Source organism: Artemia sp. Qi Xiang Cuo, chromosome 8 (genome assembly GCF_049724085.1).
Source record: "Artemia sp. Qi Xiang Cuo chromosome 8, ASM4972408v1, whole genome shotgun sequence".
Taxonomy (NCBI): domain Eukaryota; kingdom Metazoa; phylum Arthropoda; class Branchiopoda; order Anostraca; family Artemiidae; genus Artemia; species Artemia sp. Qi Xiang Cuo.
In genome coordinates this window covers 64,580,083-64,652,171 of record NC_142801.1, presented here as the reverse complement: position 1 = coordinate 64,652,171, position 72,089 = coordinate 64,580,083, and the positions used below count along the sequence as shown (strand labels likewise).

At 34.6% G+C, this 72,089-nt stretch overlaps 1 protein-coding gene across 2 annotated transcripts; it reads left to right on the top strand.

Annotated features, from left to right (window-relative positions):
• Nucleotides 1-22,033: 22,033 nt before the first annotated feature.
• On the top strand, nt 22,034-68,789 carry LOC148949695 (homeobox protein OTX2-like). 2 transcript variants are annotated; one of them, XM_089093067.1, is made up of 5 exons: nt 22,034-22,158; nt 41,963-42,169; nt 45,122-45,279; nt 50,797-51,342; nt 67,212-68,789. In XM_089093067.1, the coding sequence occupies exons 2-5, from the start codon at nt 42,004-42,006 to the stop codon at nt 67,404-67,406; spliced, it is 1,065 nt and encodes a 354-aa protein (XP_088949193.1). In that variant the 5' UTR covers nt 22,034-22,158; nt 41,963-42,003; the 3' UTR covers nt 67,407-68,789. The 2 variants fall into 2 exon arrangements, with proteins under 2 accessions (XP_088949193.1, XP_088949192.1); XM_089093066.1 differs by lacking the exon at nt 22,034-22,158 and adding an exon at nt 29,963-30,208.
• Nucleotides 68,790-72,089: the final 3,300 nt, after the last annotated feature.

The window sequence follows — 72,089 nt, the reverse complement described above, 5'->3', positions numbered from 1 at the left end:
TTCCTTGCATGTCATAGGCGTATAAAATATATACCGTTTAGAATTACTGTAGTTGAAATTCACGAAATGTGCAAGAATTTGGATCAGTAGCAAGATAAACTTCCTCCTGTTGTAAAAATACAACATCGGACGATCGTGACTCAAAATTGTGAAACGAATAACAAATTTTTTTTTTTTTTTTTTTAGATGGCGGAATCTTACGACAGACTAAGAAAACGAGCTCAAAATCACCGAATTGACGCAGAAGAGGCGGCCAAGTATATTTTTTGACATTCGAGAAGACATGTTTTCTGACTTGTCCGACAATGATGATGACGATGATCCAGACTTCCTGTCTCCAGAAGATCTTATCGATGATCCTGATGCTGACTTGTTGCCTCTACTGGACAATCTCCACTTCTTCTTGGAACAGGATGACGTGGAGGCTAACACTGAACCCAGTGACGATGACTCGGGGGAAACTCCACCCTTCAGTCAGCAACAGCAACCGGTAACAGCAAGTACTGGAAAATCAAAGAAGAAATCGAAAGTCCAAGAAAAATTCGACTGAAGAAAAGTAGAGATAGAAAAAGTTGATCTGTCTTGGAAAGGAGAGCTTCGCCAAGTTCCGGGCATCTTAGAGACTCCACTGAAATACTTCCAAAAATTCTTTGACGATGAACTTCTTGAGCTGATAGTTGAACAAAGTAACGTCTTTGCACTTCAAACTGAGGGATGCAGCCTCTGCCTCACTGCCGAAGAGCTAAAAGTTTTCATGAGCATTATTCTATTATTGGGAGTGATAAATGTTCCCTATTATCGAATGCATTGGGAAGCAGCCACCAGATACCCTCAAATTGCCGGCAAGATGGGCCGACAAAGGTTTGACAAGATCAAACGTTTTCTCCATTTCAATGACAACAATAAAGCTAAGAAACCTGCAGAACAAGGATTTGACAAGCTATACAAGATTCGGCCCGTCCTGAGTTATGAGTAAAGCCATCATATGGGTGGCGTAGATTTAGCAGACATGCTGGCGGATATGTGCCAAACTCATCTTTGGACACGAAAATGGTATATGAGAATCTTCTGGTGGCTTATTGACACAGCAGTCTGCAATAGCTGGCTTCTTTTTAGGTCAGACGGCAAAGCGCTGACTTCAAGGACAGACGAACCGATGATCTTGAGAGCCTTGAGGTCTGAAGTTGCTGCAGGGTTGTAAGCCTCGGCGCGTGTGATGCCCCAACGTAAACGTGCTAGACCATCCGCAGATGTTGAAGCAAGTCCCAGCCTCATTCGAAGTCGCAATCGAATCCGACCGGCAATATCTGCTCAAGCCGATGGACTTGATCACTTGCCAAAAAGACTGAAAAGCAGAGCCGCTGCAAAGAGTGCAAATCGGGATATACCACTTTTGAATGCGAAAAATGTGACCTTCCACTGTGCCTTACTGCCAAAAAATTGTTTTAAAGCCTTCCACACAAAGTGAAAATGCCCCATTTTCACATATTTGAGAGTCTAATGTTGTATTTTTATAACATGGTCTAAAATTGACAATTTTGAATAAATCATGCAAAAAAAATTTTTTTCGTCAATAGTCTGACCTAGAGATTACATGGGAAGCGTTGGAGATTTTTCCTGGTATTCGTTCCTATAGTGGCCTGTCAAAGGTTAAATATACGTTGAGAGGTATGTTGAAAAAAACTAACGAAGGGCACCCTCCTGCTTGCCCAAAAAGGTGCATTTGCAATATCTTAGGAACAGGTAAAGATATTGACTTGATATTTTCAATGCCGCTCCTACTATTGAGTTTACAATTGAAACTGGTTGTGATTTCAACTCTGACTACTTTCAAATACAATAACTTGCAACTGTAATTGCTTGCAACTGCTACTACATTTATTTGTCACTACTTTCAGGTAATGTTGAGGAGATGTTGAACTTCGAAACTTTAATGATGAAAAAAAAACATCTCTTTGATGTTTTGATACTTTGATTAAACTCTGATGCTATAAAAACAGCTTTAATGTTAAAATGGGGAATGTTGAAAAACTTGAAACTTCGACAAAACTTTGACAGAAATTAATTTTAAAAAAGCGTTCCGGAAATGAAGTTTTCAAAGAAAAGTAAAGTTCCCTACAATAATCAACTACAAACAAAAGCTTGGCTACTGCCCCCTTCCTTCTCCTTTAACTGTAATAGTCTAATGCCTAATGTGACATTTACACTTTACTGAAAACTGATTGTAGTACAAATATTTTCTTTTGTTCTTACAAAATTGAAAATAAAAGTTACAGTGAAATAAATCTTGAATTACTGAGCTTTTAGCAATTAATATCATTTTACGTCAAACACTCAGTTTAACTGTATTAGTTCTTTCCAAGGAATGTTCATAATTTATAGTTTACAATAAAACAAAAATGAAACAATAGGTTTTATACTTTTAGAGTTAAAAGGAGGGGAAAGGTTTATTTGTTGTTTTTTTTTTTTTTTTTGGTAAAATTCTAGTATGGGAAACTTCTGCAATCCCCAAAACTAGCAAGAAATCCTTAAAGCTCAACATTCCTCTCAATTTTTTCCGAGAGTTTCATCTGGATAACTTCGAACTTTTTGGACATCATGGGGAAACATGCCCCTCTAAGTAGTGGGGTGATTCCTATTTTAAACACATGCCCTCCCACATTTTAAAAGCATGCCCTACTGTGGATTTAAACGCTTGCCCTACCGTGGTTTTAAACACATGCCCTGGATTCCCATAACACCCAGGAGTTATTAATTTTCTAAATCCACAGGTGTCACATTCGGTTGGCATGTAACATGGATGGCGCAATCTTGTTTCAGTATTAGAATAGTAGAAAATAAGAGATGTAGGTGTTGCGAATGTTTATTTTCAGTTGCTATGTAATATGGATGACGCAATCATGCGTCACACATTACATCACAGAGGGTTTTTAGTAAGTGGAGTTGGAACTCATGCGTGACTTAGTGGATTTATAAGGCATAACTTAATGGCAGCACACATCTTACGTAATATCAGCGCACATCTTATGTAATGACAGCGCACAAGTTACATAAAGAAAGCGCCACGCAGAGGAATTTTATTAGGACATTTCAAGGCGTTTCTTTTTTTTCTTTAAAGGCGTTTTTTTTCTTGACTTTTTTACTATGACATTTTCCTTAGCAGTAACAAGTTTTTTTTAATAGTAACATTTTTTCCTTAATATTAACAAAATTTTTCTTAATGCTAGCAAAATTTTTTCTCAGGAGTAACAAGTTTTTCTTAATAGTAAAAATATTTTCTAACAGTAACGAGTTTTCTGTTAATGGTAACAAGTTTTTTCATTATTATAACAAGTTTTTCTTTATACTAAAAAATTTTTCTTAGTACTAACAAAAGTTTTTCTTAATACTAACAAATTTTTCTTAGCCGTAACAACTTTTTCTTAATAGTAACATGTTTTTCGTAATATAAACACAAATTTTTCTTAATACTAACAAAATTTTTCTTAAAACTAAATTTTTTTTAATAGTAACATGTTTTTCGCAATATTAACAAAAATCTTTCTTAGTTCTAGCAAAACTTTTCTTAATGGCAACAAGTTTTACTTAATACTAACAAATTTTTTCTTAGAAGTAACGAGTTTTCTTAATGCTAACAAAAGTTTTTCTTAATACTAACAAAATTTCTCATAGAAGTTACAGGTTTTTCTTAATAGTAACAAATTTTTCCTGATAGTAGCAAGTTTTCTGTCAATGCTGAAGTTTTCTGTCAAAGTTTTCAGTTATTGGTAACACGTTTTCTCTATAACTGTAACAAGTTTTTCTTAATAATAACAAATTTTTCTTAGAATTAGCAAGTTTTTCTTAATACTAACAATTTTTTTTAGAAGTACCAACTTTTTCCTTAATACTAACAAATTTTTTTCAATAGTAACAAGTTTTCTGTTAACGATAGCAAATTATTTCTAATAGTAACAAGTTTTCTGTCAATGGTAACAAATTTTCCATAGAAGTAACAAGTTTTCTGTTAACGGGAACACGTTTTTTCCATAACCGTAACATGTTTTATTATACGAACAAACTTTTCTTAGAAGTAGCAAGTTTTTCTTAATACTAAAAAAAATTTCTTAGAAGTAACAAGTTATTTTTTCTTAATAGTAACAAATTTTCTAGAATTTACAAGTTTTTTGTTAACGATAACAAATTTTTCTTAATACTAACAAATTTTTCTTAAAAGTAACAAGTTTGTTGTCTTAATACTAACAAATTTTTCGTACAGTAACAAGTTTTTCTTAATAGTAACATGTTGGAGCTATGGTCAAAATTGGTTATAAATTACAAAATCTAGCTAAAAGAACCTTCAAACAGGACTCTGAAGTTGGAGTTTTAGTATTTTTTTTTCCTAATAGACTCTTTTTACTCTAGTAAATCTGAATACGAATATTATGATACCGTAAATCAACCCTTTCCTTTCTTTTTTTTCATCTAAGCTATTAAAATAAAATCATTCGTGTAAATATTTTATTCAATGGTCAAATCGATATTTATAATAGACTTTAAATATATTACATCGTCTCCCCCTCCTCTTCATCAATTGTAATCACCTCAACCACAACCTCTTCTGATGGTAAAATAAGCATTATTACACTTTCTTCCTCATTAGCATCATCTTCCATTTTTCTACGCTTCTCACAGGGAGGAGATCATATAAACGTTAGTTGTACTCTACACACTTATCACCAGGACACCACCGCACTAAATCTTCGAAGTTATAGAACAGTCCGCCTTCAGGTTAATAAACCTCACGCACCTCATCCGGATCATCAGCCGTATTCACACAAAGAAGGAATTCTTTAAAGTCCGTGAGAGTCCATATAAATGTTCTTTGTCCTCTATGCACTGAACAACAGGACACCGCCGTGCTAATTCTTCTTAGGTGTAGGACAGTCCGTCGGCAGTGTAATACACCTCACGCATCTCATCCGGATCATCAGTCGTATTAACACAAATAAGGAGATCTTCGGAGTCCGTGAGAGTCCATACGTCCCATATGGACCGCCCTTCTTGGACAGACTGCTCCTCCCTCTCGTCCCATATGGTCCATCCCTCTTGGGCATAGTCGGGACAGCCCTATAAAAGAAATAGATTCTATGAAAAATAGGAACGTTTAATATGTTTTTCGATTTTTGTGTGGTTTCTTAGAAAAAGTCCCCCATTATTGCAAGACTTAACTTGTTCTATAATTTTGTTGCAAAAACTTGCAATCGAATCAGAAAGACATTTGAATGAGACAAATTTATTTCGATCGTATTTTTATCATTTACTTGCGAAAAATTGGTGTTGAAAGTTAAAAAGTTCTATTAAGAGCTATTTTCATGGAAATGGCTCATTTTTGAACCAAAACTACACCTTTCGACTGAAGATACACATTTAAATTGTAAAATTGTGTTTCGATCGTATTTTCTATAATTTCTTTACAAAAAATTTAAGTTCATAGTTAAAAAGCTCTATTAAGAGCTATTTCTTATGAAAATGGCTCAGTTTTGAACCAAAATTACGCTTTTCTGACTGAAGATACACATCTGAATCATAGAAATGTGTTTTGAAACTATTTTCTATAATTTTGTGGCAAAAAATTGGAGTTCACAGTTAAAAAGTTCCATTAAGAACTATTTCTATGGAAATGGCTCATTCCTGAAACAAAACTTCGCTGTTCTGACTGAAGATACATATTTGAATCAGAGAAATGTATTTTGATCGGGTTTTCAATAATTGTGTTGCAAAAATTGGAGTTCGCAGTTAAAAACTTCTATTAAGAGCTATTTTTATGGAAATGGCTTATTTTTCAACCAAAACTATGCTTTCTGAATGAAGATACACATTTGAATCGGAAATTTTTTTTTATCGTATTTTTTATTATTTCGTTGGAAAAAACTGTGGCAATTTGTGTGGCAATGGCTCATTTTTTTATCAATAACTGAGCTTTTCTGTCTGAAGATACACATTTGAATCAGAGAAATATGTTTTGATCATATTCTCTTTAATTTCATTGCAAAAGAATTGGAGTTAACCTGCAGCGACGGAAAACAAAAATTAGAAGAATTACAAACACAATCAAATTTTCTATCCCTAAGATGGGTAAAAGATAAGTTTTTATTCTTTTTATGTTGTTTCTAGAAATTAAAAATGTCATTAAATATAATTTATAGCTAGAGACGGAGAGAAAAAAAAGAGGAAAGGGTGACAAAGGAAGAACTAGTGCTTTTTTTCAAAATATCAATAAACATCCGTCACATCCTCTTACGACAACAGAAAAAGGTGATCGAATGGCCAAAACCAGGAGAACACATGTGATGAATTTCTAAGCATATTACTTTTGTCATGGAACTGTTAGGAACCAAATGCGGGAAAAATTAGTGTTATTATCAGAAGTTGTCATGCAAGATCACTGTACAAACTGATAATGTTTTCTCAGTCTATTGCTAAGTGTGGATACAGAAAATGTACAAATTTAACCTGCACCGATGGGAAATTACAAACACACTCGAAGGAGAGCTTTCCACGAAAACTTTTCACCATAGAAAATCCCTCCAAGTATAAATCCCCCTCACGTCCAAAGACCATTTTATAAGGACCATTGTCAATATTATTAAAAATTGAAAAATTCGAGAAAAGTGGAAATGAAAAGATAATGGTTTAAATTATACTATTGAAAAATTTGAGAAAATTGAAGAGGATTTAGTTCGCAGAACATTGATATGAGAATAAAGTGTGGAAGAGATAATAGAACTTAAAATTAATTGGTTTTTCCTCTGCATATTTATGTTAATGTGCATATATTACTCAATTTCAATATTAAATAACCTAACCTAACAATATCCTTGTACACAAAACCAATAGCACAGGCATCGGGACCCTTAGAGAGCTATTCCAGGTGAGGACCACCTATTTTGCTTGCTTAGACATGAATTGAATCTCCAAATGGGATTCTAGCTCGTATTATCATTTTCTACCTGATTCGGGATTATTACAATTATTTTAATAGTAAAATCTTATTTGAAAACAATTTACTGTAATTTTGAAGAAAGAACCCTCACGAAAATATCAAGGTTGAAACGAAGAGTATGCCATTGAAATCGCCATTGTCGAAATGCCCATAAAGGGTTTAAACACTAGTATTCACAAAAATTTTTCACATTTGGAGAAAATCTTATAAAACATAAAAAGAACCTTTGCAAACAAAATTGGAAACTGTCTTGGTACTAATGCTTTCACGCTCCTTGATTTTTTTTTCAGAGTTTCCCTGAATTTTATTTAAGAAATATAGGGTCTTGGAGATCTTGCCCATATTAATTATTTAATTTTCGTGTTATTGCCCGTATATTTCTTGAACTTTAGCATTCGCGGAAATTGTGCGCCGTTTTTTCAAGTTAGGTTGCGCTAGGTTAAGTTGGCACTTTACTGCTTTCTAAGTTAGGCAACTTTAGGTTAATTTGGTGCCCTAACTTCAGGTGGAAAATCAAGTAAAAATTATAATACGAGCTAGAATCCCATTTGGAGGTTCAATCCAAGTCAAAACATGCAAAATAGGGGGTTCCCACCTGGAATAGCTCGTTAAGGGTCCCGATTCCTGTGTGGCTATTATTGACTTCTTGCGGTTGGTAAACAAGTTTAAATATTGGCAGATATTACTTTTGGTTTTGTATAAAAGGATATTGTTGGGTTAGCTTAGGTTAGTTGACATTGAAATTGAGAAATATAAACACATAAACATAAATATGCATGATGAAATACCAATTCATTTTAAGTTCTGTTATCTCTTCCATAGTTTATTCCCACATCTATGTTCTTAATATCAATTGTTCCTTTTCTCGTCTATGGGATAGAAAATTTGATTGCGATTTTAATTTTTCTAATTTTTATTGTCCGTCGCTGTATGTTAACTCAAAATTTTTTTGTAAGGAAATTATAGGAAATACGATCAAAAAAATTTCTCTGATTTAAATGTGTATCTTCAGTTAGAAAAGCATAGTTTTGAATCAAAGATTAGTCATTTCTATAAAAATCGCTCTTAATAGAAATTTTTAACTAGGAACTCCTTTTTTTGCAACGAAATTACAGAAAATATGATTAAAGTAAATTTCTCTGATTCAAATGTGTATCTTTAGTCAGAAAAGCGTAGTTTTGGTTCAAAAATAAGCCATTTCCATAAGAAATAGCTCTTAATAGAGCTTTTTAACTGTGAACTCCAATTTTTTGCAAAGAAATTATAGAAAATACGATCAAAAGACATTTCTCTGATTCAAATCTGTATCTTCAGTCAGAAAAGAGCAGTTTTTGTTCAAAAATGAGTCATTTCCATAAAAATAGCTCTTAATAGAACTTTGTAACTGCGAACTCCAATTTTTTTGCAAAAAAATTCTAGAATATACGATCAAAACACATTTCTACGATTCAAATGTTTATCTTCAGTCAGAAAAGAGTAGTTTTTGGATCAAAAATTACCCATTTCCATAAAAATAGCTCTTAATAGAACTTTTTAACAGTGAACTCCAATTTTTGCAACAAAATAATAGAAAATAGGATCAAAACACATTTCTCTGATTCAAATGGGTATCTACAGTCAGAAAAGCGTATTTTAGTTCAAAAATGAGCCATTTCTATAAAAATAGCTTTTAAAAGAACTTTTTAACTATGAACTTTATTTTTTTGCAAGGAAATTTTAGAAAATACGACTTAAACCCATTTCTATGACTCAGATGAGTATCTTCAGTCAGAAAAACGTAGTTTTGGTTCATACATGAGCCATTTCTATAAAAAATAGCTCTTTATTAAAATTTTTAACTCTAAACTCCAATTTTTGCTAATAAATTATATAAAATACGATCAAAACACAATTATCTGATTCAGATTTGTATCTTCAGTCTAAAAACAGCCTAGTTTTGTTAAAAAATGAGCCATTTCCATAAAAAATAGCTCTTAATAGAACTTTTCATCTGTGAACTCAAATTTTTTGCAATTAAAGTATAGAAAAGGTTAAGTTTTCCAATAATAGGGGAGGGGGCCTTTTTCTAAGAAACCACACAAAAATCAAAAATATATTAAATGCTCCTATTTCTCATAAAATCTATTTCTTTTATAGGACCGTCCCGACTATGTCCAACGGCCCATATGGGACGAGTTGGAGGAGCATTCTGACCAAGAAGGGTAGTCCACATGGGATATATGGATTCTCACAGACTCTGAAGAGTTCCTTCTTTGTATTAATACGGCTGATGATCCGGATGAGGTGTGTGAGGTGTATTACATTGCAGACGGACTGTCCTAAACCTCCGAAGAATCAGTCCAGCGGTGTCCTGGTGGTCAGTGCGTAGAGGAAGACGAACATGTATTTGATATCCCCCCTTTATGGAACATAGAAATAATGGAAAACGATGATAATGACGAAGAAAGTGTTATAATGCTTATTGTACCCTCACGAGAGGCTATATTTGAGGTTATTACAATTGATGAAGAGGAGGGGGGACGATTTAATACATTTAAAGTCTATTTGAACATCGATTTGACCCCTGAATAAAATATTTACACTAATGATTTTATTTTAATAGATTAGATGAAAAAATAAAGGAAATGGTTTATTTCCTGTATCATAGCATTCATATTCAGATTTTGTGGAGTAAAAGGACTCTATTAGTAAGAAATACTTAAACTCCAACTTCAGAGTCCTGTTTTAAAGGTTATTTTAGCTATATTTTGTAATTTATAACTGATTTTGATTCTAGCTCCAACATGTTACTATTAAGAAAAATTCGTTAGTTATTAAGAAAACAAACTTGTTACTTCTAAGAAAAATTTGTTAGTATTAAGAAAAAATTTGTTATTTTTAACAAAAAACTTGTTTACTTTTAGAAAAATTTGTTACTATTAAGAAAAACAGCTTGTTACTTCTAAGACAAATTTTGTTAGCATTAAGAAAAACTCGCTTCTACTAAGAAAAATTTGTTATTATTAAGAAAAACTTCTTACAGCTATGGAAAAAACGTGTCACCATTAACAGAAAACTTCTTACTTCTAAGAGAAATTTGTTACCATTGACAGGAAACTTGCTACTATTAGAAAAAATTGTTGTCTTTAACAGAAAACTTGCTACTATTAGTAAAAATGTGTTACTATTAAGAAAAACTTATTTTTTTGTTAGTATTAAAACAAAATTTCAGTATTAAGAGAAACTGGCTACTTCTAAGAAAAATTAGTTAGTATTAAGAAAAACTAGTTACATTTATCGAAAAAACGTGTTACCATTAACTGAAAACTTATTACTTCTAAGAGAAATTTGTTACCATTGACAAAAAACTTGCTACTATTAGAAAACTTGCATTACTTTTAAGAAAAACCTGTTACTTCGAAGAAAAATCTTGTTACTAATAAGAAAAATATTCTAATTCCGAGTAAAATTTTGATTGCATTAAGGAAAACTTTTGTTAGTATTAAGGAAAACTTGTTGCAATTATGATAAACCGAGGTTTCTCATAAAGAGAAAACTCGTTACTATTAGAAAAATTTGTTACTATTAAGAAAAACTTGTTTCTTCTAAGAAAAATTTTGCTAGCACTAAGAAATTTTTTGTTAATATTACGAAGAACATGCTACTATTAAAAAAATTTTAGTATTAAGAATAATTTTGTTAGTATTAAGAAAATTTTTCGTTAATATTACAAAAAAGATGTTACTATTAAGAACAACTTGTTATTTCTAAGAAAAATTTGTTAGCATTAAGAAAAACTTGTTAGAATCATGAAAGAACTCGTTATCATTAACAGAAAACTCGTTATTATTAGATAAATTTGTTACTATTAAGAAAAAATTGTTACTCCTAAGAAAAATTTTGATCACGATTGTGTCATCCATATTACATAGCAGCCGAATTTAAACATTCCCTAAAACCCACATCTCATACTTTCCTCTTTTCTAATACTGAAACAAAATTGCGTCATCCATATTACATAGCAGCCGAATGTAACACCTGCGTGTTTTAAATAATTAATACCACCTAGGTGTCATGGGAATCCAGGATATGCGTTTTAAAACACAGTAGGGCACGGTGGGGTGGTTACATGGGGGTAAATTCCCCCATGGTTTTCACTCAATCCTCTAGCTTTTCAAAATACCTTATTCGGGATTTTTACTGAATAGTGCCTTTTTCGGAGTCCCCCCTCCCCTGCCTATATTTTTAAAAGTGAACTTTTCCTGCTCCCTTAATTTTTTTTAATTAATACCAAGTGTTAAATAGGGGCTTACCCTTAGAAATATCTTCAATCACATACCCAATAGGCCATGGGCACCCACAGGGGGAGGGGGCAGGGGGCCTGCCCCCGAGAATTTAGACCGGAGTAGGGCGAAAATAGAAGTATAACAACTAATAAAAGAAAATTGATTTCTTATTTTTGTTTTGTCTTTAAAAACTGCTATGAAACTTGTTTATAATAAATTCAGAATTTATTTCAATTCTTAGATCTGAGATTAACAATATAGGTCATTATTTATCTATCTAGAGGAGACCGAAACTGGAACCCAATTTAGGGTGTAGAGTAAATACTCCCAAGGGCATTCCTATGCCCTAGCAATAGTGCGACAAGGTTGATAAAGCTTACCGCATTTTGGAATTAATAAACAAAGAAAGTTTATATATATATATATATATATATATATATATATATATATATATATATATATATATATATATATATATATATATATATATATATATATATATATATATATATATATATATATATATATATATATATATATATATATATATATGATATATATATATGATATATATATATATATATATATATATATATATATATATATATATATATATATATATATATATATATATATATATATATATATATATATATATATATATATATATATATATATATATATATATATATATATATATATATATATATATATATATATATACAACGTCGTGGCCTACCAGGAGTTAGTTTGGTCTTGGTTTTTGCTCATATTTTGTCAAGCTAAAAACGTAAGTATAATTTTTTTTATTCTTTCCCTTGATTTTTAAAATAAAATCCTAGTTAAGGGGTAATATTCTAATTTTGCTTAAGTCTATAATCATCATCTTGTGTCTATTCCATTCTTATCCTATTAGGAATTTTGCTTGCTTTTCTTTCATAATAATGAAACTTAACTTTTAGCTTAAACCTGAACGGGAATTTAGTCAAGATACCAGAATTTGTGAATTAAAAATATTGATCTTTTAATAAATCAACAAATAATTAATCAACAAACACTTCTAAATAAATTACAAATATATTGCTTAAATTGAATAGTAAAATTAATAGTAATTAGTAAAAATATTAGTAAAATAGTAACCATTCTTTTTTTTATAGTAAAACTTTTGGTTTTTCTATACCGGTATAGAATCACATTTTGTACCACTCACTGTTTGAAATATCATCAGTCTAAAGGTATCATAGTCAGTCTGGTGGCCGGCGTTCCCCCCCCCCTCCGCCGGCGATTACCCCCTTGAAAAATACCCCCCCCCGGAAGATACCCCAATGGGAAATACCCCCCCCCCCCAGCGGAATTTTTTTTTCCAAATTTGAGAATTTTATTTGAGTTTTATCTTTTTAATTTCTGTAGGGGGAAGGAATTTGGGTACTTGTGTATTATGCGCCACTCACTCAAGTTTACGCATCGTAAAATTCGAAAACACACCAGTTTTACGTTAGTTCCTTCGTTACTTTAAAAATTAATTTGGGCTGTAGATTTGCACATTAAGGGGGGCGGGGTACAGTATAGCGGGTCTGCATGCAAAGTGCGTTTGGTACAATTATTCTGCATATTAGACAGATAGATAGATAAGTGTATTTTAATGCCAAACATACGGCCATGAAGGCCGTATGTAAATAACATAAATGAAACACAGTAAATAACATAAATGAAAGGCACAAATAATATAAACTTTGATCAGCGTAGAAATTTCGAAAAGGGCTCATTCGATTGGAAATTGGAGTCGCTAGTGCCCTTTTTAATAGTCGAAAGTGATTGGAGGACAAAGAACCCCCCCACGCCCATCATTCCCCCAATCACATCCAATAAAAATTTTGAGGTAGCCATTTTGTTCAGCGTAGTTGATTTCCAGATAGAAAATATGTTTTTGAGGAGGACACACCCCACAACCCTCGGGGCAAGGGTTTTAAATTATGCCCTGAAAGCATATAAGAACAATTTTGGCACAATGCACTAAGTTTTATTTTTTTCCTTTAGACTATTTTTCCTTTAGACGATTATATTTTTATAACTTTCAGTTTCAATCGAATGAGCCCTTTTTGAAGTTTCTACGACAACTTCTTCTTCTTCTTCAACTTCTTCCAGTAAATGCTTAATGGATCTCGCAATTTAGGCTGTTATGCTGCTATACTAATTAAATATGCTCCTTGCAGGTGTCTTCGTCTGTGGGATATAGAGATAATAATGGACATCAGACATTTTTTTTAGCAAACGTTTGAAAACAGATGATCCTTCGGACCCTGTTCCTAGTACATCATCAATTCCTGAAAGTATCTCTGAGCAGGATGTCAAATTAGAAACAGAATACAGCTCAGATTTATTGGATATAGGGTTGCATATTAAACGAGAAATCAACAACGAAATAAGGCTCTTGCTGCTCAGCAAATCATGGAGGCCTGAAAAAAACTACAATTTTAAACGCGATGTTGCTCTAGGTAAGCGACCATTTATTCATGAATGGCTGACTAAGTACAATTGGCTTGCATATTCAAATGTACAGAAAGGCGCATTATGTATTCCATGCGTTTTGTTTATACCTAATGTTGATAGAGCTAATTTGAGTCGGGAGGAGGGGGGGCACTTTAATTTTGCTCTGGGAACCACCAGCCCTAGGAACCGCTCTGATCGGAAGTTAATGCTTCAGAAGGTTGAGGGTTCTAGCATTAGAAGCTCTACAACTAGGCTTTTGTAAAAGATGGCCAGGTGTAATTGAAAACATTGATGGTTTTCCAGTTGAGTAGAGATTTGCAGTTTTGTAACTAACAAGTCCTAGGCTATTGAATATAACGAAGCTCCTGGAATATATTCTTAATATGCCACGAGTGCGGCTATTTAAACTGGCTTAGAAGCTTTTATGTCTCCAAGTTTGCGGCCTTTATAGGTAAGGAAGATTTCAAAAGATTGTCGAGGGAGGGATATATAAAATAATGGATCGGGTATAGATAATTTGGTGGCCAAAAATTGGCAACCTTGGTCAATATTCTACGTGATCACGAAATGCATATTTGGCAGTACGAAAGGAGTCTCTCAGAAACCCTATGACTCGGCTTAGTTGTAAAGGAAACATGGGGTAAGGGGAGGGGGTTCTAAGGTCAATTTAGGAAGAGAGGAGGTAACCTTCAGTAGTGAGTTGAAGATGAATAGTTTACTTCTTGGTGCAAGAAGGAATTATTAAGGGAGATGGAACGGGCTGCATAGTCCTCACTTTAACCCCATGTTTGGAGGTATGGATCAGAGAGTAGGTCAAATGATATTTGTACATGAAGAATTGAGTTAAAGGGAAAAGGAATTGTAAGGCGATAGGAGGTTTGACGAAAGATGGCTTGTGAGCATAAAGAGAAATGAGTGTTTTGTAAGCGTGGATGAGCGATGAGTTGCTCTCTTACTTGGCGTGTTTTTTTTTTTCTTTTTTTTGGTGTTTATGTTACTTAAAATGTTATTTTTTATTTTGTATTGCCATGCATTTAGGTTTCTTACCAGCAATAAATTTATTATTATTTGTCATTTTCAGATAATATCTTGATCTTTATCAACTATTTTTCCATATAGGTTAAAGTTCACTTCAGATATATTTTGAGTTTTAAAACACATTATAAGCTTAACCCCCATTCCAAAGTATTGCTGTGTTTTTTGTTTTTTTATTGTAGATTTCTTGCAATTTTTTTGGGTCTGTAGATAATTTGTTTCCGAGGCCCAATTTCTAATAATAAAAATACTTCAATCCCAACTATAAAATATGACATCATAATACACCCCAGACCACTATTAAATATGTGTACAATTTTCAGCACGCTTAGAAGAGTTTAAACATGGACGAGAAGTACGATGTCAGACGACCGTCTTAGTGGATTATGCCTCTTATCTGTCCTTAAAGAAAAAGTAAAAACTGAAGGAGAAGCGTACGCGGAAAAAGTGATAAATTTATTTGCCATGAATCCTCGCCGTTTGAAATTTTCCTGAATTTTGTTTCATTTTGAATGTAAATAAGAAGTTTTGTAATTTGTATATCTGTCTTGGTTTGTCTCTGTACTCAGGTGTCAATATCATGATGATAAAATAGGAAAAATTGTCACAGTCCAGTCTACAACTTGAAATCCTTCTCAAGATTGCCACCGGCTCAATACGACATATTCTCGAACTTTTGCAAAGCTTTTACCCAGATCCATAGCTGCTTAATCGACAATATTTAATGCAATGAACATGCCGAACAGGGCATTATCGAAAGTTGTCCTTTTTCAATGGTTCTATAGTGGCAATAGCTTGTCAACGAGTTTGAAATAGTAGCTTACTGGTTAACACTCAAAAATGAAAAACTTAACGGATCAACGATATACTTCTTTGTATTTTTTTGCCACAAAATTTATTTCTCCTCCAATCTCCGCTCTTCTGGTATCTGCCCCCCCCCCTCTGGAAAATTATCTATGGGTGCCCTTGCAATAGGCTCAGAGTAAATAAGCCAAAAATCTCAACCAACCGGAGAAAACACTTGCTTACTTTTTTTCTGAACAGCCGACTGTGGAGGAGTAATGTTGGAGAGGTCAGCGGCCAACGTTGTTTCTCCAATTATGCTGATTGAAAATATTGCAGGGTTCTGATCTATAAAGGTCCAGAATACCTTCCTCTTAGAAAAATAACTGGTGTTAGATTGGGGGTTTGGTCACTTTAGTTCTTTGCAGATACAAAATACTTTTCTTGATCCGCTTCAAATAAGTTCCTGTTCCTAGAAACACCAAAACTTTTCCTAGGGGGGGGGGCAAAGCAGTTGCCTTGAGTACCATGGCCTCGGGGGACGTGGGAGAGGATGGGGGCCGTGGCTGGGGAACTGCCCATTCTGATTCGTTTTTTGCTTATATTTGAGTCGGGGAGGGGGGGCTGTCATTTTGCCCCGGTTGTCACCAATCCTAGGAACAGATCTCTGCAATGCACGCTACTTTTAGCTTCAAAGTTGCAAGTTGTCCCTTTAAAAAAAAAAAAAAACACAATGCACTGTTTGGAATGACACAAGAAAAAACTCTTTGTTAAACATAGAACAAAACAGTGACACTCTTTGGAATGACAGAAGAAAAAATTGACACTTTGCCTCTGGATAGAAAAAACAAAGACACCTAAGAAAAAGTTGATAAAGAATGATGATGATTGGTTTAATCACGACTGATAGAAAGATCAAACCTATTAATCGTAATGAATGGTAATAACAAAACAGAGTTGTGATATCTTGTCATAGCCCTTCAATTGTATGCTAATTACTAATATTTATTGTTCATTGAGGTTAAAGCTATACAATTAAATATTATAACTATAATGTTGCACAATGAAAATAAGGCTGCCTTGATAGAACTTGCATGACCTAATATAACTGAAGCAACAAACGCTCTAGAGGGATTTTCCCCCCAAGAGTGAACACATAAAACCCATGGTGAGAGTGCATCATGATGCACTGTCACTCTTGGGGGAAAAAGTTCACTTGATGTTTCGTTGGAACAAGATTTCTAAATCTCTACTGCAGTTTTTAAGCCACAAAAGAGATCAAGCTGGGACAAAGGCCCTTTATATAATATGTTATGCCACAAAATATCTATCTAGTCCGAAATAATGCAAAACTCTTGTTGAAGAAGTTCAAACTGGATCATATTATTTTAGAAACAGCGGTTTTAACAGAAACAGCAGTTTTAAAATCGAAGATTCGTGACTAAGCTACCATACACAACATTAAGCAATATTTTAGTCCATTTAGAAGACTTTATGATCCAAAAAAAAATTAAAAACTTAATTAAAAATAAATTTTCTAAAACTAAGTCAAACTGTTCGTGGCAACAAACTGTAACTAAGGGGCGACTCATCCCAATAGAAACTGAACCTGTAAACATGGAATTACAATAACAATTATTACGTCAAAAGAATTGGCTTTTCATCGTGATTCCAAAGATATTGAATTCATTGAATCTTATGTTGTCCATCAAAACTGCCAGCCTGAGGGAATTTACCTGATTTTCGAAAAAGCGGGGAATGACCCATAAAAGTCAACAGATTTTAATTAGTCACGCCATCAGCTTCAGCATATCAAAGAATCTTTTTTTTTGAAGTTTCAAGCTTCTATCTTTAAAAATGTGGATTTTTTTGCCGGAAAAAAGATCACGGATGTGTATTTGTTTATTAATTTTTTTTTTCCTCGGGTTGATCATATCGAGCCAATGGTCCTAAAAGATCGGGAAAGAGCCCATTTGAACAGATATCAAAAGTTCCAATTCCCTTTTCAAGTGACCAAAAAGATTGAAGGGCAACTAGCCCTCTCCTACGACCCTTTTTTACAAAGACATCCATTCAAAATTTGAGACAGCAATTGATTCAACATAGTCGAAAGGTCCAATAGCTATGCCTGCGGGAATGACATTGCCCCCCATAGTCCTTGAAGAAAGGTCTGTAAGTTACACAATTTGCCCATTGTTTGGATATAGTCTTTGTTATTGGGAAATGTGGAGACCTTATTTCATTTTTTTTTGGGGGGGAGGGGGAGGGGAGAATTTCCTGCGGACAGAAAAGTTCCTGGGAGGAATCTTCCACGAGAAATTTCATACGGGAGGGAAGGGTATTTCCTGGCATCATATGAAGAGGTTCAGAAATAAAATATATAAAAAAGTTTTTACTGCTAAAAGTAAGGAGCAACATTAAAACTTAAAATGAACAGAAATTATTCCATATGTGAGGGGGTTGTTGCCACTTCAACGCTTGCTCTTGGAGGTAAAGTTCAACTTTTTGTCACAATTCTATAAGAAAGTGCTTAAACAAAAGGGGGGTTGAATTTGAGTCTGAAGGATTTTAAAGAACTTTAAGACTTCAGTAATAAACTTTTTTTAATGCTTTAAAAGCTTCTTATTCTAACTAAACGAGCCTTGTGTTTAAGCAGTCATTTCTTGTAGAATTCTAAGAAAAATTTTAAATTTAGCCTAAAGAGTGAGGGTTGAGACGAGGGCAGTCTGTTTGTTTTAAGTCCTAATGTTGGTCAGTTTTTTCCGCTAGATTTTTTTATATTTAATCCTTCCGGCAACAAAGCTAGTTATGTGTATTTAAGAGTATTGGACATATTTCTTGCAATACGATCCATATTGGTTTTGCTTTTTTTTAGTAGTTTTTGCTACTATAAATACAAATAAAGCAAAAACACTTCTATGTTGAAGTGTTTTTGTCATAGAATTTATTGGTTGAATAAATTGATTGATTGATTGTTTACATCAACTCATAGTACCATCTCTACAGTATATTGCAGAACATTCCACCAACAGTAGCCTCAATTGCTAGGGGGGAGGGGTAGATTCTATTTTAGCTGTGATAATTAAAAGGGCGAAATACACCATTTTTATAACATTTCAGGAGAGCCAAAAAGGGGGAAAAAATTTCCGACTGTGGTCGCTCTGAAGGACGACGCTAATGGAGATAAGAGATACATATTCTAACCCAACTTTTACGCTCTATTTAGCGGTATAGATTCAATCCAAATATTCTGAGTGAAGTCAAAATTATTCCATTTTATGGTGTATGTCTCCTTTTTCCGATAGATAAGATAATCCTCTTCTATCAAAAGTATTATGAGCGAATTCAAAATTTATCTATTTTTTGGCGTATGTCTCCTTTTTTGTTTCCAAAAAGAGACAAACACCAGTCCCCATGTTATAGCTCCATAAAATAACACTCTGATTCTGTCAAAACTGGCGTATGTCTATTTTTATCTTCGTAACGGTACAAGATAAGACAATTCTGACTGTACCATTCGATTCCTCAGCCTGAGTTTACCAACACCACATACATTACTTATTTTCGACCAAAATGGTATATCTGTCCATTTAATTATCACAGCCGATTTGCCCCATCTCCTAGATTCTATTGCCCCCCCCCCAAGATTTTGAATAAATACCCTTTACTTTGGGTATTTTCTTTGAAATAATTATTTCTTGGTTTATATTTATTATTGAAAAATAGGAAATTTGTCCCCCCCCCTCCTCTCCTAGATTTCCAAAAAGAAAATTTTGCCTTTTCCTTAATTTTCATGAATTGACATCTAATTTCCACCAACAATTAGCCTATAACAGTCAACTAATCAGTCATTTAACCGAACTGTTTTACTAACTTACTGGTGGGACTAAAATTTAGCTTATGTCCAATTCTGAATAAATACCCTTTTCTTTGGATATTTTCTTTGAAATTATTTTTTCTTAGTATTTATTATTGAAAAATAGGAAATTTGTCCCCCCCCCCTCCTCTCCTAGATTTTCAAAAAAAAATTTTGCCTTTTCCTTAATTTTCATGAATCGACACCGAATTTCCACCAACAATTATAAGAGTCAACTAATTGTCAACTAATCAGTCATTTAACCGAACTGTTTTACTAACTTACTGGTGGGACTAAAATTTAGCTTATGTCCAATTCTGAATAAATGCCCTTTTCTTTGGATATTTTCTTTGAAATTATTTTTTCTTAGTATTTATTATTGAAAAATAGGACATTTGTCCCCCCCCCCCCCTCCTCTCCTAGATTTTCAAAAAAAATTTTTGCCTTTTCCTTAATTTTCATGAATCGACACCGAATTTCCACCAACAATTATAAGAGTCAACTAATTGTCAACTAATCAGTCATTTAACCGAACTGTTTTACTAACTTACTGGTGGGACTAAAATTTAGCTTAGGTCCAATTCTAGCCAAGCTCATTCGTCTTTGAGATATAGTTACCAATTGGAAGAGGATGTTGATAAGACTAACTTAGTAGTTAATAGTTATCTCTCTAGTAACTATGAAACATTTATAGTTCCCTTCTTTCAATTTTACTTGAGTAACCCTTATTGACTCTAATAACCCTATAAATTACCCAATATTGACTCTAGTAACCCTATAAATAGTCACCTAAAATTGGAGAAAAATCCACAAATGACAAAGCAGTTGTCTACCAATCTGGGGCTAATTTTGCTACTTATTTATTACCCAGGCAACACGCAAGAAATGTATCACGAAAAACTAGTCATGTAACATATTTAACAAGACAATTCTTTTGACTTGCTAGGCAAACAGGGGTTTCTCACTCCGTGAACAATATTTAAACTTTAGTTTTTTTGGGCGGAGGGGCAAAAACAGGCAGTTAGGTTAGGTTATGTAACTAGTATATGCTATACGTTACAACCCTCCCCCCCCTTTATATGCAAATATATAGCCCGAATTTGTTCATAAGCAATTATATTTTCATCCTATTTTGTATTATTTCATTAGCATTAACCAAACTTCATTTCTCGCGTGTTGCCTGGCTAATACATAAGTACCCTAATTTTCTTCCATTATCGAATGGACAGTCCTTATAAAAATTTGCTAAACATCTTGGCAGCATCAAAATTGAAATTAGTTCCATTGCCGATAATACTCATTCATCTGGAGGATACATCTACCAATTAAAAAGATTGTTTTGCTTTCTTCCCATTAGTTAGCTTTCTAATCACTTTGAGTCCACTATCGGTTCCTTTTTTTCAATTTTACTTTAATAGCTTTTACTGAACATAGAAAGTGACATCACAGTCTCAGTGGGAGGATGCAGAACATTACACCAATGACCGAATATTCGCTAACCAATCTCAAACGCCAAAAGGCAGCGACCATTCTGGCCTCTCATGCGCCCAGGGCAAAACCTTGATTAGCACCTTCTCGCCCCCTGTCTTCCAAAAGTTTTTAGGCCAAGTTTTAACAGAATTTTCATTTATTAAGAAAATTTACCATTCAATTAAATCGGGCTTTTCTTACTTTAGTCTCTGCGAGATTATTAATTATTTCTTCCCAAACCATTGGGTCTAATTCTTCATTTTCTAAAATTAATTAAATCCGTCCTACCTAGCCTACTTCTATTCTTTTCAGGAGTCGTGATGAAGATATGGGAAAAGAAAATTTTGGATTCAATTTGATTATGCTTACTGCAAACTGCACCCTCTACTATATTTTATAAAATAAATTAATTTTGTTTAAATGGTTATAGCAAGGCCGTATCCAGGGGGATGTTTACCCGGTTTGACCCCCCCCCCCCCGAAATGATTGTTTGACTCGTAAAAACTTAAAAAAAAATCGACATAAACAAATTTTGTATGCGTTTTTTGATGGTTTTTGTATAACCCCCCTAAAAAAAATTAGTAACCCCCCCCCCTCAAACAAAAATCCTGGATGCGCTTCTGGGTTATAGCCGTTACATTATTTAATTTAAATTTTGCGCCCCAAAAATTTCTGCACCCTGTGCAAGGAACACCTCTTCCCCCGCCCTAAAACTGCCTCTTCTGAGAGGCTGTATTTTTGTATCCCCCCATGAGCGAAAACTGTGTTTTACTTTTGCTACTTCTAAACATATCCATAGTATCATGAGTTAGCTTAGTTCAAATCCCAACAAAACCCCTCCGTCTTAGGAATATGTTTACCAATTAGAAGGCTCTGTTGCAGTCTGCTTTAGTAGTTAGCTTTCTAATAGCTTTGAAACATTTTCGATTTCCTATTTTGTCTCTCAACTTCGCTTTAATAGCTCTTAATAACCAGCAAGTCAATTTAAAATCTGCGCTGTCTCTGCAAGAAGTTGAGGAACATTTACCATTGGTGAAACATTTTCAACCAATCAGAAAGATGCTCATAAATATCTGTTCTCTACAACCAATTGCAATGCGCAAATGCCATGAACCAAACCTGAAGATCAGTAAAGTCAGATCGGATCAGAACTTGGGTACAATTCCGAGCCTTACTAATCCCGTGTTTGTTCTGGTTTTTACTTAGTTGTGTCTTGGTAAGGACCGTTTAAGCCGCTTTACAACTGGGATAATCCTACTTTTATTACTCAAGAGGTGAGAACATTAATTTGAGTTTATACTTTTAGTAATTAGTTATAGCAAGATGAACATAAAAAGTATATCGTAAATTCTGTGGATCTGGTATAACAGTAAAAAACATATTGGGGAAGACTATTGCTTTGGAAGTGTTGACGTTGACCGTGAACAGAATAAGTTCTTTACATTATGTGTTATATTTTAGGTGACTTTAAGTAGGGCTTAAGTAAATACTAATGCCAATGGATTTCAAATAACAAGTTGGTATTTATAGGATGTATCATAAAAATTTGTATTACTGCTTAAGTACTTTCGATGAGTTATGCTTGACTTTAAATTATTTTGCGAGGCTCTTTACTTATTGTCGACAAGGTTTATTTACTATAAGGGTCAAGTTGTAGTCAAATGGGTATAAAAAAGGCAAATTTCAACAACTCAAGTGTAGAATGTCAACAGTACACTAGATATAAAACAGTAGATATTCTGAGAATACAGATTAAGCACATCGTGAATTTGACTCATTTGGATTATGACCAAATTAAATAAAACAACAAGTTTTGTTTTTTTTAATTGAAAGTAAGGAGCGACATCAAAACTTAAAACGAACAGAAATTATTCCGTATATGAAAGGGGCTGTCCCCTTCTCAACGTCTCGCTCTTTGCGCTAAAGTTTTTTATTGTTTTAAAAAATAAAGTTATAGACAGAGTCAAACTTAAGCGTAAAGAGCGAGGCGTTGAGGAGGGGACAGCCCCTTTCATATACGGAATAAATTCTGTTCGTTTTGAGTTTTAATGTCGCTCCTTACTTTCATTTAATTTTTTTTCTATTTTATTTCTGAAGAGTTTTGAGTTAATGCTGCTTTGATTTTGGCTCACCATACATGAATAATTAAAGAGAAATTTGCATATTAATTTTACTTTTTTTGTTGGCTAAATTGCTTTCTTGAAATTTTGATCGGACGTAACTTACGAATTAACTTGCATAACGAACTTCTATATTCGTATACTTTTATTACGTATACTAGGGGGTTCTCCCCCTAGTCAAGACCTCGCTCTTTACGCTAAAGTTCAAATTTTGTTCCAATTCTTTAAGAATAACCCTTATTCACAAAGGCCGTTAATTAGAATAAATACCTCGGATGAAAGTACATAAAAAAGTTTAGCGTAAAGAGCGAGGTAATAACTAGGGGCGAACCCAATCATATACGTACGAAGTAATTTATATTTGTTTTAAGTTTTGATATTTCTCCTTACTTTCATTTAAATTTTTTTTTATTTAACTTCTGATCGTTTTTTAAATAATGCTTGGAAATCTTTGTCCCCTTCATAGCAATGTCCCTTCCCCCATTGATAATTCCTCCATGAAAAGATCCTGCCACGTAGCCCCTTACCCCCCCCCCTCACCAACTACCAGAAGAAATCCCTCCTGAATACTTCTGTATACTTCCCAATAACCAATACTAGCCTATATGTAAACATTGGGCAAAGTTCATAACTTGCAGACCTTCCCTCAGTGACTGTAGGGGATTAACTCAGTCTCAAAGACATAGTTATTGTATTTTTCGACCACGCTGAACAAAATAACTATCCCAAATTTTGATCAGGTGACTTTGGGAAAAAAAAGAGTGGGAGGGGGCCTAGTTGCACTCCATTTTTTTGGTCACTTAAAAAGGGCACTAGAACTTTTAATTTTCTTTTGAATGAGCCCTCCAGTGATATTTTAGGACCCTTTGGTCGATATGATCATCCCTGAGAAAAAAAACAAAAACGCACAAACCAAAAAAAAAAAAAAACAAATAGCCTAAGCACGCATCCGTGATCTTTCTTCTGGCAAAAAATACAAAATTCCATATTTTTGCAGAAAGGAGCTTGAAATTTCTAAAGTAAATTTCTAAAGTAGGGTTCACTGATATGCTAAATTTGATAGTGTGATTTTCTTTAAAGTTCTATGACTTTTAGGGGGTGTTTCCCTTTTTTGAAAATAAGGCAAATTTTCTCAGGCACGTAACTTTTGATGGGTAAGACTAAACTTGATGAAGTTTATATATTTGAAATCAGCATAAAAATATGATTAGTTTGATGTATCTATTGGTGTCAAAATTCCGTTTTTTAGAGTTTTGGTTACTATTGAGCCGGGTTGCTCCTTACTTACAGTTTGTTACCACGAACTGTTTAAACAAAGAAAAAGTCATTTATTTGTGAGAGGACTAAGGTGCATTGTCGGCTGATGTTGAACTAGTTTGTTTTGTGCTAGTGAATTACGCATTATTGTCCGCATAGCCGCTGTAGCCTATATGCATTTTGGAAACAAGATGTTCCGTTTTTGGGGACCCGCAGAAATATTTTCACCGAGACAAACCTACAAAAACCATTCAGGGGATGAGGATGCTTATTATTTTTTGTTAGTGAGTTAAGTTACTCAAAATGTAACAGCACTTCGGGGGAGAGGGTTCGTAATCCTAACCCACCTCCCAAAGATATTGCCTTGGGTGCATGATCAAAAAACAACATCAAATTCGGTACTTGTGTCTTATAGCCACCACACTCTATTTCTGTCGAGAAGTGAAGTTTGGTTAATGCTAATAGAATAAAACAAAATATGATGAAAACATAATACTTCATCAACAAAATTATGAAAACAACAGTTTAGAAATATGCGCAAGAACGCAGAAATGTCCCTGAGAATCACGTTGAAATGAGCTCTGCCTAGGTGCTAGGAAAACACCCAGGTTAGGTTAAGTTAGGGTAGGTTTTGCTCACAGTAGAATATTATTTGTTACTACAATTCGTTTCATTTATTTGTGGGTTTACGATTGTGATTTTAACATCCATGTTCAGAGACAATTTCCTATCAACACATCAGTTCGCAAACTAAATGAGTTTCACCCCATGGTCTGAAAAACCGGTTATACTCAGAGGGAAACCTTGAGTGTGGTGGCTATAAGACCCAAGTACCGAAAATTCTTCTTTGGTGCAAGCTAGCAAAAACTGCTCAGAGAGTAAGGGGGTGTGTGTTTTTATTCACCAGTGCGTTTTAATTCTACAAATTTAACAATGTTCCTTACCTATGCTAATTTTCTATGGTTGCGGGAAATGTTAAGTCTTTCTATTGTGACGATTGAGTTCAATAAGTCAATCTGGAATGGAACCTCTCCCAAATGTTTGTTTGATCACAAATTTGCCGACGCCAAATTTGCTGTGGTGAAATCTTGTTAGAAATAAAATTATTGACTGATGTGAAACTATGCCAATCCAAGGAGATTTTCTAAGAGGGGGTTGCAAACTGAAGTCCCTCTTTTACCCCCAGATATTGCTTGCATTTTTAAAACCATTTATGCTTTGCGCAGCAACACGACAAAGGCGTAGCAACATGACAGTAGTATGACTCAGTAGTACCACACGTTGCAAGAGCCTTTTCCTCTGACCCTATCTTCGTGCCTCTGATCCTCTGCCTCCCGCTTTTCATGCCTCTTGGTGTACACAAAATTGTCAAGTGAGTCCCCCTCGAGAATTATTGAAGCAAGAATAAAAAAATCGTTTGCTAACCAATGGTCTGCGTAGCGCAGGTATGGATCTCCTAATTGTTTGCTTTCCACCGAGAGTGCAATGCAAGGTTCCCTTGCCCCCCCCCCGATTTTTTTCAAAGCTGGGTCGACTCTGGCTGAGCTTACAGAGTCTCACCATTGACCCCCATCCCTGTGCTCGGGATTTCAAGTCCAGTGCGATAATCACTCAGCGAGAATGCCCATTTTAAGGTGCCTATTAAATGTCAGATAGTCATTTAATAAAAAATTAAATAAAATAATAATAAAAAATCAGAGCTTTATCGCAGGCTAAGTGATTTTAAGTGGGAAAAAATGAGAAGCAAAGAAATAAATCTTAATTTTTTTAATTTAAAGAAGTTTCAATAAAATATTTACTTTCTGTTTTTCTGAAGCACGAATGAGGAAAACTATATATAAAACATTAAACCTTGAGGATTCAGAGGAGGGGGCGCGGGACAGAAAAATCCCCTTCTCGGGTATTTGCTTGCAATTAGGGCTCACAAAACGAAAATGCTTCTTCAATGACCTTCAGTTATTACTGGAAAATACGGATAAAAATTACTGTTTGCGTTTTGGACTTTTGTCCAAGCACAAAATTTTCCTATATACCGTAGAGTACCTAGACATCCAAAATTACATTTTATAACAAAAAAGCCTACAAGTTTTTTGTTAAGATCAAATTTCCTTTCTGAATATTTCCTTCTTGCGAGTTGGGTAAATATTTAAAATAAGACAAACCTTTAAACACTGGGTTTATCATTCCATGATCATGTCAAGTTCATAGGCCGTACTAGAAGCTAATGTTCCAGAATTCTGTTATTTTTTAAACTAACTTTTTAGACTAATTTTAATGAGAATTTACAAGGCCGTACCCAGAGGGGGGGGGGGGTTAGGGTGGTTTGAACCCCTCCCGAAATGTTTTTTGACTCGTAAAAACATAACAAAAATGGATATAAACAAATTTTGTATGCGTTTTTTGAGTTTTTTTCCTGTAACCCCTCCCCCCCGAAAAAAAATCTTTGAGTAAAACCCCCCTCCGAAATAAATCCTGGGTGCGGCCTTGAGAATTTATTTCAATTTCAATTTTAAAGACTACGCTTAATTTTTGATTCAGATAAAATACATAAATTTAATAAGTTCATAATAAAATAAAAAACTTACTAATTATAATAAATCTATAGTAAAAAATGATAAAAATAAAAAAAATCTAAATTTATAATAAAAAATCTTAGTAAAACAAACTAAATTTCAATCTGATTTAAACTAAACTAATTTTTAATGAAACGAAGAGAGCAAAGGGAGCGAAGACCGAGATTAAAGATTGTAGTCAAATACACAGAAAGTGAAGAAATGTAACTAGCTTGTTTTATTCCATCACAGTTTTCTAACTGTCAAACAAATACGTAAGAAATGGGAGTTTTAAGGGTATGATTCAACTTCTCATCCTGAATTTGTAATTAGTTACATTTTATACGTCATTCCCCATTCTTATTTAACCGTTTCACCTTTTTAGAACATTAGGCGCATTTATGAATGTTATTTAACTATGAGCAATTTGATCTTATAAATCGACCTGCAATTTAAAATTCCCTAGCCCCATCTATCCTTAAAAACTCTGATTACACTTTCGCTGTTTGAATTTAATCACAAGCGTAACAAATCTATCAAAAGTCTTCATACAGTTCTATTTCTAATAAAACATTCAAATGTCCCTAGCCCGCCATATTCAGAAAGAATCCTCGAAATGCATTTGCGTATATGACCACTATTACATTGCAAAGTGAGATTCTAAAAGGTGACTGTTTTAAGAAACAGAAAAAAGATTAAATCTTCAAAATTCGTGAATTTTTTTTTTAGTTAGAGGTGAATATGTAATTTTAGTTTCTGTTTAATATTATTTCTAGTATATTATTCATCCCAAAAATATGCTTGCCGAACAGATATACTAGAATCCAAAGCTACAAAAGATGTGCTCCAAATAACGGATCGGGAACCTTTCCCTCACGGGACAAATTTGTCGTCGAGTCAATATCAATTCGTCCTTATGTGGGGGCAATAAATGTTATAGTTTATGCGTTAATTGGGAAAATTCCAAAGTTCTTACTGTTTAGCTTTGCGCTAAAAATTCTTATAGCTAAGTAGTACGGCCTCGCTTATGGTATATAGTTCACAAGAATTTTTGGATTGGGGTTGAGTTGGAGAAATCCTTTTTGTTCTAATCGGTACCGATCTTTCCTTTCTTTTTATGAAGTAAAGGCTTTGAATATGCAACAAATTGATGCAAGTCACCTAGAGAAAAATGAACTTGCATTTTAACTTATTTTGCAAAGACTATGTTAGGCGCGCAACCATTATTTTCTAACAGGTGAAAGGGGTCTTATAATTTTGACATCATCCGCAATAGATTTTTGTGTTTCTGTTGGCACAGGTCAGAATTGTGTGTTTGGAGTTTGAACATCCGTTGATTTTGGATTGAAGTTATCAAGTATTTTGCAGTAGGTTGCATACATAGGTTCCATCAAGACAGGGCTAATTGTAGACAGAAAAGCCAAGACAGATCGTCCGAGTAATTGAGAGGCAAAGGCCATGTCTTGATGCAACCTATGTATGCAACCTACTGCAAAATACTTGATAACTTCAATTTAAAATCAACTGTAGCAGCAGCAAGTTTAAGAAGAAAATTCACATTCCATGGTAAAAGGTGGATAATTAAATCGTTTCTACGCAACTAGATCTAGGGGCCCAGTGAAAAGGCAGGTATGGAGTCAGGGCTACGTGGAAAATCAATGGAATAAAGGGGTGCTCACCTGGTATAGTTCTCATATAGTTCCTTAAAGATAATGGTACTTGTTTAGAATCCGGGAAACACTTGATAAGTGAAGTTTCGTTAATACTAATGAAATAAAACAAAATAGGATGAAAATATAATAGTTCAGAAAGAAATTTGGGCTATATATTTGCACATTAGGGGGGGAGGTAAAGCATAGCATATATTAAATACGTAAGGTAACCTAACCTAACCTAGGTACCTTTTTTGCCCTTCAACCCTAAAAAACTAAAGTTTTAATCTTTGTCACGGAGTGAGTATTACCTCACTAGTCAGAAAAAACGTGTTTTTCATATAGTATTTGTGAGATTTCGATGCGGTCTTTCCCGCGTGTTGCCCGAATTCTAAACAAGTACCAAAATACTATTCAATATAAAGACTCTTACACTATTAGAAATAATTTTTAACTGAACTGCAAATGACAATCATCTCCTGGCTCAGAATAATAGGCTGGCTTTAGGTTCATCCTCTTCGCTCACTCAGATAAAAAAAATAATAAGAAAAAACTATTCAAAAGACTTTAAATAGTAACAGTATCCAGCTTAAAACATCATTCTTAATGTTTTGAAATGTGAACTTTAGTTATATCAGGCAGTCTAAACCACGCTACCTTATAACATCATACATATAATGTAATAACAGACTGAAAGCTATATATTGTATTTGGTTCAGGAGATTTAATATCAGATGAGATATATCCCCTCCCCATGAAATATGCAAAGGAGTATGTGAAGGGATACTGGTTCCTCTTGTTGAAAATAAATTTCAATCCATCTGACGTGGCTTGTTATAAGAGATTTATATAAACATACATCACTAATTACATTCATTTTCAATTGAGGTATGAATTCTCAAAATGGCTATAATTTCTTATTACCATATGTCCTTCTGGTGATATATCACTTGTTTGAAGTCATGAGGTTAAAATAAGTGTCTAAAATGAAATCAGGACCGTTTCTGGTTTTGGTCCTTATGTATTATAGCAACCATACTGTTGTTCTTGATCTGTTGTAAAACCGGTTTCTCGGCGTGCAATCGCAGATAATTAGCTTAGCCTGAGTAAGATAAACTACTATTCAGGCATATTTTAATTAAATATTGAATATGTAGAGTCGGTGTGGCTTGGTATTTAATACAAAGCGTTCTGGCGGCCTCCTTACATAATTCCCTGTTGTAGTTTCCATAATTTGTAACTAAAGTATTTTATTTTCATCATATTTTGGTATATTTCATTATGGTTAACCTAAACCACTTCTTGAGCGTGGTCGCTATAACACATAAGTACCTGTATTTGTTTCATCAAAGGCCTAACCATAATTATTTTTGTTAGTTTGGTGTATAGTAATTGTTTAGTTATAAGTCCCTTAATCCTTATTTTTCTCCTGCGTTTCACTGCACAATATAAGCTATAAAATTACTTCAGCAGTTGTTTTCAAGAAGCCTTCGGCAGTGTTCGTCTGAAATGAGCTAATAGCTTCATTCCAAACAGGCTATACCTTCTAAACAGCAATTCAGAAATAGTTATATTTTGTGAATTTATCAGTAAAGGAATAGACAATTTATTCTATAAAAAATTGGAGTTTGTGATTTTTTGGATGAGTTTATTTACGCAAGATGGGGCGCGTGAAATCTGTGAGAGCCCCAAGTTATCGTGAAAGAACTGATAAAAACACTTCATTAGTTTTAGAACAATCAGGTACTTATTTGCATAATTTTGTATTCCTAATTTTGTTTCAAGATTAATGCCAGGGTCAGAGTTGCCACCAGGTAAGAAAAAAATCACTAAACTTAAGTGATTTTTTGGCTGATTTAATGATTTCCTTCTAGTGATTTATGTGCTGATTTAGTGATTTTTGTGTTTGGGCTATATAAATAATTACTAGAAACAGTGATAAATCCCTAGGGGCGGCAACCCTGGCCAGGCTTAATTTTTAGTTTTTACTGTCATTTCACTTGATTTCAGAAAATTGGCTCCAACTTTCCCCCTCCCTCCCCCCTCCCCCCAAAAAAATTGCCAAAATTACGCAACTGTCTATAGATGCTTTAGTTTTTGAAAATGTCTTGATGACGGGTGTTCTTTTTCTAGTTTCAAAATTAAGTTACAGAATTGCCCAATATAATGAAACACGTATACATTTTACGTTATCGACAAAATCATTTGTATTGGGTCCATCGCCTAGATCAGACCTCACAGCCTCACTGGGGGCCTCTATTTGAACGGAAAAGAAAACTTCGTATAATCCTGGTTTCAGCACAACAACCTTTGTAGAACTTTGTTTCTAGAAGGGCATTGGTCTGTACTAGGTTATTTTCGTAATCCGTGGCCCTATCCTTAGAATAGTGTGCATCACGCTGCCCATAGAGGTAAAAATTTAAGCTTTTGGACCATTTTGGTATATTAGCAATCCTAATTTTTTTATCCAATGTCCTGTGGATCTACGGGACTGCCTGGTTTCTAAAAAGAAAACATACATTTTTATAGTTAAATTTGTAATATACATTTTTTTTATAAAAATACATTTTTTATAAAAAAAATACATTTTTGTATAGTTTATACATTTATAAGAAATATACATTTTCTATAGTTTGTATAGTCAGGGTAAAAATGATAAGATGGTTGATGAACATTGAAGTATGTAACACACCAAGAGCCAGAACTTTCTCGAAAAATGATAAATAGCTTTCTCCTCAAAATAATATTAGCTTTTTCTTCTTTCAATTAAATTGCTTTTTGGGACCTTATATCAATATGCAAGGTTGAATATAGCCTCTTTCGGGATTAAATAAAAAAAAAAGTGTTTTTAACTGAAAGTAAGGAGCGACATTAAAACTTAAAACGAACAGAAATTATTCCGTTTATGAAAGGGGCTGTCCCCTCCTCAACGCCTCGCTCTTAACGCTAAAGTTTTTTATTGTTTAAAAAAATATAGAGTTGTGAGAAAGTCAAACTTTAGCGTAAAGAGCGAGGCCCTGAGGAGCGGACAGCCCCTTTCATATACGGAATAATTTCTGTTCGTTTTAAGTTTTAATGTCACTCCTTACTTTCAGTTAAAAAAAATTGTTTTTTTTTCATTTAATTTTTGAACGTTTTTGAATTAATGCAGGTTTTGATTTTGGCTCACCGTACATGAATAATTAAAACAAAATGTACATATTAATTTTACTTTTATTTGGTTAAATGGCTTCCTCAAAAGCTGTTTAATTTCATTTACGAACGTTTTTATTAGTAGTAAATATACGTAACTTACGAATTAACTTACGCATCGAACTTCTGTATTCATATATTTTTAATACGTATATTAGGGGGTTCGCCCCCCTAGTTAATACCTTGCTCTTTAAACTAAAGTTAGTATTTTGTTCCAATTCTTTAAAAATGACACCTTAATCACAAAAGCCGTTAATTAGAATAAATAACTCTTATGAAAGTACTGAAAAATGTTTGGCTTAAAGAAAAAGGTATTGACTAGGGGATGAACCCAATCATATAGCTAATATTTTCTGTTCGTTTTAAGTTTTGATGTTGCTCCTTACTTTCACTTGAAAAACTTGTTTTTTTATATTTAATTTCTGATTTTTTTTTAAATAATGCTGGGGAGTCCGGCGCCTCCTTCATAGCAATGTCCCTTCCCCAATGAAAACTTCCTTCACGGAAATATTCTTCCACATAACCCCCGATCCACCCCCACCCCCCACTACCAGAAAAAATTCCCCCTGAAAACGTCTGTATACTTCCCAATAAACAATGCTATAGGTTAACATTGGGTAAAGGTCATAACTTTCAGCCCTCCCCCCGGGGGCTTCAGGGGATTAAGTCATCCTAAAATACATATTTATCACATTTTCGACCATACTAAACAAAATGGCTATCTCAAAATTTTGATCGGGTGACTTTGGGGAAAAAATTAGTGTTGGAGGGGGCCTAGATGCCCTCCATTTTTTGGTCACTTAAAAAGGGCACTAGAACTTTTAGTTTCCGTTCCAATGAGCCCTCCTACGATATTCTTGGACAACTGGGTCAATAAGATTACCCTTGGGAAAAAGAAAAAAAAACAACAAAAAAACAAATGAACACGCATCCGTGATCTTTCTTCTGGCAAAAAAAATGGAAAATTCCACATTTTTGCAGATAGGAGTTTGAAACCTCTACAGTAGGGTTACTGATACGCTGAATCTGATGGGGTCATTTTAATTAAGATTCTATATCTTTTAGGGGGTCTTTCTCCCTTTTTTCGAAAATAATCCTAATTTTCTCAGGCGCATAGCTTTTGATGGGTAAGATTAAACTTGATGAAATTATATATTTGAAATCGCAATTAAAATTTGATTCTTTTGATGTATCTATTGGTATCAAAATTCCGTTTTTTAGACTTTGGGTCACCATTGAGCCGGGTCGCTCCTTACTTACAGTTCGTTCCCACGAACTGTTTGATATGATCTCAATTTGAGGTTTATGAAATCGGCTGAGATTAGTTGACATCATGTTGTACTTGATAAATGTTACGGGCAGAAACTCTTAATTCGCGATAATGTAGCAGAGGGTGGGGGTAATGATTTATTTTTTTATTAATGAAGATACAAAAATGGTATTTTACATAATGTAGAGGTGGGTGGTGAGGATTTGTTTTTCAATTGCTTCAACAGTACCAAACCAAGGTATTCTTTTCAGAAGCTAGTGGGGACGGGGGGGGGGATGCAAAAAAATTAGGATTCCACTGTTAATTGGCGGTCTTAGTTGCAGGAGAGCGAAAACACAGAAAATTGCAGTTAAAGGTTATTTACATTTATTAATTTCAATTGTCTGCTCGATGGAGATTTTCTTTATGATTCTAAAATACAATAAAAGTATATTTGATGCGAATGGTGGATTTCCTAATTATTTATGTGAGTTAGAAAAGAGGATGTAGCACCTATCACATTAAAAAAAAAGGAGAAAAACACAATTTTTATGTCGCTGAGCCCCAAATAGGATAGGAAAATAGGGATTGAACCAGTTGACAGAGTTACATAAATATAAAATAACTATTTATTCTGTCTACCAGTTTTTATTTATAGTTTTTTTAACGTTCAAAAAATTATGCCGTGTTATATCAGGGATATGTTTTCCTGATTTTTCTAGTTTTTTTTTTTTTTTAAGCGGCTTCTTTGCCTTACCAGCAGTTCAAAAATAGCTTCTAGCACTGCTCCTTCATAGCTAAAATTAGTCAGGAGTGGATCCAGGGTCCTCCTCACAGATTTTTCTGGCACCCGCATTCTTTTTTTTTACTCTTTTTTTTCAAAAAGTAAGCTTGCATATTGGTCAATTATTTGTCACATTACCCCCCCCCCATATTTTACTCTAGATAAGCCTTTGAAATCAGTATAAGCTTTCTTAACCTGAATGTCTTCGTGAAGCTTAGAGCTGCCTTCGTGAATCAGGTAATTGATGATCTTAAGTTTTCCTGAGCCAAAAGCAAAGTTACATCTACATCTTCGAATGTCGTGTCACCCATATACTGAAAACATAACAACAACAATGGCGGAGGCAATACTACAGCTGCCTTACTCAAAAGTCCTTAACTGGGGCTACCTACTTTTTCCACAAAGTAATCTTTTATATACTTTAAACATTATTGATAAAATGTATCGCGAATTGTTTGCCCGTGTTTACAACTTGGCGTCTTCAATATAAACAAAACTAGGATTGTATAAAAAAAAAAATTAGAGGACAAAACTTGTAGAGAAGTAGTGGAATTAGTGAAAATAAGTCTTTCTTGGGAAAATGTAATTCTGGGGAGAGAATTGACAGAGAAATTAGCTTCATGTTTCAGTTAAATGCCTTAACGCTGTGTTCTTTATCATTTCCTGTCATTATGGATGATTTCAAACTTTATTTTTAAGATAAACGCGTATCCGTGATCTTTCTTCTGGTAAAAAATACAAATTTCCACATTTTTGCAGATAGGAGCTGGAAACCTGTACAGTATGGTTTTCTGAAACGCTGAATCTGATGGTGTGATTTTCATTAGGATTCTATGAATTTTAGGGGGTGTTTCCCCTTTTTTCGAAAATAAGGCAAATATTCTCAGGGTTTCGGTTACTATTGAGCCGGGTCATTCCTTACCTACAGTTCGTTACCACGAACTGTTTGACATAGATAGATTTTTTTTCTTTTTTTTTTGAAAATCAGACCTTTATCTTTTTACGGGAAAGTTTTAACAGTACCTATTTTAGCCATTTTTTTAGTTTGGATAGAGATGAGCGGAGGTATATCCAGGGGTTTAATGGTTTTAAGCCCTCACCTCCCCCCTTTACCAAATATCTCTCTGACTCGTAAATTTGTTGTAAAAATGTCTGTATAAAGACTATTTCTCCTAAAAATCTAAAAGTATTTCTCCAGCTCGTAGACTGGTCTTAAAAATGTAGGTAAAAATAGGCCTACGCTTAATCCCCTGCTTTGTACAAAATCCTAGGTACAGTCCTGTAGATGAGTGTGAAGTCACTTTTTATGTTGAAGCATTTTGTGTATAGAAGAGAGAATCTACATTTTGTTCATTTAATTACCAAGTAGCAAATCGTTTTCTTCTTCCTGTATTCCCACGAGTTTCTTCGCGCCAATGTCTCCCCGGGATACCTTTAAAATAATTGTCAATTGTTGATTTTTGATTGACGCTCTGGACTTCAATTGGTGGCTCATTTGAAGCCAGGAAGTTTGAAAAATGCCACTGAGTTGGGGATCGAATATGACGGCTCTATCCATAGGATGACAAGACTTGACAACCTTATTGAATATGAAACTTTTCTAGAGCTCGGATCGTAAGGCGCCATGGATCACTTTACTTCCGGATAGGTTGTGTTAATAATCTTTCTGACAGTTTGAAGTGATATGCCTGATTTTATCATGGCTGATTGTTTTAAATTATGGAAGTGTATTTCCAGCAGAGAAGTTGTCAGTAATTGATCCCTATCACAGTTGCTGTCAACAGGTTCTTTTATTCAACAGACTAATTTAGTGACCCTGTGCACTGGCACAGTAATTATATGTAGTAAGTAGCGTATATTGGCCTATTATTACGTGCCCCAACAACAACTTGGAATTTAAAAAATATCCCCTAACTTCCCTTCACTCTGAGTTTTAAATTATTATAGTAGAATTTTATTTAAATAACGCAAGTTAATATTTGACATTGCTGCTGCCTTGTCGAATTTTACTTAAATGAAGAAAAATATATTATTTTAACACAACAGTGTTTCTGAGCCAGGGACGTACGCAGGGGGGGGGGGGGGGGGCCTCCGCCCCCCGCGAAATCTGACGATTTTTTTCATTTTCCCATAATTTTCTGATTTTTCTCACAGAATAATGGGTTTGCAGGATTTGGGCCCCCCCCCGAAACAAATTCCTGCGTACGTGCCTGTCCTCAGATGCAATGATTCAGAAGGTGTTATGTGATTTTTCTTGGCTCAAACTTACACCTCATCTAATAAAACTAAGCTAATTCAATCTATTAATTTGATTCCTTTTGTTCTCTTCTATTTGGCTCTCAATATATTTGAGAGTTTCTAGTTATATTTTCAAAATTTGTCACATAAAAGACAGTATTCAGGGAGGGGGCGTCTGAACCCCCACCCCCGAAATTTTTGTGCGAACTGTAAAGAGGTAGCAAAAATGCATATAAACTAATTTTTATTGCGTTTTGTACGACTTTCCCATGAAAATGCTTACCCCAGGAACAATGATCCTGGTGCGCCTAAGAACAGTCAAAGAACAAATCATATTTTTTAGTTATATCGCTCTCGTCTTATCCGACGGCCGCAGCATGATGAGCAAAAAAATTAAGTGAGATAATATACAGTTCATTTATTTTTCAGATTAGAATTGGAAAATATGTTTCAATGATTGGCAAAACTTGGTTTAAAAACTTTCCTTTTTTCCGCTTGTAAAAGTTCACCACATATTATTAATTTTGTATTAATTATGCAGGGTACCAATTATTCTTCCAATTATTCTTTGTCTTTTTTCATTTACTATTTTTCACTCTTGAATTTCTAAGCAGATTACATTTTTTTTCTTTGCTTAAAGTTCAAAAACGAAAGTTGCTGTAGTACTGAATAGGTTCTCCGTAGTACAGAATAGGTCTGAATAGGTTCAAACGAAGGAAATAGTAGGCCAAAATAAACCAATATTTCATTGTCTGAAATCAGAATCATATGCTTAAAGATGGAGACTTCTGATAACCACATCTGAAACTAAGTTTTAATAAACCTTTATTTTCGCTTCGACGGCGGCGGCCGGAGCCCAACGGAAAAAAAAATTCATGCTGCCTAGCATTCGGTTCATTTCTGTTTCAAATTAGTGTAGGATATTTTTTTGCCCTGGCTAGCAAAATTGTGTAAAAACTAAAAAAAAACTCCCTGCTATTTCACAGTTCAAAATTTTCTACATTTATTCCATCGTTTTTTTTTGTCAAAACTTACCTTGAATTTCTGTTTAACGCACATAACAAATTCAATTTTAAGCCTCTTTTGCAAAACCTGTTTTTACTAAAGAACCGGCTCTAATAAGATTATCTTAAATAATAGCTGTTAATCTTTTTACTCAGTTTATTCCCTATCATGGCTACTTAGGTTATGTATTCAACTTAGAAATAAGTACGTCTAATTGTCCTGAAAATACCTCTCATAGAGATCATTGGTTTGATACCTTCATCCCAAAAGCAAACTTCAAACTTACAAGGTTGTTGATAATTAGGGATTAGCTGTCGCAAGGGCTGCCGCCACTCGCGGTAAAATTTAAAAAGTTTCAATTGCATCCGGGTGTGAATCTTCTTCACGCAATCCGTCATTACCGGATTACTTCTGGTTGGTTACAGTACATGAGGGAGCATCATCGTTTTATCCCAAGAGATCCCTATCCCTCGAATCGTATAGCTGGAATTGTTGAGGACAAACGCAGCTGGTCGTTTGTTGTTGTGATATCAGCAACTAGCAAAACAGTCTCATGGATATATCACAGCGTGGAAACAAGGTTATTATAAAGTAGAAATATTTACAGTTTCTGAAAATATTGGGATGGTAAATTTTGTCAAGATGAAATAGCCAATTCATGTCATCTTGTTAAGTCCAACTTGTGCGTAGAATCTTTCAACCTTGAGTTAAAAAGCAGTTGACACAAAAATTGGTCTATTCAAACTGACTTTCAACCAATGATTTATAGACATACTCACATCTGGCCCGATTGTGTCTATTTATGTACAACGTATGAGCCCTGCCATGAGCCTACAGCCATGCCATCATTTACACACATTCCATGATAATATTGAGGAGAGGCCAAATATAATTTTCAAAAAATAGGTGGGGGGGTGTAATTTCTTATTTCGTTTTTTCTTAATGAAATAACTGAAAATTGGATATTTTCAGTGAAAATGCAAAAAAAAGTTATTGTTGTGATATTGGTGCTGGATTGATGCGCATGTAGTTTTCAGTAATTGTTCAACTATATCCTTCCAATGTAGCTGGTCATCTATTGTTGTGATGGATGTTGTGATTTTGGTGCTGGATTGATGTACAATGTAGATTTCATTATTTCTTCAGCTATGTCCTTCCAATGTAGCTGGTCATCTATTGTTGTGATATTGGTGCTGGATTGATGCGCAATGTAATTTTCATTATTTGTTCAGCTAAATCCATCCAATGTAGCTGGTCATCTATTGTTGTGATAGATGTTGTGATATTGGTGCTGGAGTGATGCGCAATGTAGTTTTCATTAATTGTTCAACTATATTCTTCCAATGTAGCTGGTCATCTATTGTTGTGACAGGTGTTGTGATATTGGTGCTGGAGTGATGCGCAATGTAGTTTTCATTATTTGTTCAACTATATCCTTTCAATGTAGCTGGTTATCTATTGTTGTGATATTGGTGCTGAATTGATGCGCAATGTAATTTTCATTATTTGTTCAACTAAATCCATCCAATGTAGCTGGTCATCTATTGTTGTGATAGATGTTGTGATATTGGTGTTGGATTGATGCGCAATGTAGTTTCCATTATTTGTTCCACTATGACCTTCCAATGCAGCTGGCCGTCTATTGTTGTGATATCATCAACTAGAAAACACTTTCATGGCCTAGTCAAAGCATGGAAACATGATCTTTAGAAGGAGGAAATATTCATGTTAAACGGTCAACGGCTCCGAAATATATTCTGACCCCTTAAGTGTGACTCTTGAGAAGCCATATTGTTTTAGAATGAATATATTTACCCAGAGGACAAAGAAAAAGAGCAAAATAGACATTACTCTTCAATAGTCCTGTGGTAAAAGGAGTGCTTTGGAAGATGTCTGGGACACATTCCCGTGATCCAATTATTTTATTCCTTAACCGTGTGTCAGTAAGGGAAGCCAAAAAGCCCCATTCTTTTAAAATCTCATTAGCCCTCTTGTGCTTTTGTGTGAAATTCTCAGCCAGTAAAAACGACTAAAAATTAAATTTCACCTGATTCGTTCTTCTGATGTTCAAAATTTTAAACCAGTAAAGACAAAAAACTTTTTTTGTCAATCCAGCGTAGATTTGACATTTGCCCCATCCCAAGATTTTGAAAAAAAATACCTTATAGGGTATTTTTGCAAAAATAAATCTTTAAGATTATGAATTTCTTTCCCCACCAAATTTTTAAACATATCCCCTCCCTCGAAATTTTCATGAATTTACACCACTTGCTCAGTTAGTCCCAGATGACCTGGTCAGCTAGTCCCTTTATCAGACAAACCATCTGGTTTGTCCAATTGAAAGGAAAGTTCTTTGAAAAGTTCTAGAAAGGAAAGTTCTAGAAAGGCTTTCCATCTAAAATAAGTCGTCCTTTATTTGGAATAGGTATTTTAGATACACATCTAAAAGCCAGTCCATTTAATATAGTTATGTCTAGGTAGTAATAATATACAATAATAATTATAAACGTTTGGGACCTTCAGCATAAGTTTTAAACAGGATTGGACGGGGCTCAAATGGTTTCGAAATCTTCGGCAAACCCTCCTCCGTTGAGTTTGTTGAAGTATCCTTGACGGCGAGCACTTGGTAAACTTTTCATTGTTTTAGTAATTTTGAGTATTTATAAGTGTATATTTTTGGTGCTGGTGCGTTATATGGTCACTTCTAAAAAGTCAATTTTGGTTAATGCTAATGAAATAAAATAGGATGAATATGTAATTGTTCAGAAACAAATTTGGGCTATATATTTGCACATTAGGGGGGGGGGGGTAAAGCATAGCCTATATTAAATATAACCTAATTTAACCTAGGTACCTTTCCCCCCCTAAACCCCCAAAAACTTTAAATATCGTAAACGCAATGAAAACTAATCTTTCCATTCCATTTCTCAATAGCGGTCTCTTGAAAATAACCTGTCTGGCGGGTTTCATATCTCATTAGTATATAAAAGCGACCATATAACGCATGCACCAGTACCATATTTTTTATGCGTAGCTTCTCCTTTCACGAATAAAGTCAATTGACTCCATGACTGGCGCGACCGTAAAATTTCGTCTAAGACTGGAAAAAATTTTGGGGCGAGGGAGGGGGACGAATTTGAAAACGACGCAACGCCTTAGGAGAAGGACTCGGCCTGAAGTATGTGCCTTTGGATGCGTATATACTGTTCAGGTAGCCTCCCAAGCCCAAAGCCGTGTTTGCAGAACTGCCAACTCTTGTGTTTCTCAAATATTAAAAAATTAAATTTTTGAAATATTATTTTTGCGCTTAAAATACTGCACCAAAAACAACAAACAGAAATGTGTTTATCCCGTTTACGTGTCTTAGGTCCTTTCAAACCTGAAAGCCACGATTTTCTAGGATTTTTCTTTTGGTTGTTTCAGAATTATGAAGTTTTTAGAACGTTATCGCGTTTTGTTTGGGTTGCCACGTTAAACTGTGAAAAACACAAGCAATAAGCAATAAACAATTTAATTTTATTTTTTGATTTTTTAAACAAAAAAATTTAATTTTTTAATATTTTAGAAACACAAGAGTTGGCAGTTCTGCAAACACGGCTTTGGGCTTGGGAAGCTACCTGAACAGTATATACGCATCCAAAAGGCTTGATATTTTTAGCTTATTCCTGCTGATATTTCACCCGTTTATTTTAATTTTGTTTTAATCATTTAAAACCCGCTATTGCCAAAAAATGAAGGTTTTTTTTGCTAAAACTTAAATCTTCGACTTTTCCAGGTTTTTATTATAATCATATATATATTTCCAGGTATATATATGATTGCATAAGTTTTCTTTTAACGATTTTTTAACTGCACTGTCTTCGGTACATATGATTGGTGGTGTAGCTTCTCTTTCAAAGAACAGAATATTCTATAGTCCCACGCCTTTCTACTTCCTGCAATATGTGTCGCATGAAACAGTCCTATTTTCTGAGATTGATTATACCTTTACCCTAAATTAAGTCAGTTTTCACATATTTCAAAGTATACTGTGTCTATTAGAAGTTCTACCCTTACCACTTTTTAGCCCTCTTTGTGTCTGAAAAAATTCTTATATATAGTAGATAAAAAGTTGTGATTATATCAATTAAGTTAGGAAAAAGTTCGTCGTTCATGGAAATATTTCTTATCTTAAAATAAAATTTTTACTCCTAAGTATTCCCTGTTGCAGTTCTAAGCTTTCTTATATAGTCAAATATAAGGATGACCTTTAAAAGCTTGTTTATGTGTCACAAGGCCTTAACTACAACCAAATGCGATAAAAGGAAATTCAAATGTGCAATAAACAGCTTTAGGGTTTTTACTAGATAAGGTAGCGCTAGTCGAGGCCTACACAAAAAAGGTTCTGGGCGAGGCAATAACAAGAAAAAATGGCTAAATAATTTGAATGAGAAGTACGCAGAAATTTTGGGGAAAATTTGAGGGAGCCAGACCCCAAGCCCTATCCCTCCTACGTTTGTACCGAGACCCCATATACTTAAATAATAGTGCAGCTACTGCTTAACCATATATTTCAAGCAAACGTATAAGAAGAAAGGAGATATTTTGGTCTGGGGGGGAGTTTAGGCTACATGCCTGATAGGATGACGTAAATAAAACTTTAAAAGACTAGAAGTCAATTCCAATGAATGATAGAAGCGTTCAGAGTTTAGTTTTCAGCAGGACCGTATCCAGGATTTTTTCTGGAGGTAGGGGGCTTACAAAAGATTTTTTGGGGTGGGGTTGGGGGGGGGGGGTTACAAAAAAAAATATAAAAAACGCATCAAAAACTTGTTTATATGCATTTCTGTTGATTTTTTTGGACAAACATTTCGGTTTTCAGTGTTAGTTTTTTGGAAAAATTTTTCGTATCAGGTTTTAAAAGTTTATTTTCTCTATGACCCTGAAATCTTTTTTGGCAAGATTTCTGCCTCCTATCCATTAAAACACAAAAATGATTCTTCTCTTTAGCTTTTCCTTGGCCCTAATAACTCTTCTTTTCTTTTTGTAGAAATCCTAGCCTCGTCATCATCTGATAGGGAAGATCAAGCTATGGATTCAGTTTTTCCATCTTCAATGGCATTTCTTGCCTCCAAAGCAAACGGTTACCCTATGAATATGGGAATGAATATGGCTGCAGGCCATGTTGGAGTTAACAGTCTGGGTCTTGGTATGTCCCATCATCCTCACATGGATACTTTACATGGGTATCATACCGGTAAGTTCCAGAATTTATAAAGCATAAGGATTGAATGAATGAGCGATTGATTCTGTGACAGAAGCCGTGCACAGCTTCTCACTATTAAATCTAGAAAATTCAGCACAAATATGAGAATACTAAAGAAAACGCTAAATAGAAATAAAGGGACTAAATAAACAAGAAATATGTAAAATTCACTAAAACATAAGGGTGTAAACAAGGAATAAAAGAAGTTTTGTCAATTCACAAGAATTTAGAGAAGGATAGGGGGCAAAATGTATTTTTTAGTAACTAGGGGGGCAATTTTTAATTATTTTCAATTTATTCAATGAAATTACAAAAATAAATTTTTCAATGAAAATACCCAAAAAGGTATTTTTTTTAAATCTAGGAGGGAAAAGGGAGAAATCAAGGGCGTAGAGGCCCTCCACCCCTCCCACCGAATTAACACACTGAATAAAACATAATAGAAGCCTGAAAACCTTTTTTTGCATGGTGGAGCTATTGTAGAAGGCTTACTGAAGGCATTTTGGGTTTCTGCATCGTCGTAAACTGCTGTAAAATTAGTGAATTTTCGATACATGGTTTAAGCTTATGTTCAATGATTACAATAATATTCACTGGGGTCACTAGTGGGTCTTTAATGGGCACTATGGTATTGTTTACCATATTGCATGTATGTATCTCTGGTACTGGAATTATTTGAATGAAATATCCGGGAGTAAAAGCATACTAGCATATCCGAACAAAAGTTTAAATTTTAAAGTTTAAATTAAAAAAAGTTTAAATATCCGAACAAAAGTTTAAAGCTATTGTTTATATTATATTCGATTTATATATTTTGTCTTTTATAATATATATATATATATATATATATATATATATATATATATATATATATATATATATATATATATATATATATATATATACGTATATATATATATATATATATATATATATATATATATATATATATATATATATATATATATATATATATATATATATATATATATATATATATATATATATATATATATATATATATATATATATATATATATATATATATATATATATATATATATATATATATATATATATATATATATATATATATATAAACGTTTATATTATATTTGTTGTTTATATTATATGTTGTTGCTTAACGTTTCATAGGTTGAAGTTGTTTGCTTTTTGTTGCTTTGATATCAATACTTTATGTAGGGGCGCCCATTCCCAAAATATAGGAGGCGGGATATTTTTATTTTCTTATGAAGATACAAAAGAGGAATTTTTCTAATATAAGGATGGCATTTTTTTTCTTCACGAAAAAGACAAAAAAAGGTATTTCCCCCTAATTGATTTTGCCCAAAAAGTACAATTTACACTTCTGGGTGAGAATTTAATATAAATAACCAGCACACGCTCTCAGTGACTTCAATTGAGGGAGAAGATTAGGGGGCTGTTGCCCCCTAGATCCTCTGGAATTTTGAGAAGAGTATATTTTTTTTTGGGGGGGGGGTTCCATTGAATAACACCTTTTTTGGTATTTTTAATGAACGAATTGAAAAAACAACGAATATGGCAAACTTTAGATATAAAAAATGAATTTTAACCACAAATCCTCCTATCCCTAAATTTTTGTAAAATGACGTGACCTTATAGGCATGGGTGGGGGAAAAAAATTTGAGGTTGTTAGCGGTCCAACTGAAAAAGCGCCTAAGGTCAGAAGATACTGACCTATGTTGACGCAAGTCTACGAGCATAAATACATTAAAACTGACCTATGTTGAGGCAAGTCTACGAGTATAAATACATCAAAATTAAATATTTATGAACATAAAGCACTCAAAAGATATATCATAAGTGTATTCATTAATTTAATTAAAGGATAAATTAGTATATATACATATTCAAATATGAACTGTGTGCTATACAAATTAAAATATGTTCTAATGATTTTATTCGAGCATAATTTGGCTTCATAAATAAGAGACCACACTGGCTAAGCATGACAAACAAAAAATAATCAAGTTCAGTTTTTCCTTATTAAAAAATATCCTTTCTTATATTGGCGAAAATAGAACAGGTAAAAAAAAACAATGTCAAAATGTGTTTTAATTGGTTTCAAACCAAAAACATTAGAAAAATTTTAGGAGAGAGATAATTTATTGATAATTTGAAAATACAAAAGATAAAAACATAATTAGAAGATAATTAGAAAATACAAAAGGAACTTTTTTGTGAAGCCCTATGGTTGTGCTGTCAAAAATCTCAATATTTCGGGCAGAAGAGGTAATTGGTCTGAAGCTCATTTAAAATCTACGATTTTTGTTATAAAATTGTTCTACAATGTCAATAGTTCATGAAACTTTTACTTACAAACTAAAATTGAGGAACATGCATAAAAATGTAATTTATTATCAAGAATTAACTGTAATTCGAATTTGACGAGGGCCCTTATTAGAAAATAAAAATACTAGATAAGCACTAAAATTGGACTGGACTACGGTTATAATTACTAAAAGAAAAACAGAAATTTCTGAGCTGATTAGAGAAGCAGGCTTCACTTCCCATCTGATATTCATAGCCAACAAAAATTCGCCAGGCCCATATCTACGAGACGACAAGAAGTGGATAGCCTTGGAAAGTGGATCTAGGCTGTCAGCGTAAACCTTTTTGGTAGGAGTTTTTAGTACCAAATTCAAATTACTACCCACGGCTTTAAAATACCCTATCAGTTACAGTGTTTATTTTTTCTAAGAATAAATAATTCCATAAGCCCAATATCTTATTCTATTTTTTTTAAATTAGTAAATTGGGACGAATGCAGGAATTTTCAAATAATTTGCTTTTTTCGTCAAAATTCGGGATACCTTAAGATGGTCTTATTGCTTCGCTCTCCATTGAATGTTCGGAACTCTGACACAGCTGGAATATCATCCTATTATTTCATTTTTGCAGGTCCAAATAATTCCAGAAAACAGAGAAGAGAAAGAACTACCTTCACCCGGGGACAGCTAGATGTCTTAGAAGCTTTGTTTGGCAAAACTAGATACCCTGATATCTTCATGAGAGAGGAAGTTGCCCTAAAAATTAACTTGCCCGAATCCAGAGTTCAGGTAAGCTATGAACAATATAAATTAATGGCAAAAAGGCCACTCTCCTCCCTCCTGTTAGGCCTGTGGGACCACCTTTAAATTGTCAGACTTAAAGAGCTTTAATATTTAGCAGCTTCTGCTTAGTTACCATTGAGCATCCACTCAGTTTTTCTCTGCAGAATTAACTAATCAAATGGTTCCAAAGCCTAAATATATTTTGTAAGTTTACAAAACAATACTAAAGCCGTGTTCAATTTAACAGTTTTATATGTATTTATTTGTTATTTTTTTCATTTAGTACAATTATCGTGTCAGAATTGTAAGGGTTAATGATCTCGGGAGCGAACCAGCTATAAGAGAATACATTCACGCTACACGAAAGGATTGAAAACCCGTGCTATTTTGCAGAGATAATGGCGGGGGACCTCAGGGCAGAGCCACCCACGGAAACATAAATTTTCACAAGCTTATGGGTACTTCTTGCGTAATCTATTAAATAAATTTAGTTTTTTTTTGTTATCAGCTCCTCAAATAATTCTTGTGAACTTGTCTGCTACTTTGTATAAAAATAATTTAAAATATTCATCATAAACCCTTGCAAATAAATGCAAATAAAATACAACTAATGTAAAAAAATGTGATACTAATCCATAAAACGCAAAACTAAAAACTAAAAATAAAATAAAAATAACTCAACTAATGCAAATAAAATAAAAACTGCTGATATCAATCGAGGAAACGATGAAAAAATATGATATCTACCGCTTCATTTTTAAACTCTTTTTACGGTTGACAAAAGTGGCTGTGACCAAGACTGTATCCATGATTTTGTTTGAAGGGGGGTAATTTTTGGGGGGAGGGGAAACAAGAAACGGTACTTGTTAATTATTCGGAACACACTCAAGAATTTTGATTTGCAAGATCTGACAAAAACCGGTTTATTTATCTGTATTCGGAGACAATTAGCTTAGGCTCAGTGCAAAAACTATGGTGCGTTCTGCGCCACCTCCTTTCCATAATTCTTTGTCGTAGTTTCCATGATTTCTTTCTAAAGTATTATGTTTTCACTATATTTTTATTTTATTTAATTAAGATTAACCGTATTTCACTTCTTGGGTATGTTCCGAATAATTAACAAGTACCCAAAAAACTTTACAAAACCCATCAAAATTTGTTTACATGCATAGATAAAGGCCGTATCCAGGGGGATTAGGGGCTTTGATCCCCCCCCCCCAAATGTTTGTCTGACTCGTAAAAACGTAACGATAATGGATATAAACAAATTTTTAATGCGTGTTTTGTGTAAACCCACCCCCTCCCAAAAAAATCAATGTGTAAAACATCCCCCGAAAAAAAATTCCGGATACGGCCCTGGCATAGATGCTACTTTTTCAAGAGTCAGGGGAAAACTTCGGGAGAGGGGGCTCAAATTCAGCATCCTCGTCCCCCTCACCTGAATACGCCCTTGGCTGTGGCAAATTTTGGATCAAAACATTATCTTTCAAGATTCATGAGAATTAGACAAGATACAAGAAAACGGAGCGAGCTCTTCGATACAAGATGCCGACTTACGAGATGCTGGCTGCAAATCTCAATTTGATATTAAGATAGCCTACCACATAATACAATTTTAATCCCCACAACCAAATTGTCTAGGCTGATTTCCTATTGATAAAGGTTGTTTGTTAATGTGTTTACAGATTTTGTTGGCTCAATTTATTGCCTGTCAAAGTTGGGCTGTTATTCAAAACGTACTGAACTCTTACCTAAGCGGAAAATTCCTAAAACAGGTTTTCGGGAAAAACCTGTTGCGTTTCTGCAGAATAAAACAGAACAAATTATGATGATCGAATTGTTTCAAGCTAAGAACTTGTGCTTTATGCATGTTTTTGTCTTCCAGGGGCGAGGGGGGGGGGGTCAATACAAAAACTCACACTGATAATTTTCCGATCATTCATAATCTCTATTCTGTATTTGCAGTATGTAGCTTTTGTCTACTTTTGAGTAAATCCGCAAAGGAATTTATATTTTGAAAACCAGTTTTTTTTAAGTAGCTGTAAACATAGAGTAATTTTTTTATATAATTTTAATAATCTATTACATTACAACTTTGATCATTTTAAATGGAAAAAAAGAACTTTGTAGCAGCAATTACGCTTTTCTAAATTATAAGAAATTTCTGATAGAAAATTTCAAACTCAACTTTATGTTTAAGTCTTAGATACTTCGCAAAAGAGTGCAAACACGGTTCTCTCACTGGCGTAATTATTTGGCTGCATTAGAAATGTAAAAAAAAATTACAGTGTCAAATTGCGATCCATCGGAAGTTGGACTCAAATCGGCTCAACTGAAATTCAATCTGGAATAGCAACTCTTATAACAGTTGAAGATTGTATCTTTTGTCTCCTTTGGCTAATCCCCTAATTAGCTTGTTTATCATAACGAAGTGTCCTGCCATTCAACCCCTACCCATCTTTGAATCAGGAGATGACAACTTTGGACACTTTAAACCAGAAGGGTTGCAAATAGTAGTATGATGATTGACATAAAACCAAATTTACCAGGAAAATTACTGTGCTTCCTAAACCTGAATGGGAACTATTCAGTAGAAGCTCCATGACCTGTCCCGCTACCCTTTAGAAGAAGTATGTGGAGACCTGGTATGATACATTTAGGGAAGAAATCATTTTATTTTCAAGAATTGGGTAAACAACTACTTTCTGGAAACGTTTTTTGATATCCTTACAATATTAGCGAAACCTGATGAACTTTCAGAAATCAGCTCAATGATTACTTTTAAAAATTGCAGACAGTTTCATGACCTAGCTGAACTACTTACTTGCCTTTACAACATTAAAAGATTGCCTGGAAAACGACTGCTTATATACAGGGAATTTCCAAAATTGATCTGGAATTTGAAACCTAGCACGTTGTCGTAGAGAAGAGTTGATACTGAAAAGGGCTCGAAGTGTGACTGTTAGCACCTAACAGCAAATGTTAGTGTGAAACTCAAGTGATGTAATTCAAATGCTTAGACCATTGGCCTATTATGGATCTATAGCCCTTTTTCGGCTGCAATTCGTATAAGCAGTCATTTCTTGAAACTGCTTTTAGACGTAAATACTATTTTAGGATCTTTGGTTTTAGGTAAACAAATCGTACCCCACCACAGAATCAGATGATTTATTATCCTCCCTGAGTTTATTTTAAACTTTACCAGTTTTAGGACCTTCGGTTCAAAATAAAGAACCGGCACCCTAGTACGAAATATAACGATTTTTAAAATTTTCCCGTATTATTTTAGATTTTACATAATTTGCCTGTTTTATCTATTTATATTTTTATCTATGAAGTGGAGCTTTTTGGATGCGGAAAGATTTTCTTTTATAAATGTTTAGTCTAGTAGAGTAACATTTTGGCTTGAATAGTATCGTTAACTGTGTTTCAGAGAGAAAGGGTTCCTGAGTATAATACCCTTCATCCTGCCAAATAACCAGTCAACTTTAATTTTAGAATATATTATGATACAATACAAATCTTTACCATATTAAGCCCACTTCCCCTCTTTATGGGTCCTATAACTATGGGTAGGCTATGGGGAGTTAAGTATATATCGTCAACTTACAGGAAAAAGGTCTATACATTCGATAATTGGTTTCAAATAATGACAGTAAAAAAAACAACACGTTTCTTTGTGATCGCACCCGTCTCCCTTGAAACGAGCTGGACCGTCTCGAAGGAAAGCCATGACTCAGTCCCCAGCCAATTCAAATGGGTTGTATAGCCAACCTTAAAAATGACGTTAATCCCTCCGGATACGTGACTATCAATTTATTCTGTATACTTTAGAAGATCTGCTAAATAGTTTATATAGACTGACAGTGGTTAGACATCCACGAGAACGCAAGCTTGCTTCTGATAGCGGTTTTTTTTCCTGCCGACCAATCATAGACCGTTCTAATACTTTTTGTCAAGTAGCTTATGTTTTAGAATGGCAATATGAATCCGCTATAAGACTTTTTTCAGAATTTTTGGTTCAGAAGAATTTAAATAGAGGTAAACCGACATTACTCTTAGTTTTCTACTAAATCGCTTTTCCAAGCACTTGACATACTTAAAAAGAGGGTTTCAAAAAAGGGGTGTTATTATTACAAAGTTGTCAATTTCTCAGACCAGAATATTAGCTTGGAGGGTGTACAGAAAGAGGGGAATTGAGTGTTTTCTGAGCAAACAATCGACACTGATTTTCTATTCAATGTTGGCTTTTTGCGGGCGAACAGAAAATTGTTAGAAGAGAACTTTTTAATGGCAAGTGGGAATAAGAAAATATTCACTTGGTGCCCTAGCAAAACAATGGGAACTGTGAGAGGGAAATCTTCAATTATCCATTTTCCTTTTTAAGAATAGATAAGGCAAATGTGATGTTGCATGTGTTTTTCTTGTTTTTTATTGTTTATGAATAAACAGAAATAAACAAATGTTCATTTGTTTATATGCTGTAGCAAGATGACAATACTAATTACTTGACCAAATGACCTAGGCTAGGTTTAATCATGTTTGAGTGAATCTACACATGTCAAACCTGATGGATCTAAAATTTAAACAAAAATTCTTATGAAAAAAATTTAAGTTTACTATCAGAGTTTTTCTGTCGGTCTATTTTTGAAAATTTGATTTACCTAGCTCATCTACTTCTCAAGATTTTGTAATCCTCTTTGTTATTGTTTTGTCATCCCGTGTGTTTTTCATATAAAAGGCTTTGGTGTCTTACCAATTAATTTCCTCCGTCATTTGCTGCAACAAATTTAGTAGACACTGCGGACGCCACTTTAAGGATAATCAGTGTCGTCGATCCCATGCTCATCATTTTGCTTCTCTTTTGGGGATGAGCCCACAAGCCAAAAAAATTGTTTGGGACTAATGAAAGAAGGGTAAGAGACTATCAAAAATATCATTAAGAAGATTTATGTCATGAATTTTACTTAAATTTTCTGGCCTCCCAAATTTTTTATCAGGTCAGGTGCTTATCAAAATAATGACTATATATCTACCTGGTAAGATGGGAAATGTATCTGAAATCCAGTGGTCACCTCTTTTTCTTCCTACACTCTTAAGAAAAAACTCGAAGAGCGTTCCTAATTTTTCACGAAACTGATCCTAATGGTAGAAAGTTGAGGAACAAACTGGAAAAATAATGGGCTATTGGAAGATAGTGACAAAAAAAGGTAAGCTATAATAAAAAATAAAAAATATTTTGACTTGGAAGACTTAAGCCTATTGTCGTTACCGAAAAGTATAGCAACGGCATTAGTAAAAATAGGTAAATAAACTAAGCTCAAAGTTAAGATAAAAAACACCTTAAAATTTGGTCTTTGAAAGTATGCTCGTATGAGAGGAGCTGAAACCAACAATAACTTTTGTTTTTTACCCTGGTTTAACTTTTATAGAATCTAATTTTCAGCCTTAAATATTTTTACCTTATCTCTTGTTATAGATTGCTTCTAATATTCTTCTAATATTATAATCTTCTTCTTCCAGGTTTGGTTTAAAAATAGGCGAGCTAAATGTAGACAGCAAGCACAACAACAAACAACAATCACAAACAGCAATCCTAGCAGCACTTCTGCAACTTCGGTCGCAAAAACTAGGGTAAAGAAATTAAAAACTGAGCCGATGAGTCCTTCTGCTCAACCAACATCCACAACAGTTGATAAATCAAGTCCTCGTGAGCCAGCAACGAACCAAAGTCCCACAACAAGCCCTTCTTGTACACCTCCTTCTTCATTGACACCGTCAAACTTAAGCCAGTCCTCTGATACCAATAATCACTACCCATTCTGGGGTACTTATAGTCATATGTCTGAATTCCATACACCTGCTTCAGCATGCCGAACACCGTATTCAGCAAATCGTACCCCTCATGCTTCAAGTACAGGGATAAATCCAACTACCTGCTATCCCCAAGGATACGGGGCAACTGCTGCTATGTCATACTATCAGAATATGGGAATGGACTATATAACCTCATCTCAGTTTAATATGCCAGTGTCTGGGCATGGACTTCATCCTGCAGCTTGTAATCAGGTTAGTAAACATCAAACTATTACTTGTTAAGACAATGTTTCCTTTATTCAACATTAAGGAGTTTGATTATTTTTTCCTCTTTGTATAGCAGCAAGGCTGTCCAAGTAGATTTTTACTACGGGGTAGGGGCAGTGCAGTCAATTGCTGGGGCAGGGGTGAGGGAATCCCGAAGATTTTGAAGAATATCTTTCTTACGGGGGTGGGGGTCCGTTGAAAATGAAAGAAAATAATCCCCCCCCCTTTTCTGAGAAATACATTTCCCCCAATAGATTTTCGTAAATTGATGCCACAAGGAATGGGACCGACAGAAAGGAGAAAAAAGCTATTTTGGCTACGAGAGTGTTTTGTTGTTCTCGAGATTACAAAATTGCGCCTTCCCGAGCATCGATTACCGTCTTTACTGAGGTTGTAGGTTCTTAACTGTTAGGTAAGGGTTTTTCGGCCGAACTTTTTTCGACTTTTTTGGAATAACTTCATATAATTAGAATATATTTTTTTTAAATTCTGCTTGTGGATTTCATTGGTTTTCTTAAAATCAGTTAAAATTAGCGCAGGTTTTAAAAAGTAACTTATCATTGATCTTGAAAAATCTCTTATTACAGCTCTATTATGTATTATGGTTTTATTTGAATCGTGAAATAGATGTTAAATATTATGCATAAACGACTCCCCAAAAATAGCTTTCTGTTTGACATTAAAAAAAAAAAAGTTTTTATGAACTGAAAGTAAGGACCAATATTAAAACTTAAAACGGACAGAAATTATTCCATATATGAAGGGGGCTGTCCTCTCATCACCGTTCCGCTCTTTACGCTAAAGATTGCCTCTTTGTCACAATTCTACTTTTTTAAGTAATAAAAAACTTTAGCGTACAGAGCGGGACGTTGATGAGGGAAGTGCCCCTTTCATGTATGGAATAATTTATGTTCGTTTTAAGTTTTAATGTTGCTCCTTACTTTCAGTTGAAAAACTTGTTTTTTTATTTAATACATTTTTATATGTTAAATTACTAGTGGGAAATATATTATTATATATTTAATATATTTAGTGGGAGATATAGGGGGAAAATGCTTCCTACCATCTCCAACTGACGTACCTGATGCAATCCATTCTGTGACATTTGATCTGTAGCCTCGAGGTAATCTTGAAATCCTCTTGTATATATCAAGTTTCTCGATCGTACACCAATTTTTGTCCGCTCCCTAAATCTAAAAAGCATAAACGGTGTTGTCCTTAAATATTGAGTTTACCCTTGTACTATATGCGAGAATATGTCAGTTATATAAATGTGTCAGTTATACCATGCGTCGATTAATTATTCTAAGCATAAACCATGATACCAATCCTATTTCCCCAAAATATGGGAATCACATCAAAAAATTTAACTTCCTGTTAAATTAACAAACTATTTCTAAATTTTCAGGAGATACACTGCAAGTAAACCATAGCGTCACGTTTAGCTTTTAACGCCGGTTTTTTTCCTTTAATATATCGCACTTCTTGATATTATACTATTTCTTCTTATAATTTCCACTTTTTCTCCGCTCCCTAAGCCTAATAAGGGGCGTCTCCTTTCTTGCTTTTTAAGTTTACGGACAGTTTACCTTTTACATATCTCCTTCTTGAAGTTTTAAGTTTGCGCACATTTTACATTTGGTTTTTTGAACTCTTGTGAAATTGTTCAACGAACTTTTAAAGAGCAACTTATCATTAATAATTAATAATAATTTATAATAATAATAATAATAATAATAATAATAATAATATAATAATAATAATAATAAATAATAATATAATAATAGTAATAATAATAATAATAAATGATAATATAATAATAATAATAATAATAATAAATAATAATAATAATAATAATCATTAATAATTTGTTATGAAACGGCCCTTCGTAGTGGTGTATTATGCGGAATCTGTACTGATCTAAATTAATTCTTCATTTAAAGGTGTGATATAGAGCTTAGATACTAAAATATGGAAAATTCTTTAGAATTTCATTTTCCTATGGATATTGTAAAACTTACTAACTTAGACTTAGTTCCTCCCGCGTCGGTTGGCGCATGAAGCGACAAAGGTGCCTCTCTACGACGACTTCTGAAGAGCTTGCGGCCACAAGTGAAGCAAAGATGTACCTGACCGTGTAGCCTCCCTCTCTAGGCACCGGCCAAGCGAAGTTTTGGTAGCGTTCTAGTAGCTGTAAGACATGCGATAATGCGAAGAAGATCAGATAGGATAAAAAACTGTAAAGTTTGGTTAATGCTAATGAAATAAAACAAAATATGGTACTCTTTCATTAGCTGGACTCTTTTATATAATGCTAGTTTGGTTAATGCTAATGAAATAAAACAAAATAGGATGACTATATAATAGTTTAGAAACGAATTTGGGTTATATATTTACACATTAGGGGCGGGGGGGGGGAGGGGCAAAGCATAGCATATATTAAATACCCAACCTAAACAAACTTGGGGACCACTCCCCCCCCCAAAAAAAAACACTTTAAATATCGTATACGCAATTAAATCATGCTATACACTACAACTGTGTCTTGTATCATTCCTTTGAAAAACGGGTTTTTCAACGCGCTCGATTTTGAAATAGTGGCGTCGTTTAAGGATGGCAAGGGGGAGGCAGTTGCCCCCCCCCCAATAAATTGGAAAAAAGCTATTATATAGCCCCCGTACCTTGACCCTCTGCATATAGAACTATTTTGCCCCAGCAACAAAATGCTGGAGCTACGCCCCTGGTTTGAGATATAAAAAGAATCCAGCTAACGGAAGAGTACCCAAAATGTGATGAGATTATAATAGTTTAAAAGCAAATTTTGGCTATATATTTGCACATTAGGGATGGGGGGTTAAAGCATAGCATATATTAAATACGTAACCTAACCTAGGTACCTTTTTTCCCTCTAGGCCCCTAAAAAATAAAGTTTAAATATTGTAAACGGAGAGATAAAGCAATGTTTGCAATTCTTGGTATGAATTCTCCGTTGAAAGAACCTGTTTGACTAGTTTCTTTTATCATATTCTGTATATGAAATATCGCGTGTCTTACAACTAATAGAACCGTACCGACGTTTTTTGCCATCCACGTCTTCTAATGCTGGGGGGAACCCAACACCAAATATCATGAGGGAGCCTGCCATTGCCCATGCGGGCCATATGTCCCCTATATCGCCATCTACTACTTCGAATTCGCTCAACTATCAATGGTTGTATTCTTTTTTCACGTACCAAGGTTTTCGTAATCCTATCAGTCCAGTGGATACCTACAATGTGGCGGAGGCATTATTGTGGAAACTTCGTATTCGCTTATGAAGCTATTTTGTCAATGCCCATGTCTTGCATCTAGACATATTGTACAAGTTCCATTAATCCTAATTAAAAATAAAATCAAAAAATTGCGAAGAACGTGCATTAAACCATTCTTCAAGTAATCCATTCCATCACATTTTTTTTGTAGCCTAAATATAAACTTGAAAAACTGGTTTTCATCTTCTACATATCAAACTTCTTGATCACTTGCAACTTTTTCTTTAAAATTATTCTGCAGATTATAAATTTGAATTACAAAAGCTCAGGTTCAAGGCTATTGATAATGCTTTTGATTAACGAAAAATCCCTTTATTTGTGTTTTTGTTTTCTAAATTTCTTGATATTGTCAAATGAAAGACCATGTCTTGCCTGCAAACGACTTTAAGTTAAAGCGGATTAAACTGATGAGATCTGGTCCACCCTTTTGTTCAAAGATCATTTTCAAATTTTCCGCTTGAAGGTCAGACGACCTAGCTTGGCGTCTCGTTTTCCACCTTACTTAACCCTGCTTTTCAAATCAGCAAAATAATAGTCCGCAACCGACAAATTCGCTACTCCGATTAACGGCTGATTGGTTCTATTGGGGGATTAATAGTGGTGAATATTTGCTGCTACTGTTTTGAACAGGACTCTGTTTTCAGGTTGTCTATCATCAATTGACTGATTTCTTGCTAAATTTGTCGGCTGTCACTATACTTCCTATCCTTTAAATCTGAATCACAATAGTTTATAGACCGGGGTCTCGATTGGGGTCCAAAATAGAAGCTATAGGTTAAAACTTCTTTGGAAAAATAGCAAAATATATTCTTCGGGTTTATTCAATTCGTCTATGGGACTGTGCAATCGAATACAAGCACATTGCAAAAATAGCAATGTTTAATATACTAAAGATGAAAAAAAAGATATTTTCCTGCAACATCATAGTATAATTTTTGCAAAATTATGGTGAATGTCCGAAACCTGGATAATGTCGACATTCACCGGTGAATGTCCGAAATTCTTTTTTCTCTGCTTGGATTCAATTAGCTTTGCGAGTCAGATTTTTCAGTCTTATGCCAGCTATGATAGCAAAACTTAAAGTTAGGTTATGTTATGTTAGTTCAGGTTAAATTTGGTTATAAATATTAGAAATGGTTTAAAAACCTAAGCTAACCCAACCTAACCTATCCTGTCATCATCAAACCTTGCATTAAACTGAAAAAAGCTGACTGGCAACACTGACTAAATCCAAGGAAAAAATAGGTATAAAGGCCCCCCCCCGCCCAAGAAGCTTAGTGGCGTCAATTAATATAAATTAGGGAAGGGGCTATTTTTTCAATGGAGAGGGTAGTTTTTTGTCCATATCTTGAATTAAAATATAACATGATCCTTGTATCTAATCATTTGGAATACCGCAAAAAAATATATTTTTCAAAATCAAGGGGGAACCCTGGGGGAGGGCAAATACCCTTTAAAATTTGTATATATACCATTGGCTCTCTAATCATTATTTGTACCCCTCCAACCCTTTAATTAGTGGAATTTTCGACCTTCTGGAGTGGAGGGGGGCACGCCCCATTTTTGATCATTACTTTTTGAAAAACAATAATTTTGGTGTCACTCTTTTGCATTGTCTCTTCTGAACCTAAAAAGATTACATGGATGCTACCATGGCAAATGCGTCCCCCGTGACCCCCCCCCAAATCTTTGTGGGGGGGGGGGGGTCAGATCTAGAGATAGCCTTGGCTATATGCTTAACCTCGTTGATTTTTTTGTTCAAGTTGGTATTATTCGCATTGTGAATCTGCTGTTGATGAGAAATAAGTACAAAAAATTATACAAACCAACAGAACCATTAATGTTTTATATCTGGCCTAGGGATATAGCTGGCTCATTAGGGGGACTGGGATGCAATTGTCAGTGCTGCCAAATTTTTGCCGATTTTTCCCGTTCAGGTATAATTGTTAGGATTCTACAAGATCGTGAAAGTGTGAAAGAGTATGCTATTTTGGAACCTTCATCGTTTCATTAGCATCAGTCCTGATATTTCTTATATAAGCCTAACTATTCCGTTCCATAACTAATAACATGATCCTTGTATCTAAAGAAATGTTTGTAAATGTAGATTCTGTTGGGAATATTTGGAATACAATGTTTTGGAATACATGTAATCATTGGGACTGCCCCTGAAAAACTGCAAATACAGTGCAGACAATTATGCGCCACATGGGACCATGATCCCAGTTCGAAAAATAGTCAGTTATATCATAAAACCAAAACCCTTGAAATACCACATAAGCAAACCTTAAGAAAAAGCATCAATATTTGTAACGATTGAAAGCCTGAAGGATCGTTTGATGGAGGGGGAAGCCCTCCTTTTCGAAAAAAATATTAGAATCAGGCACTTTTCTAGCCGTAAAAAATATGAATGTAATAAACTAGACTCATGGAATTCTATGTCATTTCCTATTGGCTCAATATGCTCACCAACAGAGCAGTTCCTAGGGGACGGGGACGACCGGGTCAACTGCCCAGGGTGCCACAGCTCCGGGGAGGAAAGGGCACCACCGCGGCTGGGAGGGGGGTGTCTTGGGGATTGTCGACTTTCATCAAATTTTTCACTTCGATTCCCCGGGCACCTTCAACCCTAGGAACAGCTCTGCTCATAAAAGGGTACTTGGCCTTTTGCTTAATAGTGGGGTAACTCGATTGCATTTAGTCTGTAAATAGTAATTTCCCATGCATTGGTATTTGGCAATAACTTGAGCAAGTATGCAATCAGGAGTTTATGGGGGAAGGAGCAAATTCGTCAAATCAGCATATAAAAGCCATTCATATGAAAAATGTAGGAAAGAGCAGAAGAATTGTGAGAATTAAGGAGTCTTCCCCACCCCTCGTACCTTTACTCTTGACCCCAAGTTATCAGCATCCATTCGAAAATAAAAATAAATTCCGTTTCGCTAACACTTGGAAGCCAAGTTGTTTGTAACGGTGGAACTCATACCACTAAATTACGCAGGCACTTTTCCTTTCAGTGAGACCTATTTGTCATAGCCGTTGTCACTGCATTTGTTTACATTAGCAGATCTTGCACAATCAAAGTGGGGGTCAATCTATATCACAGTGCTTTGATACAAAGGGGGTTGGTTTGCTCATTCACAATGATCGGGGAATTTAATATTGGGGTAACATCTCTATTTCGTGGGATCGATTATCTACCCATTTATTGCCGACAAATATGTCGGAAAACAGGGCCTGCAATTGATGTATTATAGTGCCCTGTCTTCTTTTCATTTTTTCCGGGCAGTCAACAGTTAAAAATCATTTTTCACTTTATGGTATTTGGGCACACTTTCCGTGCCTCTTCGTTAAACAGTTTTAGACACCTGGGGTGGTAACAAGGAACTCCCAGGAGTTTTCTTGTCAAACGGATAGGGGGTATTTTAGATTGATTATGACTTTGATTGTACACCAGGGTAGCTTGTGTCATAAATATAAGGCTAAGATAGTGATAAAAGGTTAGTTCAGCAGAAAAGTTGGCTAATTAACAGGCCATGACTTTACCTTTTTCGTCGAGGTGTTTAGGTAAATGGACGACTTGTCTGTATGGATGTAGCTACACAATTTTGCCACAATTTGCCGGTGTCTAAAAAACTATAAATAGGGGGGGGGGGGAGGAATTTGAAAAATATAAATAGCTACAAAACTGTAAAAATCATTGGGATTCGAGTTAGGAAGACCCCTTTACCCGGGAGACTGGATTATGGACTAATCATCCAGTAACATCAATGCATGAAAATTTTGGAAGAGGAAAATATTTTCTAAAATCTAGGCTAGCAAATTTCTCTTTTTTAAACAAAAATTTTGAATAAAAAAGTTTTTTCAATGAAAATACCTTTGAAAAAGATATGTTCAAAATCTAGGGGAGGGGGAAAAATCTAGAGTATCGTGTTAGCTTATATAAAAAAAGGGAGTTCAATGATGAAATCACGAACTGGAACCTGGATTGAGAAAGCACAAAGCTTCATGAAGATGTTCATAGTGGTAAACAGCAGGTTAAAATATTCTGTCGATGGTGACCGTAACTTTAAATCACTGAAGTTTGTTAGTAGCCAGGGCCGTATCCTGGATTTATTTTTTTGTGGGGGGGGGGATATTACAAAAAGATTTTTCGGGGGGGGGGGGTTAAAAGAATTTTAAAAACGCATCAAAAGTTTGTTTATATTTACTTTTGTTACGTTTTATGAGTCGAACAAACACTTGGGGATAGGGGGTTAAAACCCTCTATCCCCCTCCTTGATACGGTCTTACAAGCAGCAAACGTTATCTATTAACATATCTGTTTTTAAATTGATTTTAAAAGAGCTTGATTAAGTTAAAATTTACCCAAATAGAGGTTTTAGCTAAAAAAGGGTATTGGTGCATTATATAGGCACTTCTAAAAAGTCAAGTTTGGTTAAGGCTAATGAAATAAAATAGGATGAATATATAATAGTTTATAAACAAATTTGGGCTATATATTTGGACATTAGGGGGGGGGGGGTAAAGAATATCATTTTATGTACATAATGCATTAAATACGTAACCTAGCCTAACCATACCTAGGTACCTTCCCCCCCCCCAAACCCCAAAAAACAACAGTTTAAATATCATAGACGCAATGAAAACCACGCTTTGCATTGCATTTCTCTATAGCGGTCTCTTGCAATTAAGCCGTCTGGCGGGTTTTTTCGTGACTCGTTTCCTTGTACATATATATAAAAGTGACCATATAACACACCAGTACCAAAAAAAGAATTTTTGTTATGCACATAATTTCAGAGAATGAGGAAAAATTACCCCCAAATAGGCTGCAATGCTTATGATAAGCAGACCTTCAAATTGAGCAGCTCTGAGAGAACTATAGCGAAGACTGTAAGACCCCATACATGAATATCCAAAATTTTGCAATTGATCCCCTGATATAGTGGATTATGGTTGCTTATTTAATTGTTTCGTCGTCGTTGTTTCTTTTCCCTGGAGGTTTCTTTTTCCTGCTCTGATTTCTCTGAAGTTAGACCAGTAATCGTAGAATATTAGGATTGGAGTCGTTAAAACGGAACTTTAACGCTCTACCCATCGTTTTTTAACATTTTTTGAGAATAAATTATCTTTTTTAGTTCTTTTTTTTGTTTGTGATAAAATCATAAATTACTTTTTGTTTTTACTTATTGAATAATTTAAGATCGAAAGGTGGTTAGAAGATACAGCCAGCCCCAAAACTTCTTTTTTATGTGGCTCTTGAGTTTCTTATATAATGTAGTTGTCTCCTTTTTTTTAAATTAATAATACGAATATCTAAAAATAGATCTATCTAGTATCCATTTGAATTAGCAGAAGATATCTTTCTATCGAGCGCTAATTTTGCTAGAATAGGGTCACAATTTCATCATGCAAAAATTTTGAGGCTCTACCAAAAAACATTCGTTTATAGCGTCCCAGTTTTAGGGATAATAGCATCTTGATGTTCCGTATTCGTCCCTAAGTATGTGCAAAATCTATGAATGCTGATTATGTACAATAATTTGTAAGCTTTATTTGACCCATTTTTTCATTTGAGGCTTGGTTAATTTAAGCATAGAAATGTGTAGCAATGCACTAGCTATTAAAGAGGGGGCTGTGAAACTTTTTGTGGGATAATGGGGGGGGGGGTGCGTTCAATGGCAAAGGAGAATCTAGGCTGAAATCTTCAGAGAAAACATATATCCCGTTTAACTCCATGCATTCGGAGGAATACATTTCAAATGAATGTGCAGTATGGTAGGGTGATGGGTACATCCCCTAATAATAAGATTTATAAAAATAACTTCCTTTGTAATATTTCAAAACTAAGAACTGAAAATCTATTTTCGAATTTTTAGAGCAACGCCTCCCTAATGTGAGAAATTGCTAAGGTATACACTTCCTTAAGGGATCACCAGTCTAAGAGCACTGCCAGGCTTCAACTGAGTTCATTTCTGGTTCAAAGAGCTTGGTATCTGGGAGGGGGGGGGGTATACGAGTATAACATAGCATACTTATATTTAAACAATGATTTATATAAGGTTTTGCCGTATTATAGCTGTGTTTTAATGATATTATACATTTGTATCATCTTCCTTCTTTCCTACTTTCATTTCCAGGTAATTTGAACTTCTCACTTTGAGCTCGAGAATAACCTGGTTAAAATAACTCACCACTTACTCACAAAATTATTCGTCAAAGTTTTTCAAAACTATTTTCTTCTCAGGTTTGTTTAGAACTCGGAAAAAAAAACAAAGTCAGAGCAGTTTTTGTTCTCCTAAAAATAAACGATCCGTTTTTTTTATTTGTCTCCTTATTCCACGAATGTGCGATGTATTACTTGATGCTCGAAAAAGATGTGAAAAACCTATTGTTTTTTTTTAATATTTAAAGAAAGGGAAAAAATTAACAATTTAGGCAGGCTGGTGGGATGATGATGATCCTTAGCTACAAGGTCAAGCACAGATGAAATTTGTAACTATTAGAAATAGAACCAATTTTCAATATTTTTATCTTTTAAATTTTAATTCATTATGTTTTATCATTGCTTAATTTAGTTCAAAATAGGTTGACTTCTAACAATCAGATTGTTTCAAATGATGTCTTTTTCAAATGGTAGAGTTGATCTGCATCATAGGCTACTGAAAATTTGCAGATTAATGTATTGAAAGTTTGACTCTTCTCCAATGGATTTTTTTTTTTATCACTTGCAAATTCGCATGATTTAAATTAAACTGCTTAATATGGGGTCAATTTCAAACTAACCAAGAAATGATTTGTTGGAATTCTACATTTCTTAAATTCTTTGGAATCTAATTTCTGAGCTAATTAATCTTTAACAGATTATGTCTAGAAAATGCATCTCCATTTTCATATTTACAAGTTTAGTTAATCCAATTGCTTACATAGCGGAAATTCAATCTTGGTCACTCTGGATTTATCAGGCTATCAAATTTTGAATAAAGAGTCAATAAAATTCTCGCACCTATTCACATCCATAGTGTACGCCTTAGCACCATGCCGTGTAATCCTAATCTCATCTTGCCCTGTAATCTGTGTTGGTATGTGTACACCTAGTGTGACAAATAATTGTACACAACTTGTCAATGGGTTTGTACTTTGGATCCGTCGAAGTACAATTGAAAGATTTGGAGGATTAGAAAACCTTGCGGGTAGTCTGTATTCTCTCCCGCTATTAGAAGGCCATTTTCGAAACCAGCCGTCTATGTAAGACTCCTTTCAAGTTTAAAGCCTGCATTTGTCGTTTCAATGAACCCTTGGTTGATTTAAAGGAACAAAAACAAAAAAAAATGTTGAGAATAGATTTTGCTACAGTCGTATTCAAAGGCTTTGATCTATCATCCCCATTTTCCTTTCTTCCGTTTTGGTGTTTATGCAAAATCCACCTTTTGGCAGAAACAACGTATGGCAGGGACTAAATTTTTATTGTTTCGGGGGGCGGGGGGGGGGCAGTTCTCCCCCCCCCTCCAGCTGAAATTTAGCGTCTCAAAAAACCTTGTCAAAACTAAAATAGGACTACATGATTCAAGCGTTCACAGAAATGGATCAGTTTTTTTTAGCATACCTTTGCCTTTATGGTATTATATGGCTCATTTTTCATTTTACACTGTCATTTTCACTGAACTCGGGAAAATTGGCTCCCGCTTTGCCAGTGGCATGGTTTGGGGGTGGAGAAGTTGCCCCCCTCCACAATAATTGGTAGAAAAAAATTAATAATTAACCCAAGCCACTTGAATCACAAGATTTACACCCCTCTTGCCCCCCCTCAAATAAAAAATTCTGGGGCTACGCCCCTGAGCTTTGCCTCCCCCCGGGATTTTGTCGAAATTACGTCACTGATGAATGGACGTTTTTTTACCAAGAATTTTCAACTTGCGTTTACCATAAATATGGTTCGATCTCACTTTGTACTGTTATTTTGAAAGGAAAATTCAGATAATTACGTCACATTTTGAGGATGAGCTCCGAAAAGCCAAAAATCATCCTTTTTTGGAATCCAGATTGGGTAAAGCAAAAAAAGGAAGTCATAGCAGGGGTATGGATAGAGGGTATAAGGAGAGGTTTAAAGGGAGTAAAAAAATTCACGGGGAAAAATTAACTGCAAAGATTCTAAAGAGATTGAAGCAAAAGTGGGCGGAGCACTAATGTCCTCAAGTAGCCTGGGGTAACTATGAATGTAGCATCCCAAGTGGGTGGTATTGATTTATACAAACATATATATATATATATATATATATATATATATATATATATATATATATATATATATATATATATATATATATATATATATATATATATATATATATATATATATATATATATATATATATATATATATATATATATGTATATATATAATAGCTATTGTTTTAACCAAGGTCGTATACCGTATTTTGATTCGGGTGGAGGGGGTATTTTTTTGACAGGGGAGGTACAGAAGAACTTAAAACTCGCATCAAAGTTTGTTTATATGCATTTTTAATGCGTTCCCATGCGTTGGACAAACATTCTTGGGGGGGGGGGAGTCAAACCCCCTACCGCCGGGATACATTTTTCAAAAAAAAAATAAGAATGTTGAGTCCTTCCCCTGCCTACACGCTTGATAAGAACTATCTGATGCATTACTTTTCCAGGAAAGGCTTTTTAATGGGAGGCCGTGAAATGCACTGGGCCGTGAAAAGCCGTGAAATAATCGTTAGTTTTTTGTTCGAAGGGTGCCTACAGCTGCCAAAAATACTGACTTGGCTCTATTTAAAATGACAAACAAGTGCGAATGAACTATTTTTTCATGTTTCCAATTCATGGGCCAAACTCTGCAAACTTCTAGGCAAAACTAAGAAGTGACAGTTTTGATAAACAAGAGCCTGATCCATCTCAAGAAAACACTGCCCAGTATCAAGATTTGCCTGAATTTTGACACTCTTCCCAAATCAAAATAAGTCTTATACTAGTCAAATGACGACAGCTCCTTCTGCTGTGCACCACAATTGGGTTGTAAAAAAGAGGTGCTGTCAGCAGATCAGTTGCCCTCGTTAACTCTGTTCATTTCTTAGTGTTTGTTCTATTTCTAGGGTTCAATAACAGTAATAGTAGAATATTTCAAAGATTGAATAAAAAATTCACAGAAATTGGGGCAAATGTATGATTTCAAACGACCTAAGCCCCGAATCGACCCACTGGTGTAGATCCATCTTCCATGCGAATTAATATTGTCCTTGCTTTTATCCGGCTACAACCAATGCTTTACCTTGCAAAGTTTTAGAAATAAATTACTAGAAAAGTCTACATAATCCTTAATTAGTAGTCCAACTTATGGAACTACTTGCTCATCTGTAGGGACCATCCGTTTTCTCAGAAGTGAAATTTGAGTTTGTGCGAGCAACTTTAAGCATTCTCTCTTTAATGTTCAACCCCAAAAGTTCAACTTTTCTATCCTACTTTCTATATATTTCTTGCAACGTCTATCCATATAAGGATGGAGGTTACGGGTCGAAAGTATTCATAGAGTAGATTTTTTTTAACTGTTATTTCTTATCCCGTAAAATGGCCTCATACGAATATTTATTGCCTTTGCTTTAGCACCAATATGACTGACACTTCACCTCGTGAAATTGCAGAAATAAATGACCAGAAAAGCATACTTAATCCTTTGTCAAAAGATGAATAAATGGAACTACTTGTTCATCTCTAGGGACCATCTATTTTCCCAGCACTAAAATTTCAGTTTTTAATAGCAACTTTAAGTATTCCCCTTTCTTTGTCCAACCCCATCAAATTCTCATAGGGAAGGAAATTATTGAATTGTTCTATTTTACAACAAAGATGATTCTAAACAATAAACGTACAGTAAGGATACAAACGAATGAATCGGTAATTGAAACTCTTCGCTACACTTAGTGAATCTTCCCATGTTGTGATTAACAGATTAGTCTCGGCTCAAGAAAGATGAGCAGGCAGGTTTGTAGGAAAGCGAGTAATAATACAAACTGGTGACATCTGTCCATGGGCGTTTCTATCGGCCAGGGAAAAGCATGCATGCATGCGCGGAATTCTTCCAAGGGGATATGTAGTTGGAGCAAAAAATAAATAAATGATGGTTTAGACTGAAATTGCAGGAGTTTGTGTGTTTTGAGAGGGGTTTTGTATACTTGCCTGAGGGAAAAGACGCCCTTGGAGGTAAAACAGAGCAAAATTATATCTTAAAAAGTTGCATGACACAGGTTCATGAAAAACGTGTGATTCTCTTCAAAATGGTATTTAAAGTTGCTTTTTTGCAATCTGCCCCCTTCCCTTAACTTCATTTTTTCACTGGGTGCAAAAGGTGGCCAAGAGTATCACTAGTTTCGTTCATAAGATTATGTAATTAATTCTGTTGCATATATACTATGAATATGGTCCACCAATTTCACGCGTCAACAAATAGTAACATAGACATGGGCGCCCATATGGTGGGCAGAGGGGGGCTCTAGCCCCCCTGGCTGAATAATGCTCCCTTTTATTTTTACAATTTTTGTTTTGAGATTTCTTTTATACAGAATTGGAAATGTCGATTAGGCCAGGAAAGCCCCCCCTCCCTAAAATTCAGCCTATGGGCACCCATGGTTACAGATTTCCCACAAAAATTATAGTTTTGCTTGTTTCGCTACGAGTTTCACTAATCAAGGAATAAAAAGTAAATATTTTGTATTCTATTCTTTTCAGTATTGTCAGTTGCGGCTCAGTTTCTAGTGAAGTCGAATAATATATAATTCCAGTGATGCTGAATTTTTTTTCAAGGATTATTTTGGCATCAATTCATAAAATGTAAGGGGGGAGATACACTTTTCAAAATTAGAGGGTATTTTGCTGCTTTTTTCTAAATGAAATGTTTTTTTTTATTCTATTGGTGAGTCAAATGCCTCCCTTGCCCCCTGCCAAGCCCTACTAATTGAAGCGCCTGACTGTTTTGTAGTACTACCATTCATTTCCTTCATTTTACAATTGTTAGTTGGTAAAAGGTTAGGTGGGTGGTCGAGACATCCTCCCAAGAATAAAAATTCATAATATTATTTCCAAAAAGGATTTAAAACTTAGGAAATAGGGTCTTTAGTAGCCATGGCCTCAGGACAATTTTACGGTAAACCCACCCCTCCTCCTAATGTTAAAGTTGCGACAATATTGATCCATATTTGCCAAAGACTGCCAAAAATGCTCTTTATCCTACCTATTGAAACGGCTTTCTGAAAATATTTTGGGTTTTATTACAGTATGATGTTTTCCGATGACGGATTTTGCGCATGTAAAAATGGATCTTGGCTAAAATTATGGCAACTCAAAAAAAGTGAAGCTATTAAGTTGTTTCGGGCAAGAATTTCGCTCCATGGGGAGAGCCATTTTAAAATTTACTTGTTTACCTTGGGCACAAATTGGAGAGTTGGGATGGGGGCAGTGGTTGTGAGTTGTATATATGCACTGAAATCTCCATAAGTCACTCTTTTCTTCAGTTTTGCTTTAACAGTTTGTCAAACAATAGAAAATCCATTGTGTATATACAGTTCAGGGTATATATTGGTACATTAGGGGGTGGGGTTAAGCAAGGCCGTACCCAGGGGGGGGGGTTAGAGGGGTTTGAACCCACCCCGAAATGTTTGTTTGACTTGCAAAAACGTAACAAAAATGGATATAAACAAATTTTGTATTTATTTCTAAGGTTTTTTTGTGTATCCCCCCCCCCCATTTTTTGGAGTAAAACGCCCTCCGAAAAAAAATTCCTGGGTACGGCCTTGGGGTTAAGTTAATTTTCACCGCCAAACGAATGGTATATTTGTATTCAGGATGAATTTTTGGCCATGTCTATTTCTTAGCTATCTCATTAGTGAGTTAGTCAAAACATTTATCGAGCTATTCTAGGTGTTAGTTTAGTAGAGCTAGTCTGAGGTCGTCCCGGAGGTCATGACCAGAATCATTTATTGTATATAGAGAAGTTCTGTATTTAATTGTAGTTTCTAATAAATGAATTAGCTTGTTTCCTATCTTGGATTTCTTTTAAATCTTCTTCTTAAACCTCACTTCAAAAAAGTAAAAACAAAAACTGATGTAGCCTACAGTTGTCTGTTTCTCTGCTCTACAGCGAAATTTATGTTATACAACATAGCAGCTTTTGAAATACCGCAACTGGCTCGGACACCAGGGTACTCAGCACAACTCATTCTTATTCCTGTAATTTCAGTAGTCCAAAATTTCTTCAAAATTATTTATGTAATGTCAACTTATTTTTGTGTATAAAGTATTTCGCGACAAATTCATTCATTTTTAAACTTGACAGCCAAGTATCAAATCCATTAAATAATAAATGAGTATTTTAGTTTTATCTATTGTGTGCAGACAGCCTTTCTTAGCTACAACTGCCATTTTGTCACCTAATACTAGCAATCGTATCCCTGCTAGAGCTCATTAGCTACCCAAGGATTAAAAAAGCACAACACAAACATAATATCATATTCCCCTTTTTTGCAGATAAGCAGTCACCCTTATTATTCTACACAGTCTGTATATACACCAGGCTCAGGACATATGCGAACTCCCCAGCAGGCTCCCTCTGTCCATTCAACAACCCCTGTCGGAACAGCTGGCAGTGGAATGCAATTCCAAAATAGCAGTTCTTCCACGCCGGATTATGCTGAATTTGATCAGCGGTTCCAGGTTCTGTAATTGGTTGTCTCTTGTGTGTGATAATAGGACGTTGTGTACAATAAGTTTTTCAACTGTTAGTAAAAACCTTGGAAAGGTCGATTTGATCTCGGAAAGGAATTTTAGTTACTTTCATATTGTGAAGTTATTTATCAGAAGCTTGATTACATTGAAGTTATGAACTACTTGCTACTTTTTATTGTTGTTGATTTTGGATTTATATTTCTGCCGAGTAAAACAGCTATCAAGTTCAAATATTATCCTCTTTTATTTTATTTTTTGTAAATTAAGGTCTCCCCAAAAGTAGATTTGCTATTCAGTTTCCTTACATAAGCTTTCGTTTAGTTCTTTCTCGAAAATTGATAGCTGAGGTTGTTTTTTTTATTCTTTCGTTTTTGCTTGTAATCTTTTTATCAAGCTAATGCAATGCGAGGATGCCAGCTGGGTAGGGGGGTATGGGGTAAGAAATGGTCCCACTCCCTTAAATTTCGAAAATACTTTGTTTTATATTTTCATTTAAAGAACAAAGAAAAAATTGAAAACGCAATAACCCAAACAAAAAAAAAAAAAATAATAAAGCCTCTTCTGTGATTTTTGAAAGAATTCCCTTTTAGGCATCTTCGTTTAAGAAAATAAATAAAATTATTAATTAGTACCACCAAACAGTTATGAACTGTTTACTGACTTTGATTTATATCCGCTGACCAGAATAGTTTTCAACTTTAAATATACCCGCTATTCCACCAAAAAGTAGATTGGTCGTTTAATTTCCTCGCGAAAGCTGTTTCGTTCTTTCACCAAAACTGAAAAATACTGTTTGTTTTTCTTTCCGTTTTTATTTTTAGTTTCTTGTCCATAAGTACACGCCCTGCTAAAATATCAAGCAAAGCCAGGCTATCATTAATAATTTTTCAAATATTTAGAATAGAAAAATACCATTTTGACAAAACAAAGTTGCATTGTTCATAAATAAACAAACAGTCAATGTAACGGGTGTAATTTTGCTAGTTTTTTTAGGCATTTGTTCTCTCAGCGGAGAGATGAGACTCAAAACTCAAAAACCCTCCTGCCCTCCCCCTATAAATATTAGCTTTTTAAGAAGCAACTTCAGCTGAAATGTTAAGACTCTAAGGTGAAGTTTATACTGACAATCTTAGTTTAGAAAGAATGTATATATGTACTTGGGTGTAGCTAGGGGACAAGGTTGAACCCTCTTTAAAAGTTCATTGACCGTTTAGGAAAAACCTAGCTACACCCATTAAAAATAATTACAAACATATCAGCGCAAAGTTTTTTTTTCATATTTCGTTTCTCTCTGTAGATATTTTAGTGCTTTTTGTTTATGGAAACAAATTATTAATTATAGATGTGATGTGATCCAGTCAACGAAATAAAATTTATTTAACACTCTATGGCTTCCGTTTTTTGCTCAGGAAGGAGTAAAATTTAGTTCAAGTTCATTCAATAAAAATCTGTATATTTTGTCCCAAAGATTTTTATCCTAGCCTAGGTCTGTATGCCACCATAATCACTATGGGAAATCCAGAAAGGGCCACCAGTTATTCCTTATATATGCTGCTGTCCAGACGTCTTTTCATGGGGGTTTTAAGTTTTCGAGATGAAGCTATTAAGGGCCATTTTAATGAGGATTGTAGTTGAACTTCATTTCATCTCTTATCCTCGTGAAAAGCATCTGTTCAATGAATAAGTGGATTCCTCCATCCAACTCTACCCTGGTATTAAATATAAAAAACAATTTTTTTCAACTGAAAGTAAGGAGCAGCAAAACGAACAGGAATTATTACACGAACAGGAATTAAAAACAGGAACTTAAAACAAATAGGAATTATTACATATATTAGTGAATTCACCCCTCGTCAATACCTCGCTTTTTGGATGAATAAGACTAATCTTGATGGAAGTTACATATTTGAAATCATAAGCATAAAAATCTGATTCTCTGACGTATCTATTGGTATCAAGATTTCTTTTTTAGAGTTTCAGTCACTATTGAGCTGGGTCGCTCTTTACTTACAGTTTGTTACCACGAACTGTTTGATAATGGCAGACTTGAACTAGACCTCTTCGTTAGTTCGAGAGTTCTACAAGAGATGGATAAGAGAAGATAGAAACAAAAACACGCTTTTGGTGAACAAATTCAGGGCAAAAAATAGGTTCACACGGATTGATGACTTCCATCTATCTCTGGTATTCATCAAATGGATCCTAAGCTTTTAATTGCATTTGAAAACATTTTTAACGCTTCGTGGCACCGTCGCGCTATCAAGGATTTCTTTTGGTAAAAAAAAAAATTCAAAATTCCACATTTTTGTATGTATATATATATATATATATATATATATATATATATATATATATATATATATATATATATATATATATATATAGGAGCTTGAAACTTCGATAGTAGGGTTCTTTGATACGCTGAATCTGATTGTCTGGTTTTCAGTGAGATTCCTTGACTTTTAAGGGATGTTTCACACTTTTTCGAAAATCTGGCAAAGTGCCTGACGCTCGTAGCTTTTGATTAGTAACACTAAACTTGATGAATCTCATATATTTGGAATCAAGACAATAAGTCAATTCTTTTGATGTATCTATCAATACCAAAGTTCCGTGTTTAGTTTTTGGTTACTACTGAGCCGTATCGCTCCTTGCTCACACTTTGTTACCGCACGAAGTGTTTGATACGGTGTTAATTTCGGCAATTACTTATAGGACAGCATCAGATTTACGGATAGTTAGTCCTTACTAAAGATAAACAATAATCTAATGCAAAATTGCTTCATTTTATGCTCGTACACAAGAGTACATTTTTGGTGGGGGATGGAAGATGTTCACGAGTCCTATATTCAGGAAAAACATAAAAAAAAAGTAGGTAAACTATATGAGAAGTATATGACATTAGGGGGGATGCTACAAAATAAATTAAAATTTTGGAAGGAGCATAGGCCGGAAGGTTTAACTATGCATATGCCAGGTTTATAAGAGAACATAAAGTTTATGAAACTACCTTGGATGTGAAGGAAGATTTGTTTTGTGAGGAGGAATTCGCAACAGTACTAAAATGATTAAAAAATAATAAGGCTTCGGGTGCTGATAGTGAGGTAAATGAGTTTCTTAAATATGGTGGCTCCGAGGTTAGAAATAAGTTACTGAAGATTATGAATATGATTTTTGAAAAAGGGGAAGCACCTAACGATTTTAGGAAAACCTTAATTAAACCACTTTATAAGAAAGGTGATAAAAGTGAGTGTGGTAATTATCGAGGAATTAGTCTGGTCTCTGTAGGTAGTAAATTACTTAGTAATATGATACTTTTTAGACTGAGATATGCCGTAGACAAAGTTTTAAGAGAAGAACAGTGTGGTTTAGAAAAGGTAGAGGATGTGTTGACCAAATTTTCACTCTTAGGCTAATAATTGAGAAGTGCCTGAGTTTTCAAATACCTTTGGTCCTCAGTTTTATAGATTATGAGCAAGCGTTCGATTCTGTTGATAGAAGAACTTTAGTAAATTTTTAGCCTTGTATGGTATACCAGACAAATACATTAAAGTGATTAGTGCTATGTACGAGAATAACACTACTGCGGTTATAGTAGGAAATGAGGTTAGCAGCTGGTTTTGTATTAAGTCAGGAGTTAAGCAGGGTTGTGTTCTATCCCCCTTTATATGGATTATTTTGATGGACTTTGTTTTAAGGAGCACAGGAAAGGCAATGGGAGACCACGGAATCAAATGGGGAGGAAAAAGTCTCCTGGACTTAGATTATGCTGATGATTTCAGCATCCTAAATGAAAGTGTGAGCAAAATGAATGAAGTTTTAGAGGTTTTGCGAGTTCAAGGTGCTAGAATGGGTTTGAAAATTAATGTTAAGAAGACTAAGTCACTAAGGCTAGGAATAAGTGAAGATGAAAAGGTAACGTTGGGTAATGAAAAGATTGGGCAGCTTCACTTGGGCAGCTTCATTTACCTTGACAGTATTATTAGTAAATACGGTGGGAGCAGTGACGATGTTAAAAGTAGAATAGCCAAGGCCCAGGGTGTTTTTTCACAGTTAAAAAAGGTTTGGAAGAATAGGAAGATAAGTCTGCAAACCAAGATTAGAATATTAGACGCCACAATGATGACAGCAGTCAGATATGGCTCTGAAGCATGGACGCTCCGAAAAGCGGATGAAGATTTGCTAGATGTTTTCCAGAGAAATTGTTTAAGGATTGTTCTGGGTACTCGGCTGACTGACCGTATTTCAAACAATAGGCATACGAAAAATGTGGTTCAATTCCGCTCTTTAGGGCTATAATGAAAGAAAGGTTGAAGTGGCTAGGGCACTTTGTGAGGATGAAAGATGACAGATTGCCAAAGATTGTTGTTTTCGGCCAACCGTCTAGGGCTAAGCGGTAAGCAGGTCGTCCCCGTCTGGGGTGGGAGGACGTTATAAAGAAAGATTTAAAGGAAATGGGAACTTCGTGGGCGGGTGTAAAAAGGGAGGCTTTGAGTAGATTGGGGTGGAGGAGGAGCGTCTCTAGCTTTGTTGGCCTCAGGCGGCTTGGTTCTGCGGTGAGTTGTTAGTAGTAGTAGTAGTATTCGTGTGTAAATAATAACAACAGACTTAAAAATAATGAAAGTACATACAAGTTATTATTCATATAGAAATAATAAAAACAAATCCAGAAGATAACAA

Bases quoted from the DNA above. Each gene is read 5' to 3' on its own strand.
- LOC148949695 (XM_089093066.1), top strand. From the start codon at position 30,127: ATGGGGCGCGTGAAATCTGTGAGAGCCCCAAGTTATCGTGAAAGAACT. The intron at 30,209-41,962 runs GTACTTATTTGC...TTCTTTTTGTAG, and splicing joins ATTAGTTTTAGAACAATCAG to AAATCCTAGCCTCGTCATCA. The intron at 45,280-50,796 runs GTAAGCTATGAA...TTCTTCTTCCAG, and splicing joins TGCCCGAATCCAGAGTTCAG to GTTTGGTTTAAAAATAGGCG.